Source organism: Abrus precatorius, unplaced genomic scaffold (assembly GCF_003935025.1).
Source record: "Abrus precatorius isolate BTA unplaced genomic scaffold, Abrus_2018 Scaffold9, whole genome shotgun sequence".
Classification (NCBI taxonomy): Eukaryota; Viridiplantae; Streptophyta; class Magnoliopsida; order Fabales; family Fabaceae; genus Abrus; species Abrus precatorius.
Window position 1 is genome coordinate 3,042,837 of NW_020874439.1, and position 72,089 is coordinate 3,114,925.

General features: G+C 28.5%; 3 protein-coding genes across 9 annotated transcripts; 2 read left to right on the top strand and 1 right to left on the bottom strand.

The window, feature by feature from the left end:
• Positions 1 to 9,745: 9,745 nt before the first annotated feature.
• On the top strand, positions 9,746 to 16,158 carry LOC113850267 (U6 snRNA phosphodiesterase). Of its 3 annotated transcripts, XM_027480729.1 has the most exons (8): positions 9,746 to 9,958; positions 10,157 to 10,245; positions 12,085 to 12,250; positions 12,511 to 12,597; positions 14,590 to 14,839; positions 14,943 to 15,039; positions 15,583 to 15,648; positions 15,786 to 16,158. In XM_027480729.1, exons 3-8 carry the CDS (start codon positions 12,103 to 12,105, stop codon positions 15,972 to 15,974), a joined length of 837 nt encoding a protein of 278 aa, XP_027336530.1. In that variant the 5' UTR covers positions 9,746 to 9,958; positions 10,157 to 10,245; positions 12,085 to 12,102; the 3' UTR covers positions 15,975 to 16,158. The 3 variants fall into 3 exon arrangements, with proteins under 3 accessions (XP_027336530.1, XP_027336531.1, XP_027336532.1); XM_027480730.1 differs by lacking the exon at positions 10,157 to 10,245 and having other exon boundaries at positions 9,804 to 9,958; positions 15,786 to 15,974; XM_027480731.1 differs by lacking the exon at positions 10,157 to 10,245 and having other exon boundaries at positions 9,804 to 9,958; positions 12,520 to 12,597; positions 15,786 to 15,974.
• A 4,016-nt stretch (positions 16,159 to 20,174) lies between these two features.
• On the top strand, positions 20,175 to 35,043 carry LOC113849185 (protein ACTIVITY OF BC1 COMPLEX KINASE 3, chloroplastic-like). Of its 5 annotated transcripts, XR_003502080.1 has the most exons (9): positions 20,229 to 20,573; positions 20,671 to 20,898; positions 22,172 to 22,507; positions 22,777 to 23,332; positions 23,630 to 23,816; positions 23,921 to 24,287; positions 27,064 to 27,218; positions 28,125 to 28,270; positions 33,182 to 33,385. XR_003502080.1 is itself a non-coding variant. In XM_027478888.1 (8 exons), exons 1-7 carry the CDS (start codon positions 20,259 to 20,261, stop codon positions 27,181 to 27,183), a joined length of 2,109 nt encoding a protein of 702 aa, XP_027334689.1. In that variant the 5' UTR covers positions 20,175 to 20,258; the 3' UTR covers positions 27,184 to 27,218; positions 33,182 to 33,438. The 5 variants fall into 5 exon arrangements, 3 of the variants coding, with proteins under 3 accessions (XP_027334689.1, XP_027334688.1, XP_027334690.1); XM_027478888.1 differs by lacking the exon at positions 28,125 to 28,270 and having other exon boundaries at positions 20,175 to 20,573; positions 33,182 to 33,438; XR_003502079.1 differs by lacking the exons at positions 28,125 to 28,270; positions 33,182 to 33,385 and adding an exon at positions 32,475 to 32,617 and having other exon boundaries at positions 20,179 to 20,573; positions 27,064 to 28,124.
• Positions 35,044 to 50,788: 15,745 nt separating this feature from the next.
• LOC113850451 (putative lipid-binding protein At4g00165) lies at positions 50,789 to 51,409 on the bottom strand. The gene has a single exon (XM_027481006.1). The coding sequence runs from the start codon at positions 51,394 to 51,396 to the stop codon at positions 50,932 to 50,934; it is 465 nt and encodes a 154-aa protein (XP_027336807.1). The 5' UTR covers positions 51,397 to 51,409; the 3' UTR covers positions 50,789 to 50,931.
• Positions 51,410 to 72,089: the final 20,680 nt, after the last annotated feature.

Consider the following 72,089-nt stretch of genomic DNA (forward strand, 5'->3'; position numbering starts at 1 on the left):
ATCGTCCTACAATAATTGATTTTCAATTACTAAGAATTTCCTAATTCAATTGTTTAAGCTTCAAAGATACGAAATTAATTAAAATAAAAATTTATAAAATCAATTATAAAACTAAGAGTAAGGAATACAATGCACGTCTTGGTTAAACTTATCGGAGAGGAACCTAAGGCATATGGGTTTTCTCATTCAATCATTTATGTTATTTTTTTTGTTGAACTCTAAATCTAATTTCCTTGTGATTACTAATCATTCATACGAATACTATTAATACCCAATGGTCATGCAATATTAATATTCTTTTCTCTAAATTAACATCCTCAATGGTCATGTAAGACATCAATTTAAGAAAGCTTAAGAAACCTATGAACTTGTTAATTTAATAACAATTAGAAGAAAAAGATTGATTTGGTCCACCTAATTCTTTGTCTCGTTTTACCTTATAGATCTATTAATTAATCGAGGTACGGTCGCTTGACGATATAATTAATTAGGATTAAGAGAGAAGCGTAATAGGATAAAATCTAATCACGAAACAGAAATCAAATTTAGATTCAAATGCCAAAACTCCATAAATTCATGAACAATAGTTCACATAGCCCTAACTATAGACTTAGTTACTCGTGCTAAAGAAAAGAACTAAAACAATCATAAACAAAGTCATAATTAAAAGAGATAGCAAACTAGAATGAGATGAGTTCTCAGTCTTTAAGTACAGTCGCTCGAAGCTCCAAGTCTCACCAAGAGTATGCCAAAAATTCCGTGCAAGAGAGACGAGATGAGATGTATCCTAGAGCAAAAGTCAAGATAAAAATGGTATCCCTACGATGCCTGAGGTTTCCGTTTTAATAGGGTTTGAAAACCCTAAAGACTCTTCATAATTAGACTTCCCGCAGATGAGTACGACCGTGCAAGGCCTTAAGCACGACCATGCATGGGCTCAAAGCACCCCCCGTGCTTATTAAATGGGTATAGGCGTGCTAACTGTTGCGAAACTCTAATCTTCCATCAATTTGGGCCCAAAATGCATCCAAAATCAATTTGCGGTTTCTTTATACCAAAATGCATAATTAATATATAAATAAGTGTAAAATTTAAATAAATTAAAGGTCAAATATGAATATATGGGCTGTAAAAGAGGGCCTAATTACACAAACTTATCAAGTGATTGGTGTACTTCCACTCATTCTACATCCATATATATTGGACATATAAAAAAAAGATAGATAAAGGTGAGTACAAACATTCATAAACAATCAAATAGAGAATACTTATGTTTAAATGAACAAAACATCATTCATGCATCAACGATACCAAGCATTAACAATACATATGCTTAAATGAACAAAACAACATTCAAACATCAAGTAATACCAAGCTTTAACAACACATATGCTTAAATAAATAAAATAACATTCAAGCATCAAACAACAATCATTCAATGTCTTTTGTTTATGAATTATCCATAGAGTAATTAATTAATTATCTAATATTTTAATTTCAGATTAAGATTGAGAGTTTTGTGTCTGCAATTTTCCTAATGTCATAAATGCATCTTTTTCCTTTACCGGATACAGAACATAAGTACACAATTATCATTTTATGATCACTACCAATAGCCTACGGTCAAACCAATCTTGGTATGTTTTAGTGCTTGTCAAGATAGGCTAGCAAAGTTCCCACTACTTACGATACAAGTTAACTAGGCTTTGTCCCTATATGTCTTAGGCACTCTCCTATTTCCTATGGTCAAACCAACCTTATTTGCTCCTTACTTGTACTGTAGCATATTCAACCTCTTTCACCATCACAAACATAAACACAACAATTTCATAGACATTAACTATCTAACAGGTACATTATAACATCTCTATATTAAGAGAACAATTGATCACATAGACATGGCTAACAATCAAAATTTTTTAGATTTCATAAATCAACTTGTAAAGTTCATATCTAATTCAATACAAGTCCAAACGTCATAAAATTACCAACACTTTCTTCCCTTAAATGTCTACTGTAATATAAGATTACAATCAAAATTCAAATACGTCCAGAGAATTCATTAAATCTCAATTCATATCTACTGGTCTCATATTAATTCATAAAACAGCCACCACATTAGAAAATTCATAATAAATTCATTTCTCATCCAAAACATATGAGACTAGTGAGGTTATTTTCCTTAACATGTCTATATTCATATAAAAATACTTTCAAAATCAAACTATTCACATACATCAATTTGTGCTTTAATTTCTTAGGACATGCCACAAAATATCATAATTTAACATATTGGAAAAATCATAAATCATTCAATTCACCATCAAAACTCATGAAACCAGCGGCATTATTTCACTTTGGGTATATGTTTCACAAAAAAAATACAAGTAAAAAATTATCACTCTCCGATTTCAAAATAAGTCCTAAACATCCTTTATTACTCACAGTAACTTACTTCTCAAAATTAGTTAAAAAGAAAAATTATAACTATTTTATTTTAAGTCCAAAATTCATCAAACCAGTGAGGATATTTTTCTTATAGTATCTATTTTTATGCAAAAATACTAATAAAATAACATCACTTATACCCTTTGAAATAAAAATAGGTTTCTCAATAATATGCACAAAAACGTTTCTCTCATGCAACAACATATTGAGAAAATCATAAATAATTGATTTTAACTTCAAACTGATCAAACTCAATGAGCTTATTTTCCTTATGAAGTCTACTTTCAGAAAAAATATAAATAAAATAAAAGAATATTTTAATTTTAAGATAAAAATAATTTAAAGTATGTTGTTTCTCAGGAAAACATTTACTCATAGCAAAATATTCAAAATTCATAACTATTTTATTTCAATTCTAAATCAAGTGAGTGAGCATAGTTCCATTAAGAAATGTATTTTCATACAAAAAGATCAATAAAATAATGCTACCAAAAGATATTAAGACAATAATAAATCAAAGTACACTGCTCTCAAAATACTATTTTCATGCAATAGAAACTTAGAAAAATCATAACTAATTCAATATAAATCTAAATAAAGTAAAATCAGTGGTAAAATTCTTAGAATTTAACTATATTCATGAATAAAATACTAAAAAAATATTTACAAATATTTTCCCATATTTTATATTATTTGCACTTTAATCCTGATATTTTATATTAATTATAAAAACATCCTTGTTTCCAAATTTGGTAAGTCTCAAATTGTCCAGTATATCTCCCATGTGGTCAAAGCCATTAATTCATGTCCAAATATGGTCCAAATTATTTTCTTGGTCCTACCACACATATGGTCAAGTGTTTTTGTATTTTTAAGGTATTTTTTGTCCAAGTCCATGGTATTTTTGTATTTTTAGGTTTAATCTTTCAATTTTATTTTTCAAAGTTTGTTCTCATCATTTGTCCATGTAGCCCATAGGTCCAAGTATGTCCAAAAGTCCAAGGGACTTAGTCATGGTCACTTTCCATTTTTAATCTCTTTCTTTTTAGAAGTTTCTTTGATAAATCTTCAAAAATAGTTCAAAAATTTATTTTTACTCAAAAATAATTCCAATCCAAAAGAAAATCATAAATCCAACTTAGATACCATAGAGACAAGTCACAAAATCATAGATTCATGTGAAATATGCAAGATTTTCAAGTAACCAACCACATAACAAGCAAAGTCATTATCAAATACAACACATTTTGTGTTTTTTAGTAATTTTCATGCATTTACCTGTTTCAATCAAACTTTTAAGCATGAATTCATCAAGACATACAAATTTAACATAACCAAAAAGGATTAAGACTCCCCTTTGACTCAAAACCATTTAAATAAAGTATTCTCCTTAATTAAGGAAAGTACCCCCTACTTGGTGTTTTTAGGTCTATCTTGGCTTAATCCTGATCCTTCTCCTCTTCCCTTTTTTCTCTCTTTCTCCTCTTGGAAGTGAATTTCCTTTTCCCTTAGTCTCTTCCTTGCTCACTTGACAATGATCTCCAAGAAGAAAAGTTAGAAACTTTGTGGATTTGTGGAGTATCTTAGTGTTTTTGGTTAGGTTTAAAGGTTTTATTCAAGACTTTTATGATGAGGTATTGGATGATCTAACTTTGTGAAGTTCAGGTGAAGTGTTTGAGATGAACTTGGATGTGATTAAAGAGAATTGAGATGGAGAATTACTTAGGCTTGCATGAAAATGGGTGAAAGTTATTCTCTTTACATGCATGCCTTTAAATAAAGTTTTGGATTGATGTTGGCCCCTCCAAATAGCACCTCCTAACTGCACCCATCTCTCACAAGTGTTGAGATTCAATTTTGGTCTCTTTTTGACTTATTTCACAAGCCTACACGTGCACATTTGTAAAAGTCTAAATTGTCCTTTCATGATGACTTTTGTACTCCTAGTTGGATTTTAACCTTTCTAGTTCCATTCTAATTATTCAAATTACTTTTAAAACTTATTTAGTTCAAACCTAATGCCCATGATTATGGTTCAATTAGATTCATTGGATGAGAATTAACCCAATCATTAACACAAGTTAATCATCATTAGCCTTATTTCCTTAATGATTACTTTGTTGACTTGACTTGACTTCATTGACTATTGTAGAATATACTCATTCAGCTGGGACTAAGCCATAATTAACCTTATCTCTTAATCATGATTAGTCTAACATGGGCTCTAATAGGTCTTATGGCTCTTTACTATTATTATTAGCCCACTTTCTTTCTTTATACTTGATTTTTGGGCCTCTTTTTGGATAATTTTAGGTAAGTTCTATACTTGCTATTTGGACTCCATACTTGCACGTCTATAACCTCTACATATGGGCTATCCACCATAAAAATTTCAGAATCTATCTCCTTCGTTTACTTGTCCAAAATGGGCTTCCATTTTAGATGTTTCTACTGAGTATTTTGGTCATTTTGATCAAATTTTGTAATTTTATTTGTTCTCTATTTTTAGATCTTTCTAAATCTTTTATAATTCATATACAACTATTCTAGATAGTCTAAAATTGTTAAATAAAATTTTTTAGATTTTGATTTTCTTTTTATATTACTTGATCTTTATTGATCAAGTTTGTTTCAATAAATTTTGCTGAAAGAAATTATAATTTTCACATCTCTCTGTACTATTTACTTCAAATTTAATAAGATTAATATAATTCAATAATTATTTATAAAGTAAATAAAAATTTAGGATATTATATTAACCAATCTAATTATTAAGATTGAAAATTTTTATTAATATATTAATTTTATAAAATTTCATAAAAGAGTAATTTTAATAAATATTTGATTGAATTACTTTATTTTAACAAATAATATTTTTTAAAATATACGAAAATATCAAAATTTAAATTACATATTTATAAATATTTAAATTATACAAAATTTACCTTACATAATCATTATATAATATAATATAATTTAAAATGTACATTATGTCCATAAAGTATGACTCATAACAAAGATATATATGCACATATATTAATATTGATTGATCATTAATGTTAAATACTATAAAATATAAAAAAGACTTATTGAATTAAAAATAAGAATTATTAAATTAAGAATGTGACTTATAAAAATTATATCATTAATTAATGACAATATATTATAAATATAACTTTAATTAAAAAATATTAACAATGTAAAATTTTTAAATATTTTTAAAATTTAATTCAAATATATTGTATTAAACTATTATTTCATTATAAATTAATAAAAAAATTATTTTTATAATAATTAGTTTAAACTATAAATCAATATTAAACTCATATCTTTATCTTTATATATATAAAATTTGCACTGAGTTTTGAAGGAGAATTTGTCTTCACTCTTTATCATAATAATCTTTATATAATAATTAATAATTACTATTTAAGGTCATCTTAAATGGTTTAATTCAAATAAGTTAAATCCATTCATTTTCAATTAATACCTTTGATATATCTTTACCTTTAAGGCCGTCTTAAATAGTTTAATTCAAATAAGTTAAATGCATTCATTTCTAATTAGCAGTTTTGATATATTCTAAAAGTACATCCTTTATGGCAGATTTGAACCTTAATAGTAATGTTTATTTTAAATTTTATTATTGAAAATTAATAACTGATAAAATTATAGAAAAATCTTGAACTTTAAATTAAATTTGTTATAAAAAATAAAAACAAAAAATAAGTAAAAAAATATCTTCAAGTGAGAAAGAAATTGTATTTTATTTTGTATATATAAGGGAAAGTACAAGTTGTTTGTTCAAAAAAAAAATTTGAACTAAAATTCTTCCAAAATGGCGCCTACTATTTTAATGCTTTCTGAAATACGACTTGAAAATGTGGATTAGAAGATAATAATCATTCATTTGTGATTTTCTCATGAGTTTCAAAATAAAATTTAAGTTAGTAGCATGGACATGATTTTAGTCGATGAAAATGTGAAGTTTTTAGATTTCTTTAGTCAAAGTGCATAAAATTTTCTTTTTATTTACTTTATTTAATTTCTTCATATTCTCTCATTATTTTAGAATTCAAGAATTCATTGTACTGTTAGGAAGGATATTATATCACGTTATGAAAAACTACTCCATGAAGGCAATGTGTATATCATGAAAAAATTTATGGTAATTAGTCCTTAAAAGAATATGCGAACTACTAAACACAAATGGAGATTTGGAGGATACTTTATCAACTCAAAAAAATGCTGACAGTTTGAAGGTTGTAATTTGTTTTGAATAAATTTAATCGTCTTCAAATTGATAAATTTATTTATTGTCAAATCTCTAAAAAAAATTTGTATTATGTTTGATACATGAAGACTTTGAATGAAGGTGCTGACTTAACCACGAGTAATGTTGAAAATGAGCAAATAATTGATATCACGAATGTAGTAAATGAATTGACTTCAAATGAATAATAATATTTTAAAAAGCATTGGTTTAAATGTTGATTATAATTTAAATTGTGTTAAGATTCTCAAATAGTTTATGTTGAAGTAGCTCCGGGTACCAAGCAATCCTGCAAGATGGTAAAGAATGCAGATGAAATGAGTCCATCAATATTTGAGGAGTCACAAACACAAAGTTTAAGGACTAAGCTTTTAAAAATGGTTATCATTAAGAAGGAGTAATGTTTAATGTCTATGAATTCAATTTCTTTTTTATTTATAGTGACCTTTTTTTTTTTTTTTATGTTTAGTTATAAAGTTATTTGCTGATACATGGTATATTGGTATTCTCTACCAATGTTATGTGAGTGGACAAGATTTTAAATATATATATATATATATATATATATATATATATATATATATAACTTTTAAGTTCTTTTAGAAAAATCCTTAGCACACTTTGATTTAAGTCCTTCATTATCATTGTGAAATGCATTCTTTATATTAGTCAAGTTATATTAGTGTGATTAACATATTTACGTATTTGTTCTTGCAAAGTTTAAGGCCATTTTGAATTATTTAATTCAAATTACTTAAATTCATTTATTTCTAATTATCAATTTTGATATGTTCGAGAGATGCATCAACACCTCTTTTTTAATTAGCAGTTAAATGCAATTTTAAATTTTAATATTAATGATTTATTTTAAATTTTATTCTTGAAAACTGATAATTTGTATAAGATTAATGAAAAATAGTGAAATGAATAAATAAGAATTGATGAGTATATATATATATATTATAAAGGTCATGTATGTTACATTTAAATTTGTTATAAATAATCAAATAAGAGTTATATGGACAGACGTAAAATATTTAATAAAGATAAAGAAATTATTTATTTAGTGTGTATATATATTAACATATTTGTACATTCTTTTTAACTTTAATATTAACATATAGGATCATTCATGAAGAACAGTAGAATAAATAAATTATAATTAATTAGTTTATATATTTAAAAGGTCACACAACAATAGATAATAAGAATTAATATTAATTTATTATTTATAACTTTAATATTAACATATTAATGCATTTATTCTTGCAATGTTTATGACAGTTTTAAATTTTCATATTAATAGTTTACTTTAAATTTTATTATTGAAAACTGTTAATTGGTATCTGATTAATGATGAATAGTAGATTAAATGAATAAATTTTATTATTAACTTTAATTTTGATATTGCTATATTTGTTACGTAACTAAATTAGCTCATATAAAATTAATTAAAAAACTCTTGACTATGTGTATAGCATGCATACATTAAAGGAGAATATTTAAAATGAATTTAAATATTCTATTTCTTTCTTTCAAATAACTAATATTTTTATTATTAATAATATTAACATATCCTAATTAATTTTAAACTTTCAAATAGTTTAAATATTATTATAAAAATTTTATAAAGTTATTCTTATCATAATATTTGTCTATATTTTATATGTGACTTATAAATTTTATATTATATTAACATGTGTAATTTTAATTAATATAAAAATTTAATTTTATATTCAATAAAATTATTCTTCTTTTTTACTTTCTATTTAAATCTTAATTAAAATTTTAAAATATATAAAGTATATAAAAAAAATTTATATGAAAATTTATTTATCTTATTTTTTAATCTATTTATATTTGATATCTTTCAATATAATATAATTTTATTATTATTATATATATATATTTTTTAAATTATAATATATGATATTAATATATACTAATATATAATATAAATAAATTTTTGTGACATATAAATATATTTACTAATTTATAATTAAATTATTATTAATAATATTTATAACGTTTAGAGTCATATATAAATTATTTTTAACTGTTAAATTTATTTTAAAAAAAATCAAAATTTTTATTTAATATTTTTTATCTTTTTGTTATATTAAAAAATAATTAATTTTATATTTAAATTATAATTATTTTAAAACTAAATTATATATATATATATATATATAATTCAATAATAAGAAGTTAAATTATGATATATAACAGTAATTTTAGAAACACAAAATAAGTTTATTCAATAAAAGAATTAATATTTTTTATTCTTAAATTATGTGCTATATAATTTTGTATAAGGTAAGATATATAGTTTTATTTTTTCAATAATTTTTGTTTTAAAAAATTTTAAATATATTAAAATTTATTTTTTTATTATAGATCTTTATGTTATGGTATGTATGTATACATGTTAAATTATTACAAATTAATTATAAAAGTATTTTTAAACTTTATAGAATTAAATTTATAATTTTATAAATTAAAATAATATTTGAGTTTAATTCTTTTACTTTTAAAGTTAATTTATAAATATTTAAAAGTGTATTATAAATCTTAATATAATATATGAAATAATTTTTAGTAATAATATTAATATATACTAATTAATTTTAAAATCTAAAATAATTTAAATATTATAATAAATATTTTATACAATTATTTTTTATTTTTTATTATTAATTATAATATTATACTATAACATAGTAATTTATAAAATATTTATAAAAATTATTAAATTAAAATTAGGATTTTATTTTTAAACTTAAAGATTATATATTCTCTTGTAATTACCTTAATTACAAAGATATTTTTTTTAAAAATTACCTTATATAAAATTAGATCAGTTTTAAAATTTGTTTTCAAAATTATGTTAATTATAAAATTACATTATATTTTAGAATTATTAATCATAATATTATACTATAACATAATAATTTATTTGTGCTTTCCACGTGTCCCTTCCTAGTAATAGTATAATACTCCGAGAGAGACTTGAGGGTTTGGTTTAGATAAAAATAAATAAATAAAACTCATATCTTTATTTTATATTCTCACTTACGAAAAGAAAAAGAATTGACAGCAGAACATAGTCCCAAGCTCGCAAGGTTTGGCAGACCCAACACTGGAACTGTTCTCATTCTCAAATAATTTTCATCTTCTGTCCTCCGTCCGTCACAAAACTGGAGACCGTGGCAACCCACCCAAACCCAATATTTTGAGGTAACCTTTCCTTCTAATTACTCTTCTCTTCGCAGTTCACACTTTTTCTTTTTTAATTTTCTTGGATTTAAATAAAATAAACAAAGCCCCCAATCTACAGAATATCAGGTAAACATAACCTTCACAACTGAACCAGTTTTTTTAAATATACAATTTTATTTAATTTAATTGGTTGTTAATTGCTGAAAATTCATACAGTAAACGAAAAGCATTGTTCACAAAGAAGCAATGCAGTTGTAAATTTGTAATTGTGGATTCTCCCTGGACGAAGTGAGAAGAGAAATAAGGTATGCTTCGTGATCATGTATTGATATATTTTAACCATCGGTTGCTTTTGATTGTACTACAGTTTTCTTTTCCCAATTAAAATTCTGGAATGTTGCGATAGTTTTAGCTAACAATAATTAGAAACCATTTCCGCATTTGTTGGGGTTAAAATAATACGACTTAATACAAGATTATCGGGAACAATTTGAGATTTATGCGAGACCCTTAAGAATCACAGAACAGGAATATTTGAAAGGGATCTTTTTGAATGGTCTCAAAGAGGAGGTAAGGGCAGAATTGAAATTACATTCGAGGGGGTCTTTGTTAGAGATGATGGACATGGCCCAACTCATTGACGAAAAAAACCAGATACTTTGGAGAAAAGGTGCTGCGGTTCTTCTAGGAAGATCAATGAGTCTCGAAGAACAACCAAAATGGGGTAGGGAATCCAAGGAGGGGAATGGATACCGAACAGAGAACATTTATTGAATGAAAAGAGAATTTCAAGAGAGTCACAATAGAAAACTTGAACTTACCAAAGTTTCTCACAAAACCTGCTATATCTAGCAGGTGGTTCCCTAACAGAATTAACTAACTCATTGAATATCCTTATTACACTTGTACAATCAACTAACTGAGTCAAATGAAATTACAAACAAATCCAACTAAGCAATCTAACAGTGTCAACTACTAGAAATCACTTCTGAATTCTAATATCCTGCATCAAAAGGAGGCACTGAAAACACAATAGAAACTATACGGGGTACCAATAACGAGAGTAACCTGGTTCCAACAACCTATTCTGGGGATTACAATAGCCGATTCAGACCTGGAGGAGCAACTGGAATAAATGGAGAAGCTCATGTGGAATCTTCTGCACCGAACAATTCAAATTTGAATTCTACAACAACGGATAATTCCAGTATGAATTCTTTCAATAAATCCACTGAAAGTTTATGTTCTTGTCTAGTTCTCCTCCTATGAGCTAGCTTTTGAGAGTGAGTTATGTCCAAGTTTCTTAACACTCTTTAAGCACGGTTTTAATCATGCCTTATGGTTTGAGATACCATCCTTTGGAATTAAGTTTCACTCATGCTGAATCATGTTCATTTCTGTTTCAAACTTATCTCAATCAAAATGTTTCTTTCATATCTATTTTACTAAATGAATATGAAACAGAATGTTTATGTTGTTGTGCCTGAAGGTGTAGCAAATTTTAACCATTAGATGTGGTACTAATTATAGTGGATTTCTTGTAGTTCTGAAACCTTTCTGTTCTGTCTTAGCAAAGGTTGGTCACAACATGGTCCATTGTGTTGAATTTCCTTGGCAAGCTGCACCAACGAATAACAAAGAAGAAACTCAAATTAGCCATTTGATATAAAACAAATGAAAATTGGGAAATCAAGTTAAGCAAGGAAAAGGAACATTTACACTCCAAATTCTCTTCAAATCTACAAAATAAATAATCAAAAGAAGATAAATCACCTTATCAGGGCAACAGGACAAAAATGGTGAGTTTTGAAGGGACTCTGTCCACCAGAGTAACTGATGCTCACATTATTATCCGCCTCTCAGTCCAAATTTATCCTTTTCAGGCCCAATTTATTCATTGGCAACAGAGCTTTTGCTTTGTTAGTTAGTGTGAAGTTTTATGTCTTTATCCTTAGAAGTCTGCATCATGGACACGGACACCACAATCTCATTCATTCATTGACACTGATAAATACCCAATTTATAAAGAAAAATGCTCTTGTAAACTTGGCTCATCTTTGGATTATATGTTATTTTTCATGAGGTATTGTAAATGTTATTTCCTGAGTTATAAGTTTCATGTGAAATCTTGGTATGCTATGCAGTGTAGTGTAGACTGAAATATGGAGGCATTGAAAGCATGTTATGGGGATGGATCCTCTGATTCAGATTCTGAATCTGCCCCTTCATTTCCAACCTCATCTAACTCAGAAGGATTTACACCCTTGCCACCACCTCCTATTTCGCTCCTTGATCCTCCAAACTTTTTAGGTACGCTATGTTCTAAGCTGATTTTATTTACTCATTACATCTTGTTGGATAGGTTTAGGTGATCCATTAGAAAAATCAAAATAGTAAGTATTGCAAATTGCCCAAACCTCAAAATCTAATTTGATGGTATATTTTTTTTTTTTTTCTAAATTCATAAACTCATTCTTATGTTGGAAATTTCATGACTTTCTACTTGTTATTTATATGTGTGCAAGTTATATGCCTTTTGCTGACAACTATTCAACATTTTGACTGTAAAGGGCCTCAAGATCTGCCAATAGGTCAGACTAGAGTTAGGAGTTTCCCTCATGTTGATGGTAACTATGCCTTACACATATACATACCAGGTAAGTTAACTACTATTTGGAAAGAAAGTTGTCTTAGTTTGAGCATATTATTCTATGTTTTTTATATATGGTTGAGCTCTTGCAGAGATGTATTGATTTTTTTGTGTATTCTTTTGTCTATACACATGATAATGCTCTGTATTTAGATTAACCCAGTAGCTGGCAGATTCATGTATTTGCATGTTAATAGAATTCAAGGTGTATTCTTTTTGTTTATGCACATGATAATGCTCATCATTTGATTTACCTGGTTGTTGGCAGATCTGTGTTGCATGTATATGAATTAGAAAAATGACCGAATTGTCTTAACAAAATGCTTCTGATATTGTATTATGTATCTTGCTTTATACTGTAGAAGATTTTCTTGTTCCTCCCTTGTTACCACCCCTTTTTCTTTATCAGCAAGATGAATGTATAGTTATAATCTATAAGCAAATATGGATGAGCTAAAGTTGGGCTGCAATTGTTTTTGAACAGAACGGATTTTAGCTCACTTGGTATGTTGGATTGCATTTCCTTTATTTTTAAAAGAACTGAAAAAAGAAAGTACTGGGTTGTGTGAGGATGATTTATTCCATAAAAGGCTACCTAGAAGACAAGCTTACTTTTGATAGACATACTTGTAGATAGAGCTGTCAAAAAGGGCAGCCTGGCCCGATATGGGTAACAGGCTCAAACGGAATGGACTTATTTAGCCTAAGAAAAAAATGGGCTTGCATTTTTATTGCCCAAGCCTTGCCTTATGCAGGCTACGGGCTTCTGCGGGCCGGCCCGACAGTTCGAATAAATTATTTTTTGCAGTTTTTTTTCCTATTTTTGTAACGAACCATTTTTTTTACTATTTTTGTAACAATAGGCCATTATTTTTTTTGCTATTTTCAGTGTTTGTAACAGACCATGTTAGGCGGTTTTTGTAACAGTCTAATAGGTCACTCATTTTTTTTGTCCATTTTTGTTTTTTATTTTAAAATGTAAAAGGCCACTATTTCTTTTTTTTGTTGTTGTTGTTTTTGTAACACATTTTTTTATTTCTATACACACAAAAGTAAACAGTTGAGGCTTTTAATTTTAGGGTTCTGAAACTAAAATATGTTCCCTCCCAAATTCTCTAAAACTCAGCGTTTAATCTCAAATATATATATCATGCTGGTTGTCCAAGCCCGCATGAGTTAGCTCGGTTAAAGCCCTACTAGGTACCAGGCTTATCTGGACCAGTTCAAAATGGCCCGAGGTAATTTCGGACCTTGTTTTTTAGAGTCCAAGCGCACCCATTTAACGAGCTTTTCCAGGTCAGTCCATCGGGCCAACCTAGTTTGCCGACTCTACTTGTAGACTAGAAGTTGCATAAGATATCCACCCTTCCAAAGTATATTAGTTAATTTCAGTTTCACTAAGCCCTCAGTAACTTAAGGCAGCCATATGCCCCTTCGAAAAAGGAAAAACAGTTGATGACTGCCATGGAGGCAGAGCAAGATGTGCATGACTTGGCATTTCAAAGCGCTTGGGTGGAGCAGTAGGAGTGGAACTGAAGGTGTATTACTGGTATAGTCAGAACTGTGGACAAACACCTACACGACATCTATTACCAATAACAAGGCGCCTAGATGACAACTGGATCACCTTTTTATGGACTTTCCCCCATTGAAACCTGGAAGATTCAGATATATGACTGGATCACCTGAAGTATCTAGAATTATAAAGTTTGATATTCCTAAAATTGGAATAGAATTGTCAAGATTCAAATATGATGAATTTGTTAGTAAATCTTACTCTAACCTGGAAAATGATTTAAAGATACTCTGATTTAAAAGGCTTTGCCCCTCCTAACTTGTAGGTCAAGTTCAGCCTTTGCTTGCAAGGTTATCTATTTGCTGTCTTACCATACCTCAATGATTTCTTCATATAACTTCAATAGACTTACCTTGCTATTAAATTTGTTCAAAAGTTTTTCATGCTATATAATTATATAAGGTGACTGCCGTTTTTTTACAGTTAACATTCCATCTCCATCAAAGAAAGAACTAGCTGCTTTCTTGAAGAGAGTCTCATCTCAGGAACCAAGCCTCAATGTTGTTGATGTTGATGTTCCACTTAACGTCCTCTGCAAAAATGATGAGAAGCTAGAACAAATTGCCTTCGGAAGAGAATTTCACATAAGTTTGGGAAGAACTGTTGCAATACGTGTGCACCAGATTGATTCAATGGTCTCAATGCTCAGACAGAAGCTTCAAAATCAACACAAGTCAGTTTTCGTTCTTGTCTTCGTCAATTATAAAAATGGAACAGCATATTTGTCTCCACCCGTTCACCTTATTGTTGCCTTAACTTCTCTTTTCTTGAAGCAGTTATTGGATTGACTTCAACAAGTGGGAGGTTTTTATTAATGATGATCACACACGCACCTTTCTCTCACTAGAAGTTGTTCAAGGAGGGTTAGTAGAGGTATGATTTACGGCCCTTCCTTTTTTTTATTGCATCTCCTATGATTCTTTCGTTAAGACATATTCAAGTTGGAATTGCATGTTGCATTGGTGGCTTAATGTGTTGCAACAGTGGAAATCATGTTGTTGGTGATATAACTAATGGGAAGTGTGAAAAAGTTGCATTTGGAAGCTGTTTTACACAACGTTTGTCATTCATGATTAGGGTGACATGATGAAACTGAATTAAATCAAGGTTGAAACGTAGTTTATCAAAAGCCCCATACCTTAAATCTTTTAGTAAGTCTGCTTTTGAGGGCTTGAGGAAATGAATTTTTTCTATCTTTCGAGGAACTTGCAAAATAGGAAAAGACTAAAGATGAGAATATATGGAAAATACAGGGCTAATATCAAGTTCTTGTTAGTTTCCCATTCATCCTTTTTTTTTTTCAATGCACTGCTTGTACAATTTTACTAATTTCTCATTGTTTAATCAAGTGAATTTATTTCATCAATTCAGTTGCCATTTATGTGGAACGTGTTTTTTCTTTTCTATTAATTTCAGATAACGAAGCAAATTGAAGCAGTCAATACAATTTACAGGCTTCATAATCTTCCTGAATTTTACAAGGTCAGTTCAGTTTCATTTAGTAGGCATCAGTGAAAAACCCAACTACACTTTGCACAACGAATGAAAAGCATTGGTTGCATAATCACTGCTGTTCTATCTTCGTTTTTCTTCTAGAATCTGAACTTAGTACATTACAGGATCCACGTCCTCACATATCCTTAGCATGGGCACTGGGCGACATCACCCATTCCCTAAAGAAAGTTGTAGACGAGGAAATGAAGAAGAATGCTGTCGGGAAAAGTTTAAAGAAGTGTATTTTTAACTGTAAATTCGAAGGAGTTGAATGCAAGATTGGCAATAAAACTTATACGATAGGTAAAATTTGACAACAATATGCGAATTAAATTAAAGAAAGGGTTTTCCTGAAATATTTTAGGCTGCATTGTGTTCTTTTTTACTAAATGGTGGGTTTCTTGGTTTGGTGGCATCCTAAATTCCTAATCATAAAAACTTTTAACTCTATTCTCTTTTGTTCTCCAACAATGTTATTTTAATACCTAAAGTAAGTGTTAAGATATAGACATCATATCTTATGCCACCAGTTACACTTAATGTTGAATGTTGATATATGATTATTAAAACTTGAAAGAAAATTAATCAAAGTATTGACTAAAATAAACTTATCAAAATATTGGTTTGGAATACGACAACAACAATGAAAATTTTATGTTAACATGATACAAGACTCATCCCTTCTCTATCACTGTCATCAAAGAACATTGCAGTTGAATATGTAGGCAGTTGCACAAAGCACATAAGATAATGTGATAGATGAAAAATTAATCAGCAATGCCTAATATCTCGTAACTTCACTAATAATGCACATTTCAATCCCATTATTGAAAATATTTTATTAATATTAAAATAAATTAAAAAAGAATAATTCTAGTATATAAATTTTTACAAAGTTGTCCATTTTATTAATGTTATAGGAAAAGGTGGCAAGTTAATATGCACCATTTTAGTGTAAAAATAAAGGTGACAAATGTGACATTGAGGACTGATCCATTGAATTTATGGCCGTAGTATGCAGTAAGATTTGTTTATTTTGTTTTAACTTGTTGCAGGGCATGAGGCAATATATTTTAAGCGTCAAGATTGCAAGATTGTAATGTTAAGATATGATAGAAAACTATGTGCATAATACTCAGATTTGTAGTGTCAACGAATTAATCAATACCATTTCAACGTAGCAAGAAGCCTAATGTTAAGAGATAATCAATATTCTGCTATAGTCACACTTTATCAATACAATTTTAGAAAGAAGTATAATCTTAACAGAAGCTAAAAAGTGTCGAAAATTTTAAAAAATAATAAAGTAGTTATAGCCACAAATCACACATAGAAAGAAAATATCAAGAATAAAATTGATTTAGAAATATTTTGTTGATGAAATAAAATTGTTAAGTTTTAGAAATATTTTGTTAATATAATTTTTATTTAATAAAAAATTTTAAAATAATTTTTTAAAATGTATGTTAAAAAATTATATATTTATATTAGCATCTAATGTATTAATAGTATATATTGATATATTTACCAACAAATATATTTGTCGGTATAGTATATTATATTATTAGTATAAACTGATGATATTTATACTAACAGATTTATTTCCATTACAAATTATAATACTAACCAAAATTTTTTTATTTTAAATTGTTAACAAATAACAACTTTTTTAGTGGGTAAGATAAATATTGCGTGGTTCATGTAGAATTTTTGGGAAACAAGCAAAGGAAAAGAGTTGTTGAAGCTTGAAGGCATGAACTTGTATATATGGAAAAGCTTGTTTAATATTAAAAAATGTTAATTTTAATTTTTAGGATTAAGTTTAAATAATTAACAAAATAATTATGAATAAAATTATATTATTTTAATTAATAAAATAATCAATATAAAAAATATTCTATACATCGATTATTTTTAGAATCAAGATAGAAAGTACTTCTTAAATCAATTTAAAAAACAATTGAGATATAAAATATATTTTTTTACATCAATTTTAAAATAATAAATGTATAATTTATATTGTGCATCAATTCTTAAAATAACCAACATAGAATATATTTTTTATATCAGTTATTTAGCAATCAATGTAAAAAATTCTCTAATTTTTTTACTTTTATTGTCATAAACTTTAAAATTACATAAATTTTAATAAAAGACTCTGATTTATACAAATTGAATATTTATTTTTTTAATTTTTTAAAATTTATTTAACAACTCATGTAACTATTTCTATTTTATAGAACTCTAATATTTTTTTATTTTTTTTATATTAGGTGAGATATTATTAAATTGGTTATTTATTCACCAATATAAAAGTTGGTTGTAGAAAACTTTTGTATTAATGAATAAAATTTATTATTTTAAATAATTTAAATTTATATTAAAATTGAGGTTTACAAAATGGAATAATAATATCCGAATACAAGTGGTCGTTGATCGATGGCATTAGCTTAGCCACAAGTGTGTGCCACTCAATTATTTGTAGGCCACACGCAAATAATTAGACCATAAAGACAGAAAGATATATATTTAGAGAGCACAGAGCTTCCTTGGTTTAACGAACTATTGGAAGGCATGCGAACAATTTGACGCATTTCGATCTTATCAGTGTCAACTATTGTTTCCTTCCTTCATTCATTCTGAAGCAAACTATTTTTATTTGTAATTTCTTTTATTAGTTTTATCAAACAAGTCGGATTATTTTGCATACTTTTATCTTCAAATATACGCCTGTTTAATATTTTGTCATACAAAATTTAAGAAAACTATTAAATAATCACTATAAAAAATATAATTTAATTAGTTAAAACATTTTCAAATAATAAAATTATTATATTATATTGATATTTTATTATTCCATTTAATAAAACTATCCAAAGATGAAAATAAAATTAAAATATTATATTTTCTTATTTTTAAATAACAGATAAATAAACTAAATATGTTTTACTTTTTTCATATTAATAGATATTTTGAAACCAAAGTAACAACTTCAAGTATTATTAAACTTATAAATAATGTTATTTGCGGATAAGTTTATTATCACTTCAAAATATTTATTTGTATATTTTTTTAAAAATTATACATAAAATATTTTTATTATTAATTAAATTATTATTAATAATATTTAAATAAAAATTAAAATAAAAAGTGTTAATAAATATATAAGATTGATAATAAAAATTTTCAATATTGACATGTAACTAAATATATCACTGAAAAATATTTTAAAAAATATATATTTTATTATTAGGAAAATTTTATCAAAAATAAAAATATATAAATTTTAATTTAATAAATTTTATTTATACTTTTATAATTTGTAATAAATTTTAATAAAAGCTAAAAATATAATTTAAAATATATATTAAAATATGTATTTATGAGATTCCTCTTCTATACATTACCTATTATTAATTAATATGCAGCTATGGATGTTACGAGGTAGAGAGAAGTGGGCATGGCTTTTAAATTTTTTTAAGATTAAACTTTTATTTTAGTCTCTAAAATAATAAATGTTACACATTTAATCTTTAAAATTTTAAAAATATTATATTAATTTCTGACTTTTGTCTATATCCACCATTTTAGTTTATTAAGTCACATAAAGCTATTAAAAAAAGTTGAGAGCGCGAAAACTAAAAATGCGAATAAATTGAATGCTAGAGATTTTTATGATTGGTGTCAATTCAATTTCATTATTTGGATCTAAATTGAAAGAGCAAAAATATCTGTTGCGAAAGAAGAGGAGTTCATGATGAAACTTTAGAAGTTAAAAATTACAAACAACTTGAATGGTGGTTAACAATGACGATTTTTATAATAGAAAGATGAGTACATAAAAAGTTAAAAAAAGAAAGAAAGAAAGAAAAAACTGAGAATTATATATTACCCAATGACAATATACATATCTTTGTTAACCAAAAAACTTTGCCAATAAACAAATCTACTTGCTCACATTTTCAAATTACTTCCAGCATAATTTGAGAAAATATCTTACTTTATTTATATTATTTTTAAATGTATTTTATTTTAGTTTAAAAATTATTTATTTTAATTATAATTATTTATTTTTATGTTGTTTTCAAGTATTTAATATATTTTGTAGATTTTATTTATAAAATATTATTTCTTATATTTATTATTTCAAAGACTAATCATTTTTTATTGAATATATATATTTTTATATCGTCTCAATAAAATCTTTAATTAAACTCTATTGCATGTATAATTACAATTATAATTATAATTTTATTTTATATATAAATAATTAATATTATATATATATATATATATATATATAAATATAATTTCTCCAAATTTAAAAGATTGAATTCAACTTTTGTTATCCATTTGAATTCTTCACGGAACATTTTCGCTTAATGAGAAAATACAAGTAATTAAAAATGATGTCAAATATTTTGTTTTTTTTCTTTGTTGAAGTATTTTTTGCGTGCACACAAAAAATTGTATGCCGAGATTCAAATGGTCGACGTGCAATTTCGTGTATCTATCTTTCCATTGGTCGAAAACAAAAACTGAGATTTGGGTTGCCACTGTCCACGAGGCCCCATAGTAACACACACAACACAACCATTATGGCTACGTTGGCACAACCGTGTTCTTCATGGACCCGCGGTTCCATTCCTATTGGGAAGCGCATCCCACGACGTCGTTTCAGCAGCAGAACCAGCCTCACACACATGCGCCTCAACCCCCAGGCTGCTCTGGTCCAAGCAGTGCCTTCAAGCACACTTTCTTCACCCAGAGATGGCTCCTCTCAGGTCCTGACCCTCCCAGTGGACCGTGCCAATGAGTTGCAAGCCGAGGCCAGAGCCATGGCTCGTGCTTCCAATGCCACTCTCTACACCCCCCAACTCGTTGCCTCCAAATATGGGTCCCAACCCTTCAAGGTTTTCCCTTCCACCCAATCTTGGACACCCTTTTGGGAGATATTTTGTGGTTATGTCTTGGTTTTTGAGAATTGATTAGACCACTTTTTTGTGTTAGGTGGTTCAAAGGACCATTGAGATTCTGGTTGCCTTGGGTTCTTTTGGGCTGAAGCTATTGTTGGACCAGAGGAATGGAGTGCTTGATCAGAATAGAAGAGTTCGTGCAGCTGAGCTCAGGACCATATTCACCCGGCTTGGTCCAACTTTTGTGAAATTGGGTCAGGGGTTGTCCACCAGGCCTGACATATGCCCACCAGAGTATTTGGAGGAGCTTTCTGAGCTTCAAGTATTGTGTTCTCTTCCTTTTGACTCATTTTCATTAGTTGTAGTTGGTTAGTGTAGCCTTTTTCAGTTTCAAAAAAAATATTCTAGAGCATGTTTCAGACGTTTATTAGCTTAGACTCAGTGATTAGGGAAAACTAAAATCTGATATTTACTTATTACCGACAAATATATATATATATATTACACAATGGACAGAGTCAGTAACGGAACATAATGATTCTAACTAAGCCTCAATTAGTTACAGTTAACCTCTTAATGAAACACAAGTGACACTAGCTAATCAATTAGAGGTAATATAGTATAATAGAGAGTTAGAGACATTTTAACAAGTGCAAAGAGTAGAATTTTGATGATTGATAAAGATAATTTGTTTAAAATAATTAATCGCTGGTTTTGTAAAGGCAATCTCATATGCCTCAGCTTTTAGCTTATGGAAATAAGCCCAAACAGCTTATGTGGTTTCAATTCAATAGCTGTTTCAATAAGCTTTACAAATTATAAGTGTTTAATGCAGCTGATAAACCCAAATAAACTGAAAATAAATCCATCCAAATTGGGCCTAAGTGAGAAATTTGACTGGCTCTGTGACTGATTTCAATATGCTGCATTGCTCTTTGCTGCTTTTTTTATTTATAATATATAGGTTATTGTTGGACATTATCTAAGTTAATGCAATTCGGTGAAAATTTATTCCCTGAGTTTAGTGTAGGATGGTATATGCCCTTTATTATAAATTTTTTTTGTGAAGATTTGTCTTAAGGAATTAAAAGCATGAGTAGTTTTGATAGTTTTCTGTTAGCACACCACCCATTCAAAAAGTTTACAGCAGGAAGAAGAGTGGTAACAGAATACTAGAGCCACATGGAATTATTACTTATTTATAATAATTGCCTGATGGATAATTAATTAAATTAGTGGGGGCTGGCATTAAGAGGCAGAGATTGTAACTGTCCATAAGAGAGCAAGAGAGATTGTATTGTAACTCTCCAAATCTTAAAGACAATAAATTATAATAAAAAGTGGCCTTGTATAATAGAATGGAGGGAGAGTTAGTGAGGTGCTTGGAATTGAAAATTACAGTAGTGGGAGAGTTCAGGTCTCTCCAATACCTGTGAGGGATACTTCCTGTTTTTCTGTATTCTTCAACTCTAACTGAGTTCACATGTCAATCTGATAGTGAGCTATAGTTTGAAGTTTGTCTTGACTCTTTAATATATTTTCAAGTTTTTTCCTATCATTTCTGAGCTAATTCTATTATTGTCACACTGTACCAGGATGGTTTGCCTACATTTCCTGATGAGGAGGCCTTTGCATGCATTGAGAAAGAACTGGGACTATCTCTTGACTCCATCTTCTCTTCTATATCACCATCACCCATAGCAGCAGCTAGTTTGGGTCAAGTTTATAAAGCTCAGTTGAAGTATTCTGGGAAACTCGTGGCTGTGAAGGTGCAGCGCCCTGGTATTGAGGAAGCTATAGGATTGGATTTCTACTTGATAAGAGGTCTAGGGCTTTTCATTAATAAATACGTGGACATAATCACCAGTGATGTTGTTGCACTTATTGATGAATTTGCACGTAGAGTTTTTCAGGAACTCAACTATGTGCAGGTTAGTTCGTCAATCTTAACCATGCTTGGTGGCTTTTTCATATTTTTTCTCATTTTTTAATTGGTGATTTCAAGCAAAAATTTAAAAAGGACCTAACATTTAATTCTTTTCCAATGACTAATGTTCAGACAAAATCATTGAATCTAATATTTTGTAATGTTCTTCACTTAGTGTGTTATGTTCCCTCTGTTAACAATAAGACTACATATTTGTAAATCATATATGATTCTTTTTCAGGATTGAATGTAAATTTTGACAGGTTCCTGCAGGAGGGACAAAATGCAAGGAGGTTCAGAAAATTATATGCTGACAAGGAAGATATCTGTGTCCCTGATGTTTTCTGGGATTATACAAGTGCCAAAGTATTGACAATGGAGTGGGTTGATGGAGTCAAATTAAATGAGCAAGAAGCAATTGAGAGACAAGGATTAAAAGTCTTGGATCTGGTGAACACAGGCATACAGTGCAGCCTCAGACAGCTACTTGAGTATGGATATTTCCACGCAGATCCTCATCCTGGGAACCTTTTAGCAACACCTGAGGGAAAGCTTGCTTTCCTTGATTTTGGGATGATGAGTGAGACTCCAGAAGAAGCAAGATTTGCCATAATTGGTCATGTTGTTCACATGGTTAACCGGGATTATGAAGCTATGGCTCGTGACTACTATGCTCTTGATTTTCTGTCAGCTGATGTTGATGTGTCACCAATTATACCAGCGCTTCGAAGCTTTTTTGATGATGCACTTAATTATACTGTGAGTGAACTTAACTTCAAGACACTAGTGGATGGTCTGGGAAACGTTTTGTATCAATTTCCATTTAATGGTGAGATTATAGTATGCTTTTTATTGACTTCTCAGTTTCATCATGTACTTTTTTTATATTGATTGTTTAGTTGTTTCAGTGTGGGATAGATACACACTTTTAAAAAAGCACACTGATGATAATGTTAATCGTCTACCCATAACAGAAAATAAAGTGTTTAATTATTCTTCTCACAACTTTTATTTTCAATGGTTGAGGAGTGATGAGATTGCCTAATACAAATATTTTGTATTTACTTGTACCTGCCATTTATTGCAGAGTCTGATGATTTAGATTTTTTTCCCCTTCTTTTGGCAGTCCCAGCATACTATGCTTTAATATTGAGGTCTCTCACTGTTTTGGAAGGTTTAGCACTTTATGCTGATCCCAATTTTAAGGTGCTTGCGGCTTCATACCCATATTTTGCTAAGAGGCTCTTAACAGATCCAAACCCATATCTAAGGGATGCTCTTATAGAGTTGCTTTTCCAGGATGGGAAGTTTAGGTATACATTTCACTATCTTAAGTCCTTACTTCATTGGTTGAACATAGTGATTGAATGATTTTGAGTAAGTTTACTAGAATATTCATTGATCTAATCCGGTGCAGGTGGGGTAGACTTGAAAACCTGCTTGTCCAGGGGAGAATGGACAGAGATTTCTCTGCTAAAGAGGCTTTACAACCTGTCCTGAAGGTGTTATTGAGTCCAGATGGTGAAGAACTCAGGACTCTAGTAATCAAAGAAGCTGTTTGTGTAACTGAAGCTTTCACTCTTAGCACAATTTCTGATACATACAAGTCAGTTCCTGATTTTATGAGGGTTCTTGTTTTCAATGGCAATGCCAATGGACCCCTTATGATGTCAGAAGTTGAAATGCAAAACATGATTGAGCTTAGAGATCAAGTATTCAGGATATGGGGACTTCTGCAATCCTCTAATGATTTTGATCCAGATCTATTACTACCTATACTGCAGGTAAGATCCACTGTTTTCTGCGTTATTGTATTTCTATAAATTATATCTCTAGCGTGTTTTTCTTTTCTTATTTTACTGTTAGCAAGATGATAAATTGGGTGATCATAGTGGTACATTACAATGTTATCAATGGCGGATGGCAACTCATGGCAGAAACAAAAAAAAACTGCCATAAAGTTATGGCAGCCGCAATGGCGCGTTATGGCAGATTTATAACAGATATAATAAAATATATAAAAAAATACTATAGGTCAAATAAAATGATAGAAAATAATTAACTCAAAATATATGTAGCATAACCTACAATCTAAAGTATAATTCAATGCAAAATATGCAATTATCAAATGTCAAGTTAACAATAAATAAAAACAAAAATTATCAATTTAGTTCTCTTCTTCAACTCCAATATAATCCTCCTCTTTCTCATCCAGCAAGGCATATTCCTTCTCCTCTTCTCCCTCAGATAAGATTAATTTCTAATTCATCTTCTATTTCTTCCGACATCTCTTCATCTTCTAATTTTTCATCATCATTGTAAAGAACCATTTTCTCTTTTCCTTTTGCTCTTGAACATGCCTTGATCTTATAAATTTTTGCAGCTTTGATAGTGATACCACTTGATGGACTCTCTCTTTTCCTAGAATGACGCCTAGTATATGTTGTAGGCTCTCCAATTCCAAAAGTTTCATAATTTAAAGTGTTATCACCATAAAAAATTAAGTCATTTCCAGCATCCTCATCATGAGCATCATCATCCATTTTTCTAACCAACCACTCATTACACTCGTCAATGTCATTGAGTGTAATTGGATCAATTACATCTTTAAGATTGTAACTTTCTTTGAGTTGTTGGTTATATTTCACAAAAACTAAGTTATGTAATTTTTTGTGATCAAGCCTATTCTTCTTCTTTGAATAAATCTGCAACGTGAGTTTAATTAGAAAAATATTAATTAGTTTTTTTTTCTAATTTTTAGAAGAAAGTAGTAGGCTTGAGGGATGAGAAATTACTTGTTCAAAAACACTGCAGTTGCGTTCACATCCGGATGCAATACACGTCAAGTTCAAAATTTTGATAGCTAATTGTTGCAAATGTGGAGCTGAATGTCCATACATTCTCCACCATTGAGCTAGTTGCTGCAAGTACTTGTCTTGTGTCACTTAGTATCATGTATTTGTAGTGATTAGAGCAACAATAATCTATTTTTTAATTGTGATTCTCATTCAATCACTCACTCACCCATGTATGATGTAGCTCTGCTGTAAAGGGCACACAGATTTCATTATGTTATGTATCTTGTTTCTCAACTTTTACTACTTAGCAGTGAAACACATAATCTTGGGGTTTTATTTTTTTTAAGGACATACTAGTTAGTTGTGTGTAACCCATATTCTTAAGTGATGGTCCTATATCAAATTATACAATAAATTTGGATGCAAGCCTCAAAAGTCCTTTATGATTTAGTGGAAATTTGACAGTTATTTATTTGACATAATTTTAATGGAATTTTGTAAATATTTGATAAAAACCTTGGGAGAATCACACTACAAAAGCTAGCTATTGTAATTGGGGAATTCTAGGCCTTATAAACCCCATATAAGAATCTCATACTTCAAATGTGGGGCTCAAGCCACCTTGCAATTGGATCCTAACAATATTGTTCTTTTATGACTGTATATGGAGTAATAGAATCATGGTACTAGTTCATTTATCTTTGTGCGTCCGAGAGAGGGAGACTTGAACCATTGCCATCTAAAGGTGTATGTGATGGGGAAAATAAGGGTGTACTTTAATAATTGAACAATCTTCCTGTAACAAAAATGTAGTGCAAATTGCACTAGCCAAATATATAACAACTTTTTTGTAGCACTAATATGACACAAGACAAGTACAATACAACTCTAATACAAAGATATTTGAAGTTTTAAAGATTATAGCATATTTGAACACATAATGCAAAAATAATATACGTTAAAGATATATTTGAGATAGGAACACAAATTCTAGTATGAGACCCTGTCAGCATTAATAGATGGTCTTTCTGTAAACAAATACAAAGTAAAAAATAACAACAATGACAACAAAGCTTTATCTTACTAAGTGAGGTTGGTTGCATGGATCACATAACACCATTAAGTTCGATAAAAAATCAAATTCTCTGAGATATTATTTATCACAAGATCTCTATTAATAATTTCCTCCAAAGTTATTTTACGTGTCTTTTTCTCTGTTTCATTGGAGTAAAAATCATGCCATCCATGTTCTTCACTAGTGCCTCCAAATGTGTCTTTGTATGTGTCCAAACCACCTTAATTGACTAGTCATTCCTTACACATCCTAAAAAAAAAAATTAAAATAGATATCAGCATTTGAAAAGTCACTATTAGTCATTTGTTGCATTAGAAGTGATATACATTGAAGGATACCGACAAGAGTTATCTATCTATCAATGGTGTTTGAGTATCTGGCATGCATGTGTGACAACTAATAGTCTAATACTGCACTTGTTTTTAAGTGTCTATAATTCCTTAATCAATGTTTGAACATGGGCAAACATCATTAAGAAGTATGGTGATCTTGAAACAATGGAATGGGCAGTTTTAATATAGAAATGAAAGAAAAATTGAAATTAAAGTTCAATGAAATAATGTTTTAAGTCTTTGGTTGGATTGAATTTAAACATTTTCTTGTATTTTAACCTTTTTTTTTCAAATTTTTTATTGAAATTTGTTATTAGTTTAAATTTTATAAAATTTTCTGTTTGGTTATGAACAGGTTCTCCAACAACCTGAGGCACGCAGACTTGGGGAGCGTGTTATGGGTGGGATCACTCAACGTCTTGCAGCACGCTTTTTGCAGCAAGTACTTCGAGTGCCAACAGCAGCTTCTACGTAGATTGTGCATCTGTCAACAGATGTAGTGTAGATAAGGCATGCATTTTATTTATAGTTTCTGTGTTTGAAGATAATTTGATTGTTTGAATATCAATAAAAAGAGTATTTGTTGATTTAGTTCACTTTTTTCTTACAATACCTGAAACATAGCAAAATGAGTATGCATGAAAAATAACAGTTTGATTTTGTGATGTTCTACTGGATTTGCTGTAATGAAAGATCACTCTACTAGGAATCTATTTGCTAGTAGGTGCAATCCTCATCTTGCAGGTTAGCTTTTAAAATTGAGTTTGGTCAAACTCAAACACCTTAAAAGGTAGTACTCAATAAAGCCCCCTATGAAATAGGAGTCTACCGTACCGCTAGAGCTTAAAAGGGTATTAGGTAGCTAGCTAAGCTCTAGCTCTAGCCCTCTTCCTTCGAAATATGGGCTTTGGTTGATATTAGAGTTTATTGTAGATTAGATTTTAGGCCACCCTTAATTGTAAAAAAAAAAAAAAAAAGACTTGGCCCATGAATTTTCTCAATGCAATTAACCTGATTTGATGGATTTTCTAGTCAACTTATTTGGTCTTGTGGCTTTTCTAGTACAATCTTTCTAGTCTTGCAGCTTTCCTAATGCAATAATTTTTTTTTTACAATTTTCATGCTCCAAATGTCCTATCTTAAGCATAAGAAAGTGTGTTGAGATCTCATATCGATTATAAATATGACCAAAGTAGAGTATAAAAGTTAAAACAATTCTCACCTTATGAGCTAGTTTTTGAAGTTGATAAGAACCTGGGGAGAACCATACAATAAAAGTTAGTCCTTGTAGTTGGAGAGCTCATGGCTTTATAAACTCTGTATTAAAATTCTATACTTCCACTAGGACTCAAGACTCATACCTTGCAAATAGATCCTAATGCCCCACTGCACTCTACAATCGGGATGTCCATGCAGGTGTCATAAGTGGAAATAGCACCAAGACAATTCCGGAAAGGAACATGCAAGAGAATAATTCTGTTAGGGAGAATGGAGACAGGTGTCAAGTGATCCTACAATTGTGGGCAACCAAAAAAGTGCAAGGGTGAGGACGGTCAATTCAGGTATGAGGGATTATGTGTGAGGTAGCAATTAGTTATGTAGTATTTGAGAGGAGGAGAGAGGGGTATGGGAATTGTTGCATTATGTTTCTCCTCTCTATTGTCTTTGTAGTTGCTATCGTTGCATAGTAACTTTCTTCTTCTTCATTATAATAGATCCATAAATAAGTAATACATAGAGAGTTTTATGCACACTATCCATTTGTTCAATATTTCAATTCTTGATCTTCCCTCGTTACATTGGTGCTTTCATTCCCTCATGGCCAAAAACACTCGATGGAAGGACCTTTCCATAGATGTCAAACAACTGTCCGCAGATGTCAAGCGACTTTTAGAGTTGATGGAATCTCGGCACACGGAGTATTCTAATTGTTTTGAGAGCCTTGAAGCTGGGGTTACGTTGTTGCACGTATTGCTGCGTCATCGAAACTGTTAGCATCAGGTTCTAAGCAACCATTTCAAGTTTGTAATGTCAAACTTGAATTTTCAAGTTTCAATGGTTCGAATGTGCTGGAATAGATCTTTAGGGCGGAACAATTTTCACATTTTTGCAATACTTTAGAGGAGCAACGTCATACCATGCATTAGTTCATATGGAAGCAGATGTGATTCCTTGGTTCCAAATGATATCTAAGAACAATCCATTTCAATCTTGGATTGGTTTCACTTAATCCCTTAGAATTGGAATTTGGCCCATCTCCTTTTGAGTGCCTGTGTTCTACACTTTTTAAGCTGATGCAATCGAGATCGGTTCAAGAGTATTATTGAGAATTTATAGCTTTGGCCAATTGCAGGGCATTAATGCAGATGTTTTACTTGATTGTTTCCTTAGTGGCCTCAAGATTGACATTTGGAGAGATGTTATTGCTCAACATCCAACCTCCTTGTTAGGTGTTGTTTCATTGGCTAAGCTTTTTGAAGAAAAATAATTGCCTAAATAGAAACCACCTCAGCCCACCCTTACTAAAATTACCAACCATCATCCCTTGCACAAACAACCAAATCAATGAGCCTACCACCCTTGTTATCCAACCAAAACACTATAAACCCATCCAACCAGCAATCAATTAAGTTTTCCAATGTTAACAAAATATCTGCAACTGAAAAGCAATTGAGAAGAAAGAATGGATTGTGTTTCACTTGTGATGAGAAATTTTCACCTAGTCATAGATGCTCGACAAATAATACTATTATTACAATTAGAGAACTTGAAACTAAAACTTGACCCACCTGAGGAGGACAGTATCCATCAGATTCAATCACTGGAATAGGAACATCACCTTTCTTTTAATGTTCCCAAAGGAGCCTCCGCCTCAGGCATTGGTATTGTGTGATTTCAGGGTATTATCAATGGGGTGAAGGTTCAAGTACTACTCGACAGTGGTAGTTCAAGCCAAGGTAGTTAAAATTGGGATTTTACTTCAAATCATTAAGGGAAGTAAAAATGGTAAATCGAATTGTAAGATTTTATAAAAATCATATATACATGCATATAAATTCAAATTATGCATATAAAATAGCTGAAATAAAATAAAACATTAAATCACTAAAAACACTTAAATACTCCATATTCAATAAGACTATGAGGCACACTTGAAGAGCCAACAACAATGGAGCTGTGATTGTAGATGGGATAGTCTCAAAACTGCCATCACCTGAGCTTTGACCACCACCCATGTTTGAACCCATTCTCAAACAAGATAAAAGAAAATATGTCCTGGTTTTTTTTTATGACATATTGGTGTATAGTCTAACTTGATCTTCTCAATTACAACATTTAGAAGTTGTATTGCAATTATTAAGGAAGCATAAATTTTTTGCCTTATTATCTAAGTGTTCATTTGGTCTTACTCAAGTGGAATACTTAGGACACACAGTTTCTGGTCAAGGAGTAGCCGTGGATGCTTCCAAGATACAAGCTGTTTTAGTTTGGCCTCTTCCTACTAACCTCAAGCAGTTAAGGGGATTTCTAGGGCTTACAGGTTATTACAGGAAGTTTATCAAGGGTCATGCATCTATTGCAGTCCTTTGACAAATTTGCTCAAGAACGACAACTTTAACAGGGATGTTGCTGCTACTGCAGCTTTTGAACACTCAAATCTGCCTTAACTCAGGCTCCCGTTCTTGCTATTCTAGATTTTTCTAAGGCTTTTGTACTGGAAACAGATGCATCAGGGACTGGTATAGGGGCAGTGCCTAGTCAAAACAATCATCCATTTGCTTTATTTTCAAAGAAATAAACTCTCAAACTTCAGAAACAATCAGCTTATACGTGGGAACTATTTGCAATCACTGAAACTATAGCGAAATTGAGACATTACCTCTTGGGGCACAAGTTTTTAATTAGGACAGATCAAAGGAGTCTAAGGATTCTGGCACAACATTCCTTAAAAACACCTAAATAACAGTCTTGGTTGCATAAGTTGCTAGGCTATGACTTTACTATTGAGTACAAACTGAAGGACAATTTGGCAACAGATGCCTTGTCTCAATCATTTTGCATGGTGTGGTCTCAGCTAAACATCGAAATTCTACCTGTTTTGCGTGCTGTGATTGCAGAGGATACTGAGTTAAACAGCATCCAGGAGTTATGCTGCAGAGTTACCCCTCTTCAACCCAATTATTCCACACACGATAAATTATTAAACTGAAATGGTAAATTGGTTATTCCTCGGAAGCATGACTTGGTTCAGCAAATATTAGATGAATTCCACTCTTCTCCAGTTGGAGGACACTCGGGTGTTGCAAGAACCCTGACAAGGATCGCTGCCCAATTTCAATGGCTGGGTATGCATAAAGACATAGCTGATTTTGTTGAACAATGCTGCATTTGTCAGCAGGCTAAATCTTTCAATACACTACCTTTAGGGTTGTTGCATCCTCTCCCAATTCCAGAACAAATATGGGATGATATTGCGATGAATTTCATCACAGGACTACCCAATGCTAGTGGTAGATTGCCTTTCTAAGTTTTTATGAGTCAATTTTGGAAACAACTCTTCAGGTTGAGTGGTACTGCATTGGCTATGAGCACTGCATACCATCTCCAAATTTGATGGCCAATCAGAAGCTGTTAACAATTGTTTGGAAATGTATTGATGACAATCCAAAGATGTGGCTGAAATTGCTACCTTGGGCTGAATTTTGGTATAATAGTTCATACCACTTCAGTGCGGGTATGACGCCATTCAAGGTAGTTTATGGCAGGGATCCTCCTAGGATTGACAAGTATGCTACCGATTTGAATGATCCTCCAACATTGTAGGAGCTATTGCATAAGAGTGATGTTGTTTTGCATCAGTTAAAGGGAAATATGCAAAAGGCTCAGCAGCATAGGAAGAAGCAAGCTGACAAGAGGAGACGTCATGTGGAATTCAAAGTTTGAGATATGGTATTGGTAAAGCTCTAACCTTATAGACAAAATTTGGTAGCATTGAGAAAAAACCAAAAACTGGGCATGAGATTCTTTGGTCCTTTCTTTATTATCCAATGTGTTGGTCTGGTTGCATACAATCTGTTGTTGCCATTAATCTTAACCGCACAAATTCATCATGTTTTTCATGTGTTGCAGTTGAAGCCATGCCAAGGTGTTCAACAATCATATATTCCACTTCCTCTGCTTACTAATAACATTGGTCCTATATTCCAGTCACAAGTGATTTTGCAATCTAGAGTTATTCTCAAGGGAGACCAACGTATTCCTCAAGTTTTGGTACGCTGGGAAGGCATTGGTGCAGAACATGTTACTTGGGAGGAACTTATCTATATGCAACAAGCTTATCCTGACTTCAACCTTGAGGGCAAGGTTGATTTTAATGGGGTGGTAATGTCACGAGTGGAAATAGCACAAGGACAAATTAGAAAAGGGACATGGAGGAGAATAATTCTATTAGGGAGAATGAACAGGTGTCAAGTGATCCTATGATTGTGGGCAACTGAAAAAGTGCAAGGATGAGGATGGTCAATTCACATAGGGATTATATGTGAGGTAGCAATTAATTATATAGTAGTATTTGAGAGGAGAGAGGGCTATGGGTATTGTTGCATTTTGTTTCTCCTCTCTATTGTCTCAGTAGTTGCTATTGTTGCATAGTAACTTTCTTTATTATAATAGATCCATTAATACAATAATACATACAGAGGTTTATCCACACAATCCATTTGTTCAATATTTCAATTTTTATTTGATCTTCCCTCGTTATAGCAGGTTGGCTGTATACTAGCCCCTTGACTAGTCACGAGCAACATTGCAATGCCAGTATCACTGTATCACCACCTACGATGCTCAATTGCAACTGAGAAACATGTTAGAAGATTATGATACCAATTGATAAGAACTTTAGGAGAGCTATACCACAAAAGCTAGTTGATGTAGTTGGAGAGTTCAAAACTTTATAAACTCCATGTTAGAATCTTATACTTTTAACTCAGGACTCAGGTCCCATTATTAATTATGAAAAAATTATTTAAAAATTCTATGAGAAGTGCTACAATTTAGAAACAATAAAATATTTCGCATAATATATGATTTGCAACTGAAATTGAATTCATAACTAACATCATTCTGGACAAATTTCACAGAAGAATTCAATTTTCAAAATGAAATGAGTTATATTCTAGGGATTGCGAGCAGAAGATATTTGAAAATAAATATTTAAAGCTTATAATATTCTAGTTAGTAAGTCTTAAACTGCAATCTATTGTCAAAAAAAATTGGTAAACTACGGGTAAATTAGTTTTATGATAGTCAAGGTTTGTTTAGATCTCAATAGTGGTTTCCTCCTCATAATTTGCATTGCCACTTTAGTTCATTCTCATTGATTGACTTGAAACTATATGCCATACCATGGATCTACCCTTCCTACATGGCTAATTCTAATATCTGTTTCGTTTTTGTCGGGTTATTGTGAACAGGGAATACCAGATTTACATTCCTAACACAGGAGATAAAAAACATAAGGAGTTAATTGTCCAAAATTGTTTCGTTATCTTGTTCCTTTTGGATCCTCTAATTTGCAAGGGACTGTATATATACTCTTGTATTATTGATGCTGCAAGCATCATGATCAGCATAATCAGAATAATATATTTGTGTCAATTGGAAAAGCATTGCTCATGCTGATCTTGCTGTTTCTTTCTTTTTGACATGCACATAGTTTCTCTTATTTGGGTTATACTAGCATCATATGTTTGTTGCTATTATTTTGTAGAAGTGTAAAAAGTAACCACAATTGCTTCAATTACATAGTTACGGATAGACAGGCACAATTTAAATAAGTTCTTGTACGAAAATAAAATAAATGATTTTTTTATAAGTTAAAATTAACTAATGAACTTCATTTTAGAGGTTTTAATTTTTAAACGAGAATGTCTTTTAAACAGAATACTATAAGTTCATTTTGATTAATGAAAGAATTTATTTTATTTTATTTTGTCTTAATTCATATTAAGTCTTAGAATATGTTTGGAAAGGTTTATGTATAGCTTATAGATAATTGCTAATACGATGACCACGTGGCCATGGTATGTTCTTTGCTGCACATGGGCATAGGCCGCGTGTCCTGTTGCCGGTTTGACACACTTTGTGCTCCTTAATGGAGAGGGACACTGATTCTGTGGCCCATGTATCTTTGGTTCCTCTGGTGTTCATACTTTGGACTGTGTTGTGGAAGTGCCTCATTTAATTTTGTCTAGTGATGCAACAAGAGTCACTCTTGAAGTCTTATACAATGAATAATTAGTTGTATTTTATATACTTATCTTCCTTAAGATATGGGTAACATTTTACTTTTAGGATTGGCTTCTAATGCAATAGGCAACTGCACATCTTATGCAAGTTTTGGTTTTGTAACGATTCTTAACTATACACATCTTCCAACTTGCGTAGCTGTCAATATTATAATTATAAAAATTACTTATTGTAAATAGAATTGGTTATATAAGTTATGTTATTCACTCAACATTAGTATTTTTAATAGATATTTTTATAATTGCATGTCATTTAAATCAAATTATCGATATTCTCATTAAGTTTATCATTTAACACTTACAAAATAAATAAAGAACATTTCTAACGTTGAAAATTTATCTACACGAATTTAACTAATAGGAACTTTATTATTTTCGTTTTCTCGTGTACTAAGAACCACCGATGAATAGCTTCAATCAAAAAGTTAATAAATTTATCAAGTTTTTGGTTCGTTTAAAACAAAATCATTTCAATGGTTTTCGAAAATTATTCTTCTGAACGGATAAAAATTGTTGAAATTAATGTAAATGATGAAAAATGTGTGATTTCTATAGGAAAATTAGTGAAACCATCATATGGGTATAGTCCATTCAATCTAACAGCCACGAATCAATCCAAAATCAATACAGAATTAGTTTTTTTTTTTTAATCAAGCCAAAAATAGTTTTTTTTTTTAACGAATAAAGACCTAATGTCAAAGTATAAAAATACATATGTGCACTATGATATCTAACTTATTCTTGATTTTTACTTAGATATTATATAATGATTACTTTACACTTAATATTTAACTTATTTCTTAAATTTTTTAGATTATTACTTAATATGTGATATAATACGAAAGTACATGTCCAATTATACGGGTTACAATTTAAATACAGAAAAATTAATTAACCAGAATCTTCACCAATTTGATTATTGGTGGTTTCTTTAAGGATTATGGTGTTATATTGCATGATGGGCTGAACTTCGTTCAATGTAAAAATCACTTTGCTTTTACTGTGGTGAATTCTAACATCTTCCCCTTTTCTGCAAAAAGCAAAAAAAAAAAAAAACTTATGCTGAAAGTATCATATACTGTGAACCCTTGATTTAATCGAATGATTAAGAATGAATTATAGGATACCGGTTATTCAAGTTAGATTTATAAAAGGATACATTAGTAATTTTATATTTCTATTCCTTCTTTGTTTTTTCTTCCTCTTCTTGTTGTTGGTGTTCGTCATCATGTTCTTTTCATCTTTCGTGTTACGTTGCTATTTTTTTCATTGATTTTTATCATTTTTTCCCTCATTCAATTTGAGGTCATAAAGGAATTAGCAAATTGCAGAACTCTTTATCATAAATTGAAAGGTGGAAAGGCTTACAACTATGTGGTATAATTGGTGGAATAAAGTAAGGTTAAAAAGAACAACAACGTTGACTTGGATATATATGGATCATATATAGGTACATCGGGTTTATTAAGAATCAAATGTTGAAAGTGATGCATTGGAAGAACTAAGTTTGAACATTGGTTACTTACAAAGCTAATGCAGAAAATTGTGAGCTATATTTAAAAAAGAATCAGTTCTACATGTGGTGGAAATCTGGACCGATTTTGTTAGTTAACGTATGCTACCTTTTAGTAAAAATTATATCTGCATCTGGCGATGGTAATGACTAATGTAGAAGTTTGGAAAATAAGAAAGCATAGATTTAGTAGCGGTTGGTCATAGAGCCAATGTAGATAGTGTTGGGTGTTTATTTGAAAATATCCAATTGTGAAGTGAAACGATGTCGTTGGGTTGGAGAGTGCCACCAACAGCGTTGTACGAAAGCAGTTATCTTGCCTGCAAAGTTTTCTCAATTTTAAAAACTGGTGTGTTTCATTTGTTTGGTTAAGCAATTGAAGGAGTGTTGTCTTATCTCTATTCAATGTTTTTGTAGATAGTGGCGAAGTATTTAGGAATGGGTCATATACTATGTACATTGGTTAGAATAAAAAATTGATGTTTAGGGTATAATGTTTTGGAAGAAATAAGTTGCAACATTGGTCCCGTAAAAGGTCAATGTAGATATTGGCGAGGTATTTTTAAAATAGTGACTTGTACATTTGGTGGAGGTGAAGACCGATGTCACACAAATGTAATGTTTCAACTTTAATTTTGAAAGCAGATGTCCATCGAACTTATTTTGATAATGAAGGACATCAAGGTAATTTCATACGAAGTTGCTATAGTGGATTTAGATTTATTTGTTTTATGTTTAATACGTGCATGGTGTTTCAGCTGACATGCAGTTTAAAGAAATTGCCCATAACCATCTACCTTCCTTGACAGTTATTGCACGTCGTGTAGAAAAAGTGGAAGGAGGAATATTGAACATGGTCATTTGCAGCCGACCTTTGGACCCCCCTTATATCAACGTTTAACTATGAAGAAGATCAACGACGAATAATTTGAAGAAAAGTGCAACTACAAGGTAATTTTGTTCTTCCTCTCATCGATGACCAAAGTCCAGGATTTTGTAAAACATTGTATAAAGTTAGTTTGTGTTACACAGAACTCATTGTACATATAAGCAATGGGATTACATGTTTTGTTACATAAGGTAACATATTTTTGGGTTTATTTGATGGGGTCTTTGCGAAATATATGATATGTTGTATAGGCAAAGTACTGATTATGACCAAAATTGTTAAGTTCATGTAATGGTGGGATTAAACCTAGTATGAAATCAAATGCATATGTTTGTGGGCTTTATTACAAGTGTAAAAGTAGGTTGAGGGTTGTTGGTTTATGCAGTTATAGGGATCATATATTCACATTTGTTTAGGTAGGTCCCTGTCGTTAATTGCGAATGTGTACTTTAATTGATCAGGTCTATTGAAATAAAATTTTCTTACCTTGTATGTAGTGTATTTTAATGGCATCTGCCCAACGGAGCATTGGAACAGTAATTGGCAGATTGGATGTTGCTGTTGGTGAGGGTACCTTAAGACTGAAATCACCATGGTTTTATTTGCAATTTCATCCGCGAGAGGTTAGTTGGTTAATTAGGTAAAAGTAATGAATTATAGATTTTAAATATACAATGTGAAAAAGAAGTTATTTGACTAGTTTGTAATATAAATTTTGGTTACAGCATATGCCAAAAATTCCAGCGATTTTTTTCAGATCATGGTTTGATAGAATTCCTCAAATTATTTCTTTGCATGACCCAGTTGGTACAACTATAAGAGTAGATATAATGAGAGCTGAAACAAAACTGTGGCTTAGCCATGGATGAGAAACATTGGGCAGAGTATATGATTTGGAGAACGACAGTTAGTTGAAATTTTATTATACAGGAGGAGAACATTTTCAAATTAGAGTGTACGATAGCTTCCTAACTGAAATAGATTACCCAAAACATAAATATTTTTATGAAACTCCATCTCAATGTATAGAGGAAGCATGACATGAACTTGTATATGGTGCTTTTGGTGATATATTGGTTGATGAAATTGAGGATAACAAGTTTCATTTTTCATTTCAGAAATGTGTTTCTGTATTTCAGCGCAAGAACTTCTATGTAAGTTGTTTATGTTAGTTTGCAAGATGTTTTAGCATGAAAATATGTTAGTGTTAATGTTATTGTATTGAGGAGTAGGTTAATTTTTTGTGGACAGGTTTTGCCAACCAATTTTTGTTCTGAATCTTTAGCTCATAAGCAACAAAAGGTCACACGTCTGTTTATGATGATTCACATCAGAAAAACTACAACACAACATTTGTACTTATTCCTCCCATAAGTAGCATCAAAGGCAACAACATCTCCAAAGATGTCAAATCAATTTGACTCATACCATCACACCAAAAAATATGTAATAACCTCTCATTAGAATCAACCTTATGACCCCAATACAACTTCGGATCCTTAAAGCACAAGCCTATTAAGAATTTTTCTGCCTCTTTAACATCTCCATCTTGTCCTCTTCTATCTCTCTCAATCTGATTATACATATCTTTTTTGTAAAACCCAACCATGTCATAACTTCCTCTTTTGTTAACAAACAAGTTATATATTTTGCTGGTTGCAGTACCACTCTTCCTCATTCTCCGCATTTGTTCAACATCACCATGATCCATTTTGTGATGTAACCTTAACATTCCAAAATAGTTCTCATCAACCAAATTATAATCACAATCATCAAAGAATCAACAAACTACCCAGCACCCTTTATCTACATCTAAACGTATCTTCATCTCAGTCTCACAACCAATCTATTTACTATATTACTTATATTTATATCACTTCATCAACCAAACTTAAAAATTATTCTTAATTAATGTAAAAAGTCTTTTTCATACTAGTGTTACTCCTCAATTTTAAAAGTTTTATCTCTTTATTTTATTTTTATGAAATAATTTTAAAAATTATTTTTTGATTGACTACTATTTTATGATAAAATATAATAATTTATTTTAAGTGTTATAATTTTTTCTTAATAATATGATATATTTATATGGTATATAATTCTTAAATTATATTTATAACTTTACCAAATTTTAAAGATGTTCTTATAATGTACAAAAAAATTAATTAGTTTGAAAACTATCCTTGATTGTCTCTTTTTAATTTTTCTGGCTATCATCATGATATTATTATTATGATTATAACTTTTTTTTTTGTTTAGATATTTATCATAAAAAAAAATCCTAGACAATAAGCTTTGGGTTATAAAGCAATATTGAGATTAATTTTTTTTTACTTTTAAGTTGAGAGTGTTGACATAAGTAAGTCACATAAAAAAACTTTTGTTTCTTAATTTTATATTATTTTATTTAAATAACTAGAGAGGAAGTTTCAAAAATTTTGAAAAAATATAAATGTATTGCACTCCATTGATTAAAAGTTCTTATCTATGTTCATCAAAATTATTAGTCTAAAACTTAACTAAATATCAAATGAATTTTCTAGTACTCTACGATTACAAAACCTCCGGTGCAATGTTGACTTCATCATTCTATTTTTTTGTGGCGGGTAATAGATGATTTTAGAAGTCTTATAAATTGTTACATTATTTTATATAAAATATAAATGACTTATGATCTAGGTTTTTTTTATTTTTTTATGTTTTTTAAAAAATAATTTCGTAAAATAATATTTTTTTAAAACATATTTTTTAGTTTTTTTTTGCTGTCAATACGTTTACCGTACAAATGAAATTATTTTTTTTATTTTTTAATTAAGTTTTGTCTTTAGTAGTGACGAAACTACATAATTGTACCACGTGTCTTTATCTAATAAATTGTCTGTTACATAGACGAAACTCACTAAAGTGCGCCACGTGTCATGCTAATCCAATGGTAAAAACTTAATTCAAAGGAGAGAGAATGAGTGCACTTGGAAAAACATAATTATTGTTAATTAATAATAATGGTTTTCATATTTAATATTATTAAAGTAATTTATTTGTTCAAAAATGATTAATGCTTTTTACCTATTTCCCATGTGCATCTATTTAGCTTTATTTAATATATTTTCATGTTTAAATAGTCAAAAATTAAATCTAATCATACAAATTACAAGAAGAGCAATAATGACATAAATGAATACTATGTAGAAAGAGAGAATAAAAAAATTAATCATAATTATGTTTTTTAAATGCACTTATTCTCTCTCTTCTGAATTAATAATAGTTGTTATCTTTCCAATAGCATTTATTTTAGTTGTTGTTGCTCTTCTTATAACTTATATGATTAGATTTAATTTTTGACTACTTAAATTTAAAAACACGTCGAACAAAGCAGAATGAGTGCATATGAAAAATGAGTAAAAAATATTAATTGTTTTTGAACAAATAAATTAATTTAATAATATTAAATGTGAAAACGACTATTATTAAGTAATAGTAGTAATATTTTATGAATGCATTCATTCTCTCTCTTTTAAATTAAATTTTTATAGTTGGATTAGCATGACATGTGGCACAATTCTGCGAGTTTCATCTATGTAATAAACAAAATTTATCAGATGACACATAATATAATCGTGTAATTTTATCTGTAAAGTACACAAAACATATGCTGATATGACAAAAAAGCCCAAACAAAGAATATGTTTTATAAAAATATTATTTTAAGAAATTATTTTTTTAAAAACATAAAAAAAAGCCCATGATCTATGAAGTACATCTACTATAATATATTCAGTTTAGTTTTCCAAGGGGGAAAAGTGAAAGCAAAGCAAGAAATAAGGGGCATTAGACATTGAAATATATATCAAAAAATTTATTTAAATAATACTATTTTTAAAACAATTTTTCAAAATAAATTTTATAAAAACATATTTTTTGTTTAGTGTAATTTTTGGCTAAATCAACATTTGTATCACACCTACATGTTTAATAATTTTTTTATTAATTTTTTAATACACTGTCGTTTCTTACCATTCATACTTGTTCATGACACTTGGGAGGAGAGAGCAAGTATCGGCCAAACCAAAGTGTTAGATGAGGTACGGCGTAGATGGTGACATGTGTCGACTGGACACTAGTATTGGCCGGTTAAAAAGGATATCTCTATCCTTGGTCAATCAGCATCAGAGCTATCAAATGAGAAAGTGCGATACTAATAGGTTTTTCTTGCATTTCAGGTCTCCGATTGAGCCTTTACGGCTACTGTTGAGGTGGATGAGGAGCTGGCTGAAGGTACTGGGGATAAGGGGTTTGCTGATTTTGTTGTTGATGGGGGTGCCCCGGGCTGAGGATGTGGCTGTTCAGGTAAGGGCAATTGGTATTGCTGATTTGGAGTTTCCTGAGATGGAGATGGAACGGGTGGTGGGAAGTATTGATCTCTCTGATGAGCAGCTTGGATTTCGTTCTGAGGGAATTGATTTAGAAGTTGAACTAGCGGTAGCAAACCCTGTTGTGGAGGAGGTTGTGTGGGTGCATTAGGGGGAGGAACAACAGGAATTGATTGTGGAAGATTAGCTGGGCAGGAACTTGTTGTTGAGATTGCAGGGGAGCAGATGCCCTTCCTGCGTCTGATCTGTGATTACACTAGTTTGCATTTCTGATTCTTGTAGCTTTGCCAGTTGCTTGCACTATATCTTGCTTGTCCTTGATGGTCTGCACCCCTGATTGCACCTGTAAATTTTGTGTGTAACACAAAACAGTAAAAAACAGAGAGAAACCAAGGGACCTGTGACTATACTGAGAGACTAATACGATATCAGGGTGTTAATAAAACCTACGGTTGAAAAAAAAAAAAAACCGCTATTGGTATCGCACTGTGACAGTCTCATTCGACAGTCCTGTTGCTGTTTGACCAACGATACCTCTATCGTTTTTAACCGGCCGATGTTATTGTCTAGTCGACACGTGTTTTAAAAAAATTTATTTTGAAAATAATATTATTTAAATAAATTTGTCATATATATCTGCCCTGTAGAAGAAGACAATGAATATGGAAAGTTTCTCGGTGGAACCAAAACGGGAGGCACTGCTATTCTTGATTTTGGTTCGTGTTTCAACTTTATATATCTGACTGCTATCTTCGATGATAAAAATACGGACTCTGATAGTTTTAAGTTTTTTATTGATTTTTCAAACTTCTAAAATAATTTATTTCTTTTATTTATTTAAAATTAATCACCTCACATTTATAATTTAATTTTTGTATGTGAAAAATTTGTAAGTAAATTTATATTCACGTATTTATTTTTAATTAACTAAATAACGTTAAATAAGTAAAACTAAATTAAGAATATATATATATATATATATATATATATATAAATTTGTATAAATTGACTTCCAAATATAAATTAAATATAAAAATTAAAATATTATTTTAATATTTTAAAAATTATTATAAGACATTTAAGAGAAATGTTGATTTACATTCATGACGAAGGTAATGCTATGCTTCACCTTACTCTCTTAACTCTCCTTTATTTGACTTTTTTTGTCTTCTCTCAAGTGGATTTCATCGCCTCAAATAAATTCAGCATAAAAAAATAATAAATATAAATTCACAGGAAAATTGAGAGTTTAATGAATTATTATTGGATTATGACAATTGGCATCATGCTTGTTGTTTTATTACATGGTGTATGTTGTCGTTTCAAATGCCAAAACTGTGAGAAATCATTCCATGAGATTTAAGATAGTGTACCTCAAATAATGAAGATGGAAGTTACTCAGCAAATGGAGTTGGTCCTTTGCAAGGAAATTCATGGCGACTCATTTTTTAGCTTGATTTTAATGATAGCATTAGAGACATATCCTTGGTGATGGAAACAATTAGTCAGCGTGTTTCTATGACTCAGATTAAATCAATAATAAATGTTTGTATAAAAATTAATTTTTAAATTTTTTATATATAGAAATTAAATTATAAATATGAGCTAAGTGTAGATACAAAAATATCATTTAAATCGAATTTATTTAATTTTTTTTAGTTTAAAAATAAAGAGAAATTAAATAGAGAATAAATACGTGTACATTTTTATTTTTACATGTAAGACTAACTTATAAATATGAATTAAAATATATAAACAAAGATATCATTTAAACTTTAACTGAAAAAATAAAATTAAAAGTTAACACTTTTCTAGAAAATATAAAATGAATGTCAAAGATCTAAAAATATTAAGTGTAAAAATGTTGTATAAAAGTTGTTGAAATATACGTGAAATCTTTCTTCATCTTATATTAAATTTCTTCCGTAAGCACAACTTTGAGCTTAGCAATCTACACTTCAGCGCCTTGTTAATTCTCAACAGTTCTCTCTCACTTCTCAGCACCATGCCAAGTGCCAATCTGCTCACCTCCATCTCAACCAAGCTTTGGCACTTCATCGTAATAAAACACTAAAAAACCACGGTTGTGTTCATCAGCAAGATCCTGGACATAATTTTTTTTTGTTTGATAAAATAAAAAACAATAAAAATAAGTGTAACGAATTAGACCATGTTTATTTCCCTTTTTTAAAAAAAAATGTTTTTAAAAATAAAATATAGTATAAATTTATATTGTATTTTATTTTTAAAAAAGAGAAATAAACATGCTCTTAGTTTCTTCATTAATTTTTAAAAAAAAATTAAAAATATAATACAAAAAGTCTCATTACTAATTTAAGTAATAATACTCATTTTTTTATTTAACAAAATTCTAAAAATATAATAAAAATAAGTATCATTATTTAAAGTAATGACACTTAATTTTTTTTATCAATTTTCTGATTCATTGAACATTTGAAAATTAATAAAAAATAAGTGTCGTCGTTTAAAGTAATGACACTTTATTTTTTTTTATTTAAGTTTCCCAAGTTTGAGTAACAAAAATTTTCGCTTTTTGACGTTGCCACTTACTATCTTATATTGTAAATTGTTTAAATTTTATATTTTTTAGTACTTTATTTTTAAATTTATATTTATTAGATTAATCACCCGTCTAATGAAGGGCTTATTTTGCTTCTTTTTCTCTCTTTTTGGGACGAAGTCAATTGATGTTTAAAGAGAGGGCACCAGATCTTCAATTTCTTTCACCTCTTCTTTCTTTCCTTACAGCTCCACGTTTTGCAACGTAACCTCTTAGAACTCCTGATGTTGTTGCATTTAATGCACATTTATTTCTTTCTCAAAAGTGTAGATTATTTATCTCTGAGCATGTCAGTCGTATACCATCTTTTCTTTTTCTGCATTTTCTTGGATGCATGCAGTGCAAGGCATCTTAGCACTCCAGATAACGAGTTGAAAAAGAAACCTCATTTTTCTATCAAGGTTTGTCCAGCTACAAGCATCGCAACTATTAATTAATTGTTTAATATGGTTTTTTATGTAATTAACATTCTTAATTATTATATTTTAGAGTTATGAATAAACCTCTAACGCTTTCATTTTTGTGCAAGTAGGAAAATGGTATAAATGGTTTTGATTCCCTAGCAAAGCATCTTCGAGTGATGAATGAAGGTAAAAACATCATGAAGACTTGGTTCATGCCTAAAAAGCTTGGGATAGGAAGAAGTATTAACCCGAAGGTGGTCAAAGCTATGATAAAAAATTCAGGTGCTATTCAAACTAAATCTCTTGCTTCTGTTTCTTGGCGTGTGCTTCACAAGAAACCTAGCGAGAAAGATCGAGGGTTTAACTTAGACTATTTACCCCCGAAGACACATCCTCCTTCTCACAACTAAGCAGAATATTAAGCCAACTCCAACTTTCATGAGGATGTGTATGAAGCCAAAATGTGAAAAAGGAAGAACAGAAAAGAAGGCATGGCCTCTCCATCTATGTTGAAATGCTTAATCTAGCTAATATAAATTATTCTGAGTTACTCTATTTTAATGCCTTTTTTTCTTGATCGATGTACATGAGAAATGTCTGCCACTAGGAACATATCTCATAGTTATCTGACTAACTAGTTCTTTATATTATCGTATTTGCAATTAAATAGGCCTTTACCTATTTTTCTTCTTTTCGCTGCCATTGTATATTGCCTTCATAACTTATTCTACTGCAATTATGACTAAGTGGGCATTGAAGAGTTATCTTTTCTCTCTCTCTATCAATGTTTCAAATTGCCATTCATAAGAAATGTGCCCGTAATATTAATGTTTAGGATGTCTCAATAATTACATCTATCGTAACTGCAATTAGAATCCCATTAATTTATTTGTCTGTAGTTATTTGTAGTTTTAACTTTAAGAAGTTTCCAAACTCACATCCCACCACATCACCAGCTGAAATTTTGATCTCTAAATTCAAATTAGTCACTAATTTTGTATGAAGGAGTAATTTCTACTTCAGTTTCTAAAATATTAGTCTAAAATATTTTAACTATCAAATTGAGACTAATATTTTTTAAATACAAATATTTAGAATTAGTTTCTAAATCAATATCTAATCGATAAATTTCTAGAATGCTGTTAGGACCTTAACTCAAGCTAAATGCAAGGATGTTGGTTTATATAATGCATTTGTATGATATATATGGCTTTAGATATTTCTCTACTTAAAGTCTCTATTTTAAAAAATTAATCTATAGACAATGCTTTAAATTGGAAGTATTTTAAATTTTAAATCATTTTCATGTGCAAAATTTCTTTTACAGTTCTTTTAGTATAGGATGGTGGGAGTTTAGAACACTTCATTGAATTCGTTGAGCATATTCATCGTTTCTCTTGATTCTTTCTTATTTTAGATTATACAGTTACGTGCTTTACATGTGAAAAAAGTTACTCTACAATGCAATTTTTGGGTTTCTAACTAGGCACTAGGTGTTATTGACAATTTATTAATTTTTGTCTAATATGATTATTCTTTATTTATATCGTTTGTAAAACGATGAATTGTCGGACAAATGGAGAGAGATAAATAAAGAGCAAATTTCTTTTTAATAGGTTTACCTGTAAATTTATTATTATTATTATTATTATTTTGGATTTCGGTTTGGATTAGATTGATTCTTTTGATATTTTCTTTATTTTTTTATACTTTTTAATGGACAATACTATAATGTCTTAGTTAATAAATGAATAAAATCCATTAATTAGGGTATAAACACAGACTTAAACTAGTATATAAATTATTCAAGGACTAATGTTTTAGTTATATTTATGGAATAAAATGTTAAATACATAATAAATATAAAAACTATTAATAAAAATATTAAATTTTATCGAAATCAGAACTTAGTCTAAATTATAAAACAAATTAAAATGATTTTAAGATTTTTTAAAATTATAATTACATTTAATAAAATATATCATAAATTAGTGTTTGTATAAGATAGCATAGAAAAAAATAATATAAATTTATATGTTTTCTGTTAAATTAATTTGATTTTAAATATGAGAGCAAAAATTAAACCAAATTGCATAAAAATTATTGTTTTTATAATTTTTATTTTATCGATTAACAACTTTTTAGTTTATGATTTTTTTAAAATTAATTTATAGCAGTTAAAATTGTTTAAATTGATTTTTAAATTAAATTATATGCATTACTTCATCCAGGATATGAGAGTGCAACTTGCACATATAAAGAAAGTTATATATCAACTTTGGATCTATTTTGATTTTTTAATTATTAGATATACATATGAAATGAATTTTTAAGTAGGTTGAAATATGCCTTCATGCAACTTGCATGCTGCTAGCAATTGTGATCCGTACCTAAGAAGAGACATAAGATGCAACACTTTCAAATATGTCTCCTATGAAATCAAATATAATAGTATAATCCAACCAACAACATGGATGATTCTTAAAATCCCAATGCAACGAAGTTGGGATTTGGAAAATGAAAGAAACTAACGCTGCTCGTTGAAACATTCACATAGACATCCCACGTAAATTTGAGTCCTTGAAGGAGGTGGCAGCAACCTGAATGGAGCATTCCCAATATGATACATTGAAGTCATTGAATTTTTTCTCTCTAAACAAGTAGTTTAATTTCACCAGACAGTCTTTGTAAAATGCATCGATGAAAATCGTGCATGCCCATTATGAATTGTGTTTACAAGATGAAAAAATAATTTGAAGAAGAAATTTTAGTTATTTGATGTTTCAAATTCTTACGCATATTTTGAATTTTACTTATTACAAGATGTTAGAAAAAGAAATTATGCATTTGACTCGTGTACTATAACTTTTTTATAATAATCAAATACTTTTAATAAATAATAATATCTTTTAATTTTATATCTTTTTATGAAGAGATAAGTATTAATTTTTTTTATTTTTAATTTGACCTATAGTTAAATTACAAATAAAACTTAAAAGGATTTACACACAGTAAAATTCATACCAAATTGTTATAGATTTCAATAAATTTATCATTATAAAATCACTTTTATAAATAATATATAATACATAATTAATAATATGTGTAGGCCGATACAGTAATATCTAAAATCTCTCGTTTAGCTTATATATCTAGATGTAGATCTTTTTCTATTTTAATATTCATCATTAGATTCAAAATATCCAAATATATTGTAATGATTTAATTTAAGATATCTAAACATGTAATTCTTCGCTCTTTTCAAATAATCCATAACTGTGATGATTGCTATCAATAATTAATTATAAGATTACTTAAATATTTGTTAAGCATACCAACAATGTAGCAATATTTGTACACATACAAACTAGAGTATACATTAGCTTCCTTATACCATATATATAAAGAATCTTTTGCATTTCTTTAATGATTAGGGAAGCAAACTACTAGAAAAGTTTAGGGATTTAAACTTGAATATTAATGGAGGAAAAGAAAAAGTGCAGTTATCAATGATAAAGGTGACTAGTAAATTGCAGAACCAAAATAGAGATGCTCAAAAAGTTGATTAGTATCTTCAAGATATTGAAAAACAAATAGAAGGAGAGAAAGTACAAAATTTTGAGAAAGAAAGTGGTGGATTGTTAAAATTTAGAGGTAGAGTATATGTACCTAAGGATAAAAACCATTAGGCAAATGATTCTTAAAGATGCAAATAAAAGCAAATGAGTATACACTCAGAAACCACCAAGATGTATCAAAGATCTCAAGAGACTTTTATGGTAGAATGGAATAGAAAGGATGTGGCTAGTTTTGTGTCAACCTACTTAATATGTCAAAAGGTCAAAATAGAACATCAGAGACATGTAGGATTCTTAACACCCCTAGACATACCAGAATAGAAATATGATAGTATTTCAATAGATTGTGTAGTTAGTTTACCAAAAACTCTAGACATGACAGTTGGAGCAACTTTATTCTATTTCACTTGGGAGAGACTCATATCGCCTAAGCGACAATGCTCTAAAACACCAGGTTTAGAACACTCAGTCTCGCTTGAGCAAAATCTCTACATATAACATCGTTCAAACATTTTCAATTTAAAACACAATCTAATAATAAATAATAACAATTAAAGTTATTAAGAAAAAAAAAAGGTTGTTACATTTCCTAACTTCAATTTCTATTGATTAGAATTCCATTTTCCTTATCTTGAGCAATTATTATTAACACTTATGTTTGCTCAAATCTTAAAACTTAATTTTTCTACAACTAATACTTTCCTTGGCATCTCATACTGTACTCACAAGTCTTCTCACTTTGGTTATGGTTCTTAGGTTGTCTATTGTATAATTAGTCATGGCCCACCCATGTCAATCAAAATTTTTCCTTCTAATGCTAATATGTCTAAACTTAAATTTTCTCACGAAGGTTGTGTATTGATGGGATCAAGCCTACTACAAGAAGGAGATGTCATAGAACTTGAAAGATTCTTAGGAGGAGAGATCCTGAATGTATTTGGTCATCTTGAGAGATATAATAAGGATAATAAATTCTTGATCTAAATCATTACTATGTAAACGGAACAATTAGACCATGCTTGCATGAGGTCTTGAGTTTTCATAGTTAAACATATCCTTATACGTTGAATAGCTTATGCATCAACATAAGCATTAAGAAGAATTGATATCATATGAAAGACCTATATATAGAGAGAGAGAGATAGCGAAAGGGAGAGTAATTAATGCTCAAAAGAATAATAAAATTCTAATGTTCACGAGTCACCCACTCTAGGACCATGACAACTAAATGTGCCTACCTATCTTAAACTCTTAGTATGGTTAGACCGAATTGCTTTGATTTAATTAAATGTAATGACCTTTCTCTAATGACTGAAATGTCAATTTTTTTTAACACAAAATTCAAGTTAATTCCTATTCTTATCTCAATAAATCATTCTTACAAAATCTATCGTAAACATAGTTCAAGCAAATACACTTTCAAGTTACAAGCAACTTATCATACCTTCTTCCGTAGTAGTTCTAGAGACTCACATAACATTCAAACAAGGTGTAAAGCATCCCATACCACTTTGCACCTTGTATGTGCTCCTAGACACAACATCGAAGATTACAAAACAAAAATAAAGGAGAAGAGTGAGACTTTTCAAATACTCATAAAAATAGTTAGGACTCAAAAAAGAAGAAAAAATAAATAGGATAAAATATAAATACAAAAGCTTGGTTTTCTTAAAAATCAACTTAGTAATATTATATAATAAATTTCATTCATCCATTCATAAGCACACACATCATACATTTCCAATTCAATGCAAGATCATGATGCATGAGGCTAATGCATATGCTAACATTTTGTTTGGCCTAAAATTATGTATCATGCTCATGCAACTCTTGGATCTATTTTGATTCTCAAAAATTGTTAGAAGTTTTACTAGTCAAGCAAATATTTATATATAATGGTGAGGGCTCCAACCTTTAAATGTTACAACTAGCTCCATCATTATGATATGTCTTAAGCAAGTAGGGATAAAAGAGCACCATGCGAAGACTCACACTCATAGCCCTTTTCCAAGGTCACTAATAAAACTATTTGAGAAGCTTAAATTCTAATTACACCACAGGTCATCGTCTCTCCATATCATGCACCTCACATCACATTGTGATACAATAACTTCCTTTTTACGTGGGAGAGATATAGATACCCATTGTTATGTGAATAATTCATTTATTTTTTAAGCTTAATCTCTATATTGTGCACACAGGCGCAATATCCTATCTTGTTTTATATCACGCACTCAGGTGTGACCTTAAATCTAATATCAACTTCTCATGTTCAACTATTCAAATAGTTTTAAAAGAGATTGACATATACCTATATGATATGAGTGCTCTCAAGTACATTCACTAAGGGTTTTTAGATCATTAGCCTTGTCTCTTTCTATGAATTCCTAACTTTATTCATCTAAATTATTTATTACTCATTATTTAAAAGATGTAAGATTTTTACAAGCATTTATTTTTATTAATTTAGTTATTAAGATTCATTTATTAAAACCTGCCGTAATCGATTCTTTCAAATTTTGAGAAGTCAAGGCTCATTTTTTAATTATGATGAGGTGTTGAGTGATTTAAGATCGCAAGGAATGCAGTGGTGGAATTGCGGTGTGACTTTGAACCAATTTAAAATTTAATTTCTAAATCAGTAATACTCTGAATCAATTTATAATGTGTATATTAATAGTTTAAGTTTAATTAAAAAAAAGGCTATACTAACAATTAATAAATGACATTTTCTTTAGTGTGTCACTCACATTACCTTTGAAGTGATCTATCTATCGGTGAAAATGGAATTCTTCTTGCGACATTTAATCCTGGCTATATAGAAAGCAACTACACCTCAAGTTTATGGTTCCAACCTACATCTAATCTCAGCCAATTAAGAACAACTAGCAAATAAAATTATATTGAGGTAATTTTACATTTCTCTTCACTGTAGGTGGCTTTCTAGGTAATACTATTCCATCTGAAAACATCCATAGCATGATAAAATTTCCTAACAATTAATTTTCATTCACAAAATTTCAACTTGAAGCCTTATTTAACGCCCGTCTATCTTTCACCTTGTAATTGCGGCATATTGCTGTTTAGGACATCGAACTAATAGAAAAGGTTGAAGGAACCATAATAAAGCAACAAACTACAGTTTTACATTTCCCGAAGTTTCGGAATCCCATAAGAAAAATGATTAGGCGACCAGAAGTCACGGTGAGTTCGGGGCTAACAATATGATCTTCGCATATAAAACTCTAAATTTGGACATTTTAACTCTAAATTTTTTTTATTTACTTGCAGAATTTGGTTGACAAATTTTTTATTAACCAAACTACAGACATTAACTAAAATGTTTGCACATCATTAGCCCCTGCAAAATTGGAGTATAAGAACCACATGATTAGATCTTTCTTCATAACAGGTGCCAGATTTAATTTGATGGGCAGTAAACACCCAAAGGAATTATAAATAATTGATCAAATTTTCAGTTCAACATGCTAAGTTACACTCCCAAACAAAAGTCCATCTACATTTTATATAATTTAACTGAAAGCAACTAAGACAGAAAAAAGAGACAGCATTTCTGACTTCTAAGCACAGTCAAATCCAGATGGAACCTTCTTCCCACAAGAATTAACAAGTAAACTAACAGCAACAGGCATTTCGACTTTGACAATTCCCAGCACTTTGGCTTTAATAGCTGTGCACAAACATAGTGCTGCTTCCAGATCTGCGAGACCTTTTACGAGGGTGCAACACTTCTCACTTGGTTTAGTCCCAATGACTTCAGTGACCAAACCTAACCAACTTCCACAAACACCAAACTTGAGTGTATCTTTGGGGCATTTTCCCTCCTTCTGCGGTACAGAGGGCGGTGGAGTAGTAGATTTTGAAATATTATTAGCTGCAATTGAACTGAAGAAAAGAAAATTCAGCAATACAAGAGCGCGTACAAAGCTTGAAGCCTTTGGATTCATTTTCTTCAACCAAAGACGGGTATTGCGCACACTGGATAGAGTGTACGTACTATCCTTAAGATAATTTGGAGACTGCATTTTCTAATTGGATTTCGTTAAAGGATTAGGCTAAAGGAATGTTGAATTTGTGGCCAAGAATGAACCATGAATGGACAGTGATCTAGGCGATCTTTGTCATTTTTCGTAAGCACTAAGCCGTGATAAACTATGTTAGCAAGGATACTAATAGAGTATTAGATATCATACAATATGACATAAATATGACAGTTATTTTATATTTTCACAGCGATATTTCAAATTTTAAAAGTTCATAAAATTAAATATATGATAAAAAAATTATGTTATAATTATAATTTAGTTCTTTCATAATAATTGTGGTATCATGATAGATTATTTTCAATCACCATAAATTTATCCTTATTTTTTATACCAATAAATATGAATATTAAATATGATATAAAATGACATAAATATAAAAGAATTTAAAATATTAGAATACAGACAATATATATAAAAAATATATAATTAAGGGTGTTTGGAGAAAATTTTATTGCAAAAATTTACAGAGGTATTTAATTAAGATAATAAATATATAAGGAGTAATTTTTTACTTGTTTCACTAAAATTTGAATTAAAATAAATTAATTATGATTTTTATACCAAGTGGTTGTTAGAAAGAAGGAACTCTATAACCTGCAAAGGCAAATTGTGTTACATGCAAGACTTTGTAAGTGTTTAAATAGTTATTATATTTTTTTTTAAAAAAAGGACTCACATAGAGAAATATTCCCATTGGCTTCATCAATTTTGAATTTAAAATGAGTAAGATATGAATTTTCTAACTCGTTGTTATGGGAAAAGTAAAATCTTGTAACCTGTTAAAAATGTTTGTTCTTAGTAGAATGACCTGTGACCCTCAAATTTGAACAATTATTTAGACTTGTACTAATTTAGTTATAAATTTTACAAGTTGGTGTATGAAATCTAGAAAAATTTAAAAATAGTTATGTCCATGATATGAATTGTTATCTTGTTTAAGGGATGTGTGATTATGATGTACCAAATGGACAAGTTGATGGCTATAATTTGTGATATAATTGTGAATTAATTCATAAGAAAAGAGGTTGAAAATGCCAAGTACGGGTAAGGGACAAATAATGTTGATGTGACTCTAGGAAATAGAAAAGTACCTAATTCCTAGCAAGATACTAAACTTAGCTAATTTTTGTCACAAGCAGTGAGAAATAAGCTAAACTATCTTGACAAGCATTAGAGCATACAAGGATTAGTTAAAGTGTAAACCCAAAAATTAAAGAAGTGAATAATTAATTACTTGGAGAAAATACAACTAAAAGACATTACAATGTTTGTTTGATTTACTGAGTCATTAGTTATATTTTATTCATTAAGTAATTAGTATTGTCTTATGATATAATTTATAACGCCTCAAATTTTATAATATAGTTTTATTATTAATATAAGTGTTTACGTGGACTTTCATGTGTTGTGTATTTATTATAAATATGTGTATATATGTATATATATATATATATATATATATATATGTAAATATATATTGTAATGAGGATATATGTATGTATGGTAATGAGAATATATATGTATGTTTGGAACTAGACTGAAAATTTGGCTAAGTGTTTGGTGCAGGGTGTTCTTGCTGTAGCAAGAGATCTCTCGCTGTAGCAAGAGGGCCCTGGGAGGAAGGCATGAAACTGTCGCCTTCTCACTGTAGCGAGAAGTCCCTCGCTGTAGCGACAAAGTAACAGTTTGTAGTGCATTTCTGGGTGCAGTCTCACTATAGTGAGAGGTCTCACTGTAGTGAGAGGCTTGCTGTAGCGAGAATCTACAGAAACTAGGATGCAATTTTCTTTGATATGTTTGCTGTAGCAACGGGGGTATCGCTGCAGCCAGAGATGTCTTACTACAGCGAGAGTGTCTCGCTATAGCGAGAGTGTTGCGAGCAGAGGGGTATTTGAAGAGGTTAGGGTTGAGGAAATTCATTTCTTATCTCCCCATTCAAAATCTCTTTGATTCTCTCAACCCAAAACCATATTTCACCAATTAAATTGTCTCCAAAGTCGTTCGTGAGTTAAATTGAAGGTTGGATTTGTATTGGGAACGCTTGGAGGTGAGTTTTAATGGTTAGGGTTTTGGTTTTCGTCCCTCTTCTTTGTTTTCTGGGTTCTCCTTGAGTTCTCATGGGGTTTACATGTGTTTTAGGGGTGAAATTCGTGTGGCGGTTCCTTTTTATTATTGATTCGTGTGTGAGTCTTCAATCCGAAGTAAGGGAGACTCTACCCTATCTTATTTGCTTGAGGATCCATTTGATTGTTGTGTTTTCATAATGTGATTGAGATTGGATGTGTGGACTAGCGTATTTCAATAGATAATGCATGATTGGGTATGATTTTGACAATGTTGAAATCTATTATGAGTATATTTTGACGAGGAATTGATGTTGAATGTGATGAGTGAAATGATTGAGCCAAATATGGATGAATGAGTGAGTGTACCTGTCATTGATGAATGTAAATTATGTTGTAAATGTTATGTAATGGAATGAGGGCATATGTGCTGAGTGCTGTGAATGACTATGGGCCCTGTGCCATGTGCTATGAATGAAATGTGTGTGAATAGGCGTGTTAAACGCTATTGTAATGATGCTATGAATGGTTCAGTGATACTTTGGAGGTGTGAAAGATGGGAACGGTAGAAATATCTTGGAGAAGAGAGAGTGGTGGTGACACCAACAGTGAACGTAGGTGCACCACGAGACACACACTCTCCTCCTGACTAGACCTCTGACCATTACCTTTATCGAGCGACTCGTGACTGTCCATGTGGTATTCGTGAGGCAGGGGTAACTGGTAACCATCCATGGTGTAAATCTGTAATTACAGTACCACAGTGAGCGTGGCTGCATGCAGTGAGTGCACGCGTGTAAAATGTTTGGTGTCATGAGTGCATTGGTCATGAATTGAAATGAAATGCTGCTTGTGATTGATTTTACTTGTATGACTGTGTTAGAAACTATGTGAAAGGTGACCAAGGTGAGTCTCTATGTTTGTGTGTGTTAGATAGTATAAAGTATTCGCCCTTACATTTATTTTTTAGATGACTAAGACGATTAGCACCGGATTCAATGAAAGAATGGATGAGACTACTATGGCTTTGATTTTATTTTGAAATTCTAATGTATTTGAATTAGTCCTGTAGCAGTTTTCTTGATCAAAATTTGTAAACACTTATTATTCAAAATATTTTGTTGAACCACGGGTTGGAAAAACTTATTTAAAAATGAAATTTTATTATTTCTATTTTGCAAAATTAATATTTTAAAATTAATTTTAAGGTGTTACATAATTTATTAATGATTTACTCACTCTTTCTTTATTTTGTATCTATTAACTATGTTATGGGTGAAAAATGAGCTTTGGGTGTATCTATTATACCTAAGAAAAACATGATCTTTAATCTGGGGATTGGAAGTTGGAGTTATAACACTGTTAATCAAACCATTATCTTTATTAGTTATGTTATATCAGCAATTACTTATATTAACAATTATCACGTTGCTCCCACAGTTATGTAAAGTTCTGTTAGGGTTGAAATTCCCTTTTTCACGTAATACACAACAGATTACCTAGGCCTTCATGACAATCCTCCTCCAAATAGGTTAGAGGATTAAGTAAGAGTAAACTATTAGAAATAATTATATGTAAAATTATGTATGCTTAGGACTTTTTTACTAGACCTTCATTTTTCTTTAATTTGTAATATATTTGAACAATCTAGAAAAATTTAGGAGGTTTGTATAATATTACCTATTTTTAGACATGATTACCCATATGTGTAGATGTACATTATATATATATAACGCATACTTTTGTTTCTCTTTAGAATTTTTATTTTTTTTTAGTCTCTAAATTTTACATACCATTAATAAAGTGATATTACATCAAAACAATTAAGATGAAACTATTAATAATAAAAGGATGCCTCATTTATAATCATTTATAATTATATAATTAATTACTCTATAATGTTACGAATAATTATTAACATTTGGATTTTTTACTACCATATAATTTAGTAAGTGACGATACATAGGTTATAAATTTTAATTTTTCATATTTATATTAATTATAGAGTTTTATACTCTTGATAAATATTATTCTATTGTAAATAAAATATTATTTTGTATATTTTCATATGTGAATTATTTAAAAATAAGAAATAAATTATTATATATTTAGTTATATATATTTTTTGTATTTTTACTTTATAAAAATCATTATAAACTAAATTTATGTTAAATTATATAATAAAAATAATTTTTTAATATTATAATTATAATAATATTGAAGTATATATTATATTTATTAAATATAGCATTTAAAAGGAAACTGTAATAAATTAAATCCTACCTGAATTGTGCACCTAGATGTGGTGGGTGAATCTACCACTAGAGATTTCTTGCATATACAAGAACTCAAACACAAGACTTTATTTAAGCGATACCAAGTCGCTTGCCACTTAGATCAACCTCCGTTAGTATATTTTATATATTTTTTATCTTCTTTAACAATAATGATTTTTATTCTTTCTATTAACATTAATCAAAACAATTCAACATATAACTAATCATTATTAAATACAGGTTTTGGGAAATATAATTTAAAATAATTTTATAATTATCTTTAACTTTTCATTGTTTTCATTACATAGCATACCAATGTTATTTTTTATAATTATTTTTGCTATAATTATTCACTCTCATAAACATATGATATACAGAGATAAAAAGCATAGAGAAAGAAATGATTAAATTAAAGAAAATATTAGATAAGTAAGAAGTAAATTTCTATTAACTTTTGAAACAATTTATATATATATATATATATATATATATATATATATAAAGTAAATATAATAGTTAAATTTAATTAAATTTAAAATTTTATATAAAATTATTAAATATTTAAATCAAATAATTATTATAAGATTTTAATGATAAATAATATTCATTTGTTGTATGAATATATTACTATTTCAATATTATAATATTTAATAGTATTTAAATGATTTCTATTATAATTAATTATTTTTAATTTAAAATTTTGAATTCATTATAATTATTATTATATTTAATAACAAATAGAATATTCTGATAGAATTATCAAATATAAACAATCATTAATTATTTTTTATTTTAAAATTTTCATTACAATTTTAATATTAATTATTAAATCAAATATTATCTATTAACATAATTATGATATATCAATTATTCTTACTTAATTATTTTTTAAGATACTTAAAAATATTGATTAAGAATTAGGTAAAAATTAAAAAAAAAATCTTATTTAACATAAAAATTATTCTTTATATTAATTAAAATTACACATATTGATACGTATAAAATTTATGAATAACATGTAAAATATAAATAAATATTATTTTAATAACAAAAATAATATTGATGTAATAATATATTTAATAATAAAAAGTAGGAATAATACATATAATAACATCACAAAATGTCTTGATAAACATAAAAATGTTTGGTCATATTTTATTTTTTAAATTCTACTAAGTAAATAAAAGTATTTCTATGATAATGTAATAAAAATTGCTCTTTCTTTTACATATTTTAATGTTATTTTTTATTTAGCATAATTTATTTTATTTTTCTCAAGTTGCAATCAAAAAATTATATATATAAAATGCAAATTATTATATAACTTAAAAAATTTTAACAATATAATTTATACATTAATTTTTTTCTTCTTTTTGATAAATTTGACGTTTCTATAGTTAGAGATTTACTTTAAGAATTTATTATTTTCAAGTTATTTTTTTTTATTTTGATATTTATATGGTCGAAACTCTCTTTCTTCTTAACTTACAAATATGAAACAATATTGAAGATAAAGTTCTTCCTCTTCAAGTTATAAACTTTATAAATTAAAACAATTAAGTATTCATTTTATTTACTTTGAAACTCTTTCTTACAAGATTTTTAAATTAAGTACTCATTTTTATTTGAATAATATGTGAAGTGTTTATAATATTTAAAAGTTGTGGAAGCAACTCTAAATCTTTACTACTATCATATAAAAAAGATAACATTAAAATAGTTATATATTTTAAATATAATCTATTATATGATTAAGTTTTCAAGTAACTTAAATTTTAACACATTTACTTACAATTTTAAAGGTTGCAATAAGGTTTTTTAACTTTTATTTGTACTAACTATTCAACAACTTCATCAAATAAGATAAACATAGTTAAATCAGTAGAATCTTTGACATCAAGTTCAAGATAAAACTTGTAATGTGTTAGGGATATTCCTTGACAGTGTAACAATCTTAGCACTAGTAGCTCATAGTCACCAATACTTTGATTATTACACTTTTTATATGCCCCAAAACGATACACTTATCAATTATGAACTAACATTTTTCCCAATTTAACACTAAGTTAGCCTTTTTACATCTCTATAAAACCAAATCAAGATTAAACAACTATCAAAAGTGTCACCATAAACAAAAAAATTATCCATAAAAATTTTAATGCAATTTTTTAATAAATGAGAAAATAAAGCCATCATGCATCTCTGAAATATAGCAGGGGCATTACATAAACCAAACGACATCGTTTATACGGAAAAGTATCATAAGAGCATGTAAAAGTAGTTTTTTCATATCCTCTAATGCTACATGTATTTGCATATAACTAACATTTGATCAATAAAAAGGGGAGAAAGTGATCTTTATGGGTCGTCTCATTAAATTTCTTATAATTTATACACATACACCACCTAGTTACCTTACTTACAGCATGTTATAACCATAAGTCTGTGCATGTGACACAAAACACCCTAGTGCTAGCTGTTAGGAGATGGACATACTGACTATGATGAAGTCTTATTTTTCACACACACACAAGCATATAATGCTAAATACTTGCATTGGACAGTCTAATTCGAAGAAATTTTTTACTAATTTTAGAAATAATGTCATTTTTAATTTGTTGGTATCGGTCCTTAAAATGGCAACAAGTTAAGGAAACCTTTAACTCTATTGAAAATCACTTGTTGGAAGTAAGAACAAAAGTTTCTATATAAATTACTAGCCTTTCAATGTAATTTACTAGCATTTCTAATTGAGTTTCTAAAGTCTTTTACTAAATTACCTGGCAATCCAATTCAAATGAAATTGTACTCATTTTAATTTATTGATGGTCCCAAATAAGGACTATAAAAGTGAAATTGTACTCATTTTAATTTATTGATATTTGTCCCAAATAAGGATTATAAGCTAAGAAAGCCTTTAAATTAGATGAGTAAGACTTATATGGAATTATTTTAAGAGACCCCCGCTTTAGTATATTCTAATAATTACTAACACTTTCACCTAAAAAAGCCAATGTGGAATGGCATGATACCAATTGTGACCAATTAATTTCAATAAGCATTCTAATCACTTTGACCTTGTTGTCATATATTTATTTGTGAAAATTGGCCCCCAAAAAAGTTCAAGACAATATGGGAGCTTTTTAATAGTCTGGGTAGAATTTTTTAGATTGGAAGCTTCATCTGCGAATCCTCCAAAAACTTGTCAACCAAAAGGAAAGTATATTTTACAATGAGTAACAAATTGGTAGATTTTGATATGATTTCTACTCGACTTACCAATTCAAAAACAAAAGAAAACAATTAATCAATCGTTGTTACTTTTAGTGCTGAAACATAAGACCTAGAAAGAAACCCATTTTCAAGAAATTCTACAAGTTATCAAGTGACCCTTTTAACCAAAACTGCAGATTCAGTATATAAAGCTTAGAATCCTGAGCTTTTATCACTTGGCAAATACTTAAAAGCCCAACAGATTGAGGCTTCTACCTCTTGAATAGCTAGAAAAAAGGATTCTTAGATTGCCGAAGCTCACATGCTGAAAAAACCCAACTTGTTAAGCCTCATCACTTTCAGGAATTGAGGGAAACACCAAAACTACATCAAGTTTGTCCCATTCTTTCTCCATTGCAACCTCTACCTTGACAGCAAGATCCTCTGCAAAAATCAAAGACCCAATAAAGATGGTAGCATCCTCTAAGTCCTTGCAAAAAGTTTTATACATTAATTCATCTTTAAGCTCCTTAACCAAGTACCCCCATAACCTCAAAGTATTTTCTCTTGCTGCTGAGAGCTCAAACTCCAGCATTAAGAGATGTTGTAGACTATACACAAACAATAATAATCCAGAGACTTAATGTAATTGTATTTTTCACTACAATATTGGTTGTATTCACCTGAAATTTGGGACACCCTTACTATTGTTGCCAGTTTGAGAAAGGGACACTAATAGCTTGAGCGGTGGGCAAGGGGAATCGAGAGCCGCAAACAGGGTATAATAGGACTTGTAATGCATTTTTTATATATACTATAAAATAATAGGATTTGTTTTTAATACAGTTTTTTTTTAACTTTATATGGTATATGGAAAGGTAAAAAAATTTCTTATATTGTACAGGGAACAATGATGCACTAAAGAATATTTGTTTGGTAAATATTCGATACATTTAGTCATCGTTGATTAAATGTTAATATAATATTTCAATAAAATAATTTCTTGCTTAAATTTAAAAAAAATTGTGCAAATTTGAGCTTAAAAACATTTGATTCTCAACATAAGTCTCAAAGATCATTATTAATGATAATTCAAATTAAATTATTTTATTTAGTACTTAAATATATTTATTGGTAAATTCGGTTTCTCTCAAACAATAACAGAAGTAAAATTAGCAAAACTGTTCACATCCAACCAATGATTATGATCCTATTATCTCAAACTCTACATGTTAGATTTTAACGAGAACAGTTTTTTATTGTTGTTTCTTTTATAATGATAATTGATAACTCTGAAGGATAAAAAATGTCTTTGTTGAATTGTATCTTTTACCTCTTGATTTCACATAGATTTATATGTCACCTTTTTAAGGGTCATATAAATACAATGTTTAAAAGTTTTATTGGAAAACCAATAAAAAATTGAACTTGGTTTGGATATATATATTAATTCATGTCAATAGCATCTACTCTTTTATATATTATTCTTACTTACATATTAATTATATCCTAATTTTGATGTTATAATCATTCATCTTCATATTTAATACTTGTTAATCACATTTTCAAGATTTTGAAAACCCGAGCAAGGCACGGGTAATATACTATTTACTTTATATAGATTATTCTATAATGTATGTTCTAGTTTACGATATAGTCTCTCTATCTCTCTTTCTGTATGACTAAAAATGATTCTTATAATTTCAGAACCTGAAGATTGCATGTGGCTGGGCTTGAAGAAAGGATCAAACATCTTAATTTTGAACTTGTAGCATTATTTAAACTTTCGCCATCAATATGAATTTCTCAGATAGCAAGCGATTTACTTTACTCTCATTTGTTCGTTGTGGCTTCAAATTAATAAGTATCCCAACATAAGTATGTTCAGGACAATTTTCACATTTTCTTTGGGGACCATGTTTGGGGTCCTTCTTACTCGGAGGACACAAAATTTTTTTCAATTTGAAGGGCTTCGCAGGCTCTCATCTAAGAACGATGTTAACAAGAAAGTTATTGTGAGCCGTTCTACAGTGGAACAAGAAAGATGAGGATATTGGAAATCTATTGCTGCTTGCTACAGCAGTTGAACATCTAGGAGATAAATGGTTAATTAACTATGTTGTGGGGTTATATGCTACACTATTGGATTGGTGGAAGTATACGTTTTTCGGAATTAATTGTATATAAACGAACGTTTGAATTTTATATAAATATGTATTTGTAATGTTGACGTAAATTGCATGGGATAATTACTAATGCATTATATATGCATGTTATTTAATTAAGATTAACTTATACAAGTTTAGCAATTACTAGCATTGCATAAATTGGATGGAAATAAAATTAATTTAAATTTAATTATACAGATTTTATTTTAAATTATTTTATTTTATTTTTTTAAAATTCATTTAAAACTTATTTTAAAATTCAGATTTGAATTAAAGTTAGTTTTAAATCCTCATTAATAAATATAGTTTTTAAAGTTACACTTCATTATTGTATTAAATTAGTATATTTTAAAAAGATTTTAGTAATTTTTATTAATTATATTATATTTTATAGAAGCTTTTAAAAAATATTTATGATTATTTTTAATAAATAGAGTTGATGATAAAAATTTAAATTTATAAAAATAAATATTAATAATATTAAATAATAATAAAAAATATTATGCTATAATATTTAAAAAATTAATTTAAATACAAAAATAATAATAATTAATTTAAAAATATTTGTTATATTTTTATATCTTTAACATAAAATTTATATTTTAACTATTATTATTTTAAATATTTAATTTTGATTATAAGAATTAAGGTTAATAAAAAAAGTATTAGTCATAAAATGTATCCAAAAAATTTTTGTCAATTGATATAGCGCGAAGATCTAACAAGTCAAGATATGAGGTAGTGCTTCCATGCAAAATAGATTTGGATGAACGAAGAAAAATCTAGTTTTAAAAAGTGAATTTGAAAAACTAATCTAATTAAAAAAATATAGTGAACCAAAAAATTAGTTTAACGTGTATTCAATTTTTAAATTGAGTTTAAAGTTAGTTATGTAATAGACTTACATAACTAGATTTTTTTACAAACCCTAATAACGACTAGGTACAAACAAAAATGGAATGACTATCTTGAGTTTTCTATCCAAATAAGCATATGTATATTTTTTTTGTTGATATAAGCCTTGTCTAATGTTGAACAAATTAATGAATGAAAAATTATTCATACTCATTCCAACACACATATAACCAGTGGTATATTATCATTACTAACTCATCCAAGAAATGAAAATTACCTTTGGTAGACAAAATTCAGCTATATGCTAACAACACATCCAGTTTAATTGCAAGAATAAAAGGAATGTCAACAACAATTAGAAAACTCATACAAATGGCAAGACTTCAAAAAACTCAATTGTTGATAGCACAAAATTTCTTTTTTTATTTTATAATTTCAATAAATCATCTTACTAATCCCTTTACTTACCCAGCATACCAAGCGAATAAAGTATTATTTTTCTGTTTATAATTTTAAACCATTAAAGTATTATTATTGTAGGCTATGCAGGCATAATAACAAGTTTCTTCTGGTTCCTAACCTTGCTAGGTTCTTCAAACAAGTGTTGCTGAGTACTGTAAGCATTACACTCGCCCACTATTATGACATGAATCCTGTGAAGGGCACTAAACTTACTTAAAGGCCAGCTTTCAATATTCAAGTAGATATGTACATATCAATCATACATAGAATAGGAGGTCTTAACCCAAATATATAAATGAATAAATTATTCCCAAAATCATAAGCAGCAAGTTGCATGAATCACTGTTGAAAACAGGCCCACCTTGCCAATTTATCATGAATGCATGTGATATTTACCGTGACCATAAAATTTAAGAATCAGAGTACATTCAAAAACATCATTTATAAGCACGGCAGTTAAGGTTAAACATATTTGATTATTGAACCTTTCTCATCAATCATTTATAATAATTCTCGGCTGATCATGGTATGCTAAACTTCCATAAAAGAATTGTGAGAAAACTGAATTGAGCTAATGACTGAAGTTTAATGGTCAAGTCTAACAACTTAAATTGACAAAGATTATGTCTAGTTGATCAAATCATATTAGTTGCAACTTATAATTAAAGTGACGGGCAAGGCATTTAATTACAGTAAGCAACTAAAAACAACAATAGCAAAACATGCTTAGCACTTATATTTTTGTTGGATATTTTAGTGACCATTAAATACTGGTATGAGATAGAGCTCTTGTTGTGTGTGTATGGACACCTAATATCATACACTACCTTCTTCATAAAAACACTCACTATAACACTATCTTTATCTCATTATTTTCAAACACTCAGAAAAAGAGAAAAAGTGCATGAAGAGAAGAATTAAACTTGATTTTTTTTAAAAATATATATATGTTGATGCTTGTTGTGAGTAAGAATCTAAATTAAAATCAACAATGGTGAAAAAGAAATTCAAGATGAGAAAAGGAAAAAAATTAAGTGATTATCAAATTATGCTATAGTTTGTCCTTCTTTCACCATTCTCATGAGAGGGTTGATAATGTTGTGAGAGTGATGATTTAAGAGTTGTGGGATGTCTACAGTGCTGTGAAGGTGAAGAGTTGTGAGAGTGCTATGAGGGTGATAGAGTCATGACAATGGGAGTATGACAGAGTTGTAAGGATGCGAGAGTGTAATGAGTCGTAACCCATTTCATTTGCATTTTTTATTTCATTTACAAAAGTGTCACTAATGAAATCTAAGTTTTTTTGCATCTTGCAAGCTTTGGGAAGAGAAATCAAAAATTAAAAACAAAAACACCATGAAAGTTATTCTGTATTTTAGTTTTAAAACTAAAAATAAAAAAATAGTTTTAAAAATAGTTTTTAAAACTTAAATTAACAAACAAATTTTTAAGTTTTTAAATTTCAAAAACTAAAAACTATATTTAAAAAGAGAAAACAATAAGTCCTTTAGTTTTGTAAGGCTGACTGGACATTCTATTATTCAATAAAGAAATAACGAAGTTGCAACAAAGCATTAAGTGTTCTAATGTTGGCATTAACTGCAAAAATACTAAATAATGATTCTCTATGGATTACAATGCTCATTCCAACATCTCAATGTTCAACATGACTTAAAAACTATAAATAGATGTTATGAGTAGGGATGGAAACAGGTCAGGTTAGGCACCTGCGGCCTGACTTGATTTAGGCCTAGTCTAATCTGATCTTTTTAATAAACAAACAAGACTTAAACTTTTTTTAAGGCCTGTTTAAGAAAATAAGTTAGACTTAAAGTATTTATAAAGTCTGTTAAGTCTGTCAGACCGACCTATATATATATATATATAATATTTAAAAATAGAGTTGTCAAAATATATTTAAATAATAAAGTTATTTAATAATATATTTTTTATATTCTTAATTCTGTTATTATTAAATTAATGTATTATGTTATAATTCCTTTTATTTATAATTATAATAAACAGAAATTATATTCTATTAAAAATATTTATACACGATTACACTTTTTAAATAATAAATTTATTTAATAATAAATTATCATATTTTTTATATTTAAATAATTTAAAAAATAGTTAAGTCTTTGAACAGAAATAAAACGCAATTAAAACTAAATAAAATAAAATTTAAAAATAAAATAATAAAATTATATTAATATATTTTTTTATACTCTTAATTTTATTATTATTAATTTAATTATTATATTAATATATTATATTTAATTCTTTTTATTTATAGTAAATAGAAATTATTTAAATATGAATTATATTTTATTCAAAACTAAAATTTATAAAAAAAACGATAGAAAAATAAAATAAAAAATTTAATATACAATATATATATATAATAGGACCATATAGTAAATAATATAATTTTAAATAAATTATGTATAATAATATATACTTTTTATAACTTACTACGTGTTTTATCTTTATTGGTATAATTTTTTTTTTACTAAAGTACTTACAAAAAAAAATTTAGATACCAGGTTCATAGCACACAGGCACATACTTAAATATAAATATGTCAAATTTTAAATAATTATTTTATATTATATTTGTAAGTAAAAATATTTATATAAGATTACACATATTTAAAAAATAAATTTATTTAATTATAAATTATTATAATTGTTACATTCAAATAAGCTTAAAAACGTCTAAATCTTTGAACAGAAATAGGACATAGTTAAAATTAAACGAAATAAAATTTAAAAATAAATATTAATATTCTATTAATATATTTTTTATATTTTAATTTTATTATTATTAATATTTAATTATTATATTAATATATTATGTTATAATTATTTTTATTTTTAATAAATAGAAATTACTTAAATATGAATTATATTTTATTTGAAAGTAAAAATTTATTAAAAAAATGATAAGAAAATAAAGTAAAAACTTATTATAAATATATATATATATATATATAAGAAAATAAAGTAAAAAATTATTATAATATATATTAATATATATATATATATATATATTTATAATCAGACCATGTAATAAATAATATAAATAATATAATTATAAATAAATTATAATAATATATATTTTTGTAACTTACACGTGTTTTAATTAAATTATTAGTTAATTTATCAATTTATATGTAATATATAAGTATATGTTTTAATTTATTGTATCAGTAATATTTTTTATATTACATTAATATTATAGTGTAGTTAATTTTATGTTTATTTGTTAATTTAAAATAAAAAATAAAAATAAATATTTTGTAATTATTTTTTAATTTAATAGTTATTATTATTGTCATTATATATATATTTATTGCATTAAGTTTAAATTTATTTACTTTTTAAAACATAATAATTTTTTTAATTGATTCAACAAATTGTATGAATGTTATTTTTTATGATTAATTTTATGTGTTCGCTATAACTTTATTTGTTGAGTATAAGATATCTTTAAATAAATAAAATATGTTTCTAAAATAAAACTAAAATCTTTAATATTTAAATAACTTTAAAAAATAAATCAAGAAAAATATAAATATAAATTTTATTAATATAAAATATTTATAATTAATGCTTAAATAATATTTTAAAAATTATTTATAAAATTATATAATACTATTATAATTATTTAATAATTATTAATAACATAGAAAAAATTAAAAAAATATATAAACTAATTTGATAATAAAATATTTATATTTTTATTAATATTAAAATATTTTTTTGTAATAGACTTCAGGTTAGGTCAGGTCAGGTCAGACTAAAAATAAAATCATTAACAGATAACAGGTCAAGTTTAAGCTTAATTATTATGTTATAGGTCGAGTCTGTTTAGAGTAAAACCTAGTCTGACCTAATCTATTTTCATCCTTAGTCATAAGATTATATATATATATATAATTTTTCTAAATTCTAGTTTCTGATTTAGAATTCTCTTTTAATTTTCTCTCAATTCTTCTTCTAAATCCTAAATCTTTAGAAGTCTTTCTTGTGTCTATCTAACTTTCTATGAAAATTTTCTATTTCTTTCTTATCATTTGTGTTGTGATTTCTATAAATAAATGTTGTTAAATTCTATTAGGTTAGAATAAGATGTAAGTCAGATTTAAACTCAAGTAATGATTTTCTCAATCTAATTAAGTGTTCTTAATGATTGTATAATTTTTCTTCTATACTTAACGCTTGAAATGATTTGATCATTTAATTGTATGAAATTAGAATATTTTTGCACAATAAACAGTTTGTTCAAACATTTAAATATAAAGTAAACTCTCTTTATTTATTCTAACTGACTAGACATAAGAATGGGGGAGAAGTGAATAAAATCATTTTAATTTGTGTTCTTCATCCTATTCTTAGTTGAATTTCACAAATACATCAATTTTTTTTAACTATGAATTAGGACATTACAAAGACATCAAATTTAATACATTAGAAAATCAAATATTGCAATTAAATCTTAAAACGAAGTTAGAAACTTAATTTTTACACATTAGTAAATTTGACTGAAATCTAAATCTTAACTACTATTATAATTGTGATTTAACAATTAATTTTTATTTCTCTGTTGTATTCTTACATATTCAACTTTATTACTTTGCAACTCTTTTATAAATTGGTAAACTCGGTATAGTTTAATTTTACATTTATGAATCATATTTATTCAAATTCTTTTCATTGATTAAATGACATAAAATATATATAAAAAAAATTATTTGATTATTTTCTTTTTATTTTATATCAATTATTACTTTTAGTAACAATAAATGATAATTTTTCAATACTTTTTAAAATTATTGATGTATTTGTAAAATTTGTTTGATCAGACTAAGCATAACAACTTAGTTACTTTTCATATATGTCAATTATTGAACGTATTATAGAAGATTTTGAAATTAGGATTTCTATAAGGTATATTTTACCATTAAGTTGAGGCCGGGCAAGGATTATAATGCTGCTGAAGCAGGCACCCTCCATATTGCCCCTATATATATTAACCATTACATTATAAATTGACAGCTGTAAGAAATTTAGCTTTGCTAACGAGAGAAGTTTGTATTGGAATAAGCATTGCACAATATAAAATGCATTTACGTTATCTTCATAAAATAAATATATATTAAAAAATTTGTATTTTATAATTACATTATAATGATAATATTAAATAAATAGGAAAACAACGATATATAAATGAATATCGGTATTTTAAAAATATATGAATATTAATTTAAAAATGTAATAATAATAATAACTATTATTATTATTTGAAAAATTATTACTATAAATTCCATTAAAAATAACTATTATTATTATTTGAAAAATTATTACTATAAATTCCATTAAAAATAATTTATATATAATATTACATTTTCAATTTTCAAACTAAGTCTTATCATATAGGATAGTAAAATAATCATATTTACTCTCCCCAACCGCCATCTATCCCATCACCACCCTCCGAGACTCTTCTTTCGCCGTCTACCAGCACGACCAATGCAGCTCTGGCAAAGATTTCGTTTTGAACCCTCCACCATGCATACACCGCGTCGCCGTCTCTCTCCGGCGACGTTCTGTATTCTCTGGCAGTGTTTCATCTTCTTTGGTGTGTTGTGTGTCCAACTTATTTACTTTTTAGGTAACAAAATTAAATATTATTAAATATTATTAAATATAGAAAATTAATCCACCCATCCTCATCCTATCTTACTGAAAAAATGCTAGAATTGTCTTGCCAATCCCACTTGTTGGAAACAGCAATCAATTGAACATATTTAGGAAGAATATCACTCTCAATCGATGCGAGGTCATTAAGTAAACGCAGGAAAAAGGAATTGAATTCCAGAGGATGAAAAAGGACATTAGTATCATCGTTTAATATTACCATTCTGTCAATAAGCAAAATCTTCACCTGTCACTTCCTACGAGAGATTCTATTTAATCTATTACCAATGCTAATTAGATTTGGGAGCCTATGGCACTCTACTTTATCACCCAACTACTTCATCAAATGATTGCGCTTTGCAAGGATAGACCAAATAAGGCCATTTTTTCACCTCCCCCTTAAAGCAAACAACTGGTAGAAATCATATGTTCTTTTGTAAAATTGCATAACATGCTAAAATCAATATTTCTAAGACATAAAATGCATAATTTTCCTGTTTTTGAAATTATTTTCTGCTTTATAATTGAAGAATACGTTTGATAAAGGTAGGTTTAGAAACTACTTTTTAAAAATAATATCTTTTTCAGTTTTTAATTAAATTTTTTTTATATAAAACTCAACTCACAGACGTACCTAAATAGGCTATGGAATATATGTTCGCATCAAACAAAGTCGTGGAAAATGTATGGAGATGCTTTAAGCTCGGAAAATTAGACAGTTAGATCTGATCCGTAGTTTTAAATTATCACCGCCGAGGTACTTTTATTTTTTAGAATAGCAAGCAACATACTTTTTTCTTAACATATTTTTTATTATTAGTTAAAATTTATTAAAATAATATAAGTCTATTTTTTATTATTTTTAATTTAATATGATTTCATAACTTTTGTAATTTTAGCGTTCCTATGTAATTTTTTTTATTTTGTAAAGTAGCTCCAATTTGTTCATTTACCCCTGTCTGATGTCCTCTCTATTCATCTGTCTTCTTACTGTTTTTATATTGGGCCTAAGCAGATGTGTTGCTATGTACTTTTACTGGGGCATCTACATGCTGGGCTTTAAAACTTTACGACTGTAAATTTTGTTTTTTTTCGATACTTCTATACCGCTCCTTTTATTTTTTAATCACACAACCTTTTTGCAAAACAAAAATTCATTGAATAAAAAAACAAAAGTTCAGAATTCATTAATTATTTTTAAAAATTAAATTTTAGAAAAAATTTTAAATATCAATTTTCGGAAGGTGATATTGAAAGAAACCACCGTAAACTAGTGTCAAAACATAATTCTGAACCCACACCCATATAAAATATTAAACTTAATAATTACAAGTATATTCATCAATTGATTGAAGAAAAAAAAACCTTGTTGACCAGTTCCTAGAAAAAGGGGATAAAACTTTGACTAATGAAGGCGTGATCATCACGGCAGAGGGAAGATTCTCCTTCATTACATAGGTAACATATTCCATATATCTCTTCCATAGCTTAGCCCAATTTTCGGTCAGAAAAGATTTGTAATAATTCCCTACAAATCAAATGCGTCCCTCAAGACAGGCCATTGCCAAAAAGCAGGCACGGTTAGCCACAACCCTTGGTGTCGTCACACCCAAGCACGTAGAAAGGAAGTTGCAGGTTGCAGAAGGTGCTGGTCACCCAACTCCTGCCAATAATTAGTGCCAAAGTTTGCATTTTTTTTTAGCACTATTTGTACCTTTTTACATCCCATTCTTTCTGCTACTGGAGTTTGATTGTGTTGGCTTTGGTCACAGTCATTTAGTTTTACCAATTTCGGGGATTTATAAAACGAAAATATATATCATTATATATCAAATAATGTGTCAAGATATGTTAAATATATTTTATGAAATATTTTAAATTATTATAAAAATATACATTAAATATTTTTATTTTTTAAAAGAATAAATATTTTTATTTTGAATAAAAACTTATTTTTAATTTTTCAATATGTAAATTTATGCAAACGTTAAAAATTGATAAAATATTTATCTTTGGCCTAAATATTTCCAAGAACTATGTTTGTTAATTAGGCTTTTTTACATGAATAAAAGGTTTAAATATGTTTTAAAGCTTATTTCAAATTACTAACTATTAATTTTTTTTTTAATTTTATATCTGATATTAACTTCTGTCAATTAAATGGTAACGTAGCTCACAGTATATCATGTCACCTCAATCTTTCTTCTCTCCCTCATCTTTAAATTTTCACGTTACGAACGTTTTAACTATCTCTAAATAGAGCTTATTTCAAATTACTACATATTAAAAATTTTTTATTTTAATGCTTAACTATTTTTTTTTTCAATTTTGTATATGATGTTAATCTTTGTCAATTAAATGGTGACGATAGCTCAAAATTTGCTGTTGAGAAAAAAATATTTTTTTCAAAAAAATATTCTTAACTGTCCATTTAAGATTTTAGCGTTCCTTCCTTCAATATTTCTAAAGTTGAAATACTGCGCACTTGAATTTTTTTTTTTTTTTTTTTTTTCAAGAGTATATTCATGATGTGAAAATTTAAGAGTGAAGTAGAGAAGAGAAATTGAGAGTGACATGACAAACTGTGAGTTATGTCACCATATAACTGATAAAGGTTAATGTTAAGTACAAAATAAAAAAAAATGCTAAAATGAAAAGTAATTTAAATACAGCAACTAGTAGACAAACTTAGGTTGCTTTTTTGAGGACCTCGATTAAAAATGCTAAAATGAAATACAAAAAATTAAGAAGAATTTTGAATGCAAATAAGAACATAATCAAGAAAATAAAATACAAAGAAATTAAATTAATCAAAAGCGCAAGACCTACAATATCAACAATTTGATTCCAAAATCAATCTCAATCCAATTCATAAATTCAAATTAATAACATGTGTCTTTAGTCTAAATTCTTTGAATAATTGTTGAACATGCATCTTAAATTAAATGATATGATTCTTCTCAATCCGATCTTCAAAGTTTGAACTATATGAATAAACATTTCAAAATTGCACCAGTAATAAAATTGACAACATGCGAATTATTTGTATTCTATAAACATGATCCTATATTGAATTAATAGTATTTGTTACTGAACTGAGAAGGTAAGAAATAAGGTTTTGAATTGAATTAAAATAGAAAATGTTAGCTTATCACCTTGCTAGATCGAATTTTTAGATCGTGTGTGAAAATACTACTCCATAACAATTGTAAACACAAACTCAGGTTTCTGAGCAATTATCATAGAAAAACTAAAATAAATTTGCAAGAAGGAAGAAAAGAAAAAAGAAAGAAGTCAAATTAACTCCAAATTAAAAATTGACAAAAATATAAAAAGTAAGAAAGTCCAAAAAGAGATCTCTAATTCTTTCAAGTCCTCTCCTTTTATAGAGGTCAATCTTAAATTAAACCTTAACTAATAAGTTTAGAAAATAAAATGGGCTACAAAGTTTAATTAAACTCAAATCCTAATATGATTCATCATATTGAAACTAGGATCTAAAGGTGTCAAATAGACTAGTGCTAACTATTATAACCTTAACCCATGTGGGACTAGAACCAAAAAACCCACAATGTGAAAAATCATATATCCAAGAAGCCTAGAGGGTTAAGTAAGTTATTATTATAATCTATTAAAAATGTTTATTTTATATAACATTTTTAACTATAAAAACTTATAAATAAATAAAATTACTTAAAATAAATAAAGAATAATTAAATTTGTATAATATTTAATATTTAAAATGAATTATTGTTATTAAATAATATTAAATAAAATAATAATTTATTATCAAATTAAATTATATTCTTATCTAATTTTTGTCTGTATTATTGATAATTATTAAAGCATAATAACATTTTTCATTCATGTAATTTTACTAATAATTTCTTAAAACATTATTTTATAATTTTATTTGACTATTAATTATAAAAA

What these genes read in the sequence shown, in the direction of transcription:
- LOC113850267 (XM_027480729.1), top strand. Translation starts at nt 12,103, where the DNA reads ATGGAGGCATTGAAAGCATGTTATGGGGATGGATCCTCTGATTCAGAT. An exon ending in TGATCCTCCAAACTTTTTAG is followed by an intron (nt 12,251 to 12,510) that starts GTACGCTATGTT and finishes TTGACTGTAAAG; the next exon opens with GGCCTCAAGATCTGCCAATA. An exon ending in CTTACACATATACATACCAG is followed by an intron (nt 12,598 to 14,589) that starts GTAAGTTAACTA and finishes GTTTTTTTACAG; the next exon opens with TTAACATTCCATCTCCATCA.
- LOC113849185 (XM_027478888.1), top strand. Translation starts at nt 20,259, where the DNA reads ATGGCTACGTTGGCACAACCGTGTTCTTCATGGACCCGCGGTTCCATT. An exon ending in AGGAACTCAACTATGTGCAG is followed by an intron (nt 22,508 to 22,776) that starts GTTAGTTCGTCA and finishes AGGTTCCTGCAG; the next exon opens with GAGGGACAAAATGCAAGGAG. An exon ending in TATTACTACCTATACTGCAG is followed by an intron (nt 24,288 to 27,063) that starts GTAAGATCCACT and finishes GGTTATGAACAG; the next exon opens with GTTCTCCAACAACCTGAGGC.
- LOC113850451 (XM_027481006.1), bottom strand. Translation starts at nt 51,396, where the DNA reads ATGCAGTCTCCAAATTATCTTAAGGATAGTACGTACACTCTATCCAGT.